This window comes from Coloeus monedula (assembly GCF_965178545.1).
Source record: "Coloeus monedula genome assembly, contig: HAP1_SCAFFOLD_146, whole genome shotgun sequence".
Classification (NCBI taxonomy): Eukaryota; Metazoa; Chordata; class Aves; order Passeriformes; family Corvidae; genus Coloeus; species Coloeus monedula.
In genome coordinates, this window is record NW_028120766.1 from 264,389 (window position 1) to 334,943 (window position 70,555).

A 70,555-nucleotide genomic window follows, 5' to 3' on the forward strand; every position below is an offset into this window, starting at 1 on the left:
TTAAACCAGAAAAAAACTGCTCTTGTGGCAATATCAGCATCTGTAAATCTGAATGCTTAATGAAAATCAAGGAAAATGTGCTGAGTGAGGAAGTGGTGCTTTTCCCTTGTTTGTCATTTAATTAATTTTTGGTGGTTTGTTATTTCTCAGAAAAATCTATCTCAGATTCCTCTGTGGAAAAACATGAAGTGTTTATGTGGGAGTGAAGATCCTAGTATTGGATGATTGTCTAGATATGCAAAAGACTTTGCCTGTTTTGTCTCAAAAATGCTTTCTGGAGGCAGTGATCATTGAGACTTAAAATGTACCCTAGCTTGAAGATGGATGGGCACTGCTGTCCATGTGTATATGCTGTCGACTGAGTATAAACTTGAAGGCATCTATTACATCTTAGTAATGGGAAAAGCAGCAAATTTCTTACAGACATTTTTTTCCTTTTTTAAGCTAGTGAACTTGAAGGTCAGATTCAACTATATGTTGCATTTTCTGTCATATAATTATCATATCTATAATGTCCTGAAGAGCAGCCTCCAGTCAGTGACATCAACAGTTTACACAGCAGTTGAACTAAGAATAACCTTGGAGAACTGACCCATGTCAACCTCTTATGAGTGTAAACTGTAGTTCACAACAGTTTCTGTTTTTTCATGATCACAGAAGGGCCTCAATTGGATAAAAGAAGAATTGTGTTCAAAAAATACAAAACTATTCTGCTGAATGTTCACTTTACTGTATCTCAGAAGATGAGAGGAAACAAAACTGAAAGAGTAATACTTAATAAAGTATTTTTGCTCCCTTATAAAAAGAAGGACAGGACAACATCAAAAACAGCTTCCCTAGAAGAATGCAGGGAAGATACATGATAAGTGGCATCAGCTTGGAAGAGGGATCAAAACTCTTTCTTTGATTGCTTTTACTAATGACATCTGTTTAAGCAAATCCAATTCAGAGCAGTTTCAGGAATCCCAAACTTTTTCTCTTTCTGAGCACTATTTGGAGGGCATGATCTGCCTGACATCAGTGTCTGTCTAGCAGTGGACATCTGTGGTCACTATGCAGGTGCTCGATTCACATCCTGTTTCCTTTTCCTCCCTCCCCATTTCTGCAGTTCCATTTGTAGGTGAGTTCCCCAAAGAAGAGCTGAGGAACATAGGGGATGACTCTTCCGTACTCACAGTCCTTTGGAGATAAATACACAGAGATAGCAGAAAGAGTCAGAATTTCCTTTAATAAACCAGCGCAATATCAGACAGGAAGGGCCAGGAAGTGCTCCAAGAGCTAGAGCATTACACAGGCGGGCTGGGAGGGCTGGGAATGTTCAGCCTGGAGAAGAGAAGGCTCTGGAGAGCCCTTAGAGCCCTTTCCAGTGCCTAAAGGCGCCCCAAGAGAGCTGGAGAGGGACTTGAAGAGCCTGGAGTGAAAGGACAAGGAGGAATGGCTTCCCGCTGCCAGAGGGTGGGTTTAGATGGGATATTGGGAAGAAATCCTTCCCTGTGAAGGTGCTGAGGCCCTGGCACAGGTTGCCCAGAGAAGCTGTGGCTGCCCCTGGATCCCTGGCAGTGTCCAAGGCAAGGCTGGACAGAGCTTGAAGCAACCTGGGATAGTAAAAGGTGTCTCTGGCCATGGCAGGGGGTTGGAACGGGATAATCTTTAAGGTCCCTTCCCACCCAATCCCTTCTGTGATTCCATGATTCCAGCGTCTCTACACACATGGAGAGCCAAAGCGCAGTGCAGCATCTTTGGCACCTGATCCTTAAGGTCACTTTGCTGGGCTGATGTTGGGAAACAAGACCTATGGATGGACTGATGAAGTCAGTCAATATTTTTGCCTCCTGCGGTGGAAAACACCTGCGATTCCTTTCCTTGCAGAGCTGCTGGGGGTTAAACAGCAGACAGTGCTTATGGGAATAACCCCTCAGCTGATCTTTGTCTTCCCTTGGTGGTTATTAACAGTGGCAGGGAGTTGTCTCCAGGATGCCCAAACGTCCCAGTGTCACTGTACGTGTCCGTGTGCGTTCATGAGGTTCCGAGGCGGGAGCCAAAGCTCCGGGCGTGCGGATCCATCACCTATTTCCATGTGGAGTGATGTTCTGTTTGAAGGCATCCCCGACCTGTGTCTGCTCAGCCGTCTGGCCATGCTTGAGTGAGGAGTTCCGGTAAGGATATCCATTGGCTGAGGAGAGCTGGAAAGGCAGACATGGAGTCAGTGTTACCAGGAAAGGGGAAAGCTGATCGGAGAAAAGGAGAGGGATAGTGGTAGATGAGTCATGGTCTGGCAGATTTTGGTCAAGGTGTTCTCCAGGGAAGCCTGTGTCCCTGGAGCTCAGTTACGCTGTAGGGTGCTGTTGCCTTGGATTGGGAGAGGCTCATTATTGCTGCCCTTTTCCAGCCTCATTTGCTTTCTGTATTTAACTGGGGCAACCAGATCCAACTGAGTTTTGAGCCAACTACTTGTTGCATGCCACCACTACCCCTGCGGCTCCATTTCTCCGGAAAAGGAGGAGGGAGAGTGAAGAGACAGGGACACAGGACTAACCTTCCTCTTGCAAGTGTCCAATGTCTATTTCCCAGGGAGCTCCACGGAAGATTTCTGTGGGTGGTTCCCAGCCGTTGTGGAATTTGGGGATGTAGGTGGGGATGTTCGTGTCTCGGGGCCACTCGGCTCTAGGACAGAAAGTGGGAATATGAGGGGACATTCACGAAGAATGTGTCTTTCAGGGCATCCCCTGAAAGAAGAAGCAGGAGCATCAGGGAATCCAAGCATCCCATCTGCGTGGGGAGCCTGGGGAGATGGCAGCTCTGTCCTTACCTGGATCTGGTCCATGTCTCCCCCAGGGAATCCCAGAGGTTTATCTCTTTGGGTGTCAGGTGTCCTCTCAGGAAATCGGTGGTGTCTTTAGAAAGCAGTGGGCTGAGGACAGACGGGGCCAGCTCGGGGCCACCGCAGCTGTTGATGATCTGAGTCACACACAAACCACACAAAGAGGAGAGAACTTGCAGGAAACGGTCAAAATGTCAAACCAGGGACACACAGATGAGCAGGAATCGAAGACAAAGCTGATCCTTGGATCAGCACAGTCACTGCAAGAAACATCAACCTAAGTCTTTGAAGGAGACTGGACAGTTCAAGGGAACATGAGATTTTTTTGGATTGGAGTCAAAGGAAGAGCTGATCTACAAATGAGCTGTTGTTACAGACGAGTGAAGTGTCAGAAGCTGACACTTCAAAAAATGGAAAGTATCTTGCTATTCCTTTGTGGCTCCTTTTCCAAGTTGGGATTTCTGCTTCCAAGCATTTTCAGTGCAAATACTGAGCCGTATTTGCCTGAAGGTGAGACCAGACAGATTCCCAGTGGGGACTCCAGCTGGCTGCCCCTTTTGTTCACAGTAATGCCTTATTGACCCGGTGGAAGGATTCATATTTGCTGGGATTCCTGTATTTACTTCAAGCTTCAAACCGGATCAGAGGCCAGGAACAACCGGCATTGCTTCTGGAAGTTCCTGAGAAAGCTGTGGCCAGGTGTGAGCAGTTTTCCAACCCTGTTGCACAATCTATCTACTTGTAAGTGTGAATAGAAATAAAAGGAGTTCCCAGTGAGACCTGGGAATAAGATTTACCAGTTCCAGCGGCCTGAAGAGGAAATGCACCAACTCTGAAGCACGGGGGTTTTGGATGTGCTTCCTTAGTTTGGCCTGAAAAGAGAACGTAAACACAGTTTAACCCTAACCTGAGTGTGCCTTCTCTTTTCTGTCACATGGGGCAAGTGTTGTGGACTGATGAGAACAGTAAGGGATGGAGGAGTAGGAATCATTCATTTTTATTTTGTGTCCATTTCTAATTCCCAGTGAATTTCAGGAGGGGGGGAATACCCTCTCTGTTAAATCAGTGCCTTTAAAGCTAATTTGAACAGACACAGAAGACCTTGGCTTATTTTAAAAGTCCTAGTGAGGAAGGGCCAGGATTGCTGGTGCTTCTGCCTCTTGCAGGGTTGAGAATCCCACTAGTTCCATGGATGAAAACAACAGGATAGGTGTTCTGAGGGTCCCCTGGCAAACTGCTGACAAGGGAAAGTCTCCACCAAGGTCTTGCCTGGGGCACCCAGAGCTGCCCTGGCCACTGAAAGGCTCCAAATCCAGTGGTATTTGAGGTGAGCTGTGGCAGAATGGAGGAGCAAACACTTGGGATTGATTTACTGCAAGAACTGGGTTTCAGTAACAGCAATCAGCTGAGCTGTGGTGAGAAACCTCTCCAGTTTGTGCTCCCATTCAGCTCCTTCTCCTGTCCTGGACTCCTGGCACTGTTGCCATGGGAGACAGGCTCCCTGCTCCTACCGAAATGCAAAGCATTTGAAATGCCGGAGATGAAACATTAATGTGGAGTGGGAAACAACTGCTGGCAGCAGGGTGACCCAATGAACGGGCACTTCCCAGGGACTCGGCAGCCCCATGGTGAGGAACGTGGCAGGACCCCACCACAGTGTCCCAGCTCTGCTGCGTGCTCCACCCTGGGCTCTTGCCAGGAGATCAGCTGCTCCTTCTGATCCTGAGCAGGCACAAATTAGCCATATTTGCTTCTCAAAGAAAAGGCTGGAGCTTGGTATCCTGCTTTAAGGTTGTTTACAGTCTCTTGGTTTTCCTTATTAATAACTGCCCAGGAAGGAGCTTGTAGGATGTGTTCACTGGACAAGTTTGGTCACAACTGACAGAATTCCTGCTGCAGTGGTGAGGCAGGGACTGAGCCTGGTTCACTGTCCCCAGAGCTCAGGTAGTACAGGACAGTCAGGCCAGTAAAGCCCCTGCTCAGGGCTGGGAACGAGATCCTGGCCAGCTTTCCCTCTCTGCCCCTCTCTGCAGTCCTGCTGGGCTATGTCATGCCCTGGGGCCACTCTGCCGTTGCTCAAATGGCCAAAATCCACTCATCCAGGAGTGGGAAAGGGAGGGAGGGCACAGGAATTCATCTTAGGTGGTGAGGCCTGGAAATTTTCAAGGCAACAAATTGATCTTTGGATAATTACAGCAGAGCAGAGAACACGGTGCCATGGGCTCTGGCAGGGCTGTGCTCAGCTCTTTGTTCTCTCCCAGGTCCAAAAGTGTGACCAGTTCCAGCAGCAGCAGCAGCAGTGACAGCTCAGCCAGCAACTCCTCTGACAGCCAGGACTCCTCTACCTCCTCCGAGGACAGCGACAGTGAGGACAGCTCCTCCTCCTCCTCCCCCTCCTCCTCCTCCAGCAGCTCTTCCTCCTCCTCCGACTTCGACTCGGATCCGAGCTCCTCCAGCAGCAGCAGCAGCAGCAGCAGCAGCTCTGAGGATGAGCCCCCAAAGAAGAAGAAGAAGAAATAGCTGGGGAGCTGCAGGACTGGTGTGGAGTGGGGGACAAGCCCCTCCCAGGGGCTGGAGCACACGGCTGCCAAACATTCAATGGTCAACATTTCTACTGCTCACACTTTCCAAGTGTTTTGCCTAGTTGTTCCTAGGACATGGAAGGTATTAAATGGCTTCCTGAGATGTACTGAGAGAGTATTTTTGTGCTTTATCCTTTTATGGAAGATTTTACTTTTTTAGTTCCAAGAAAAATTAAAAAAAAATCTATCATCAGATTCGTTTCCATGAGCTGAAGTCCAGTAACCTGGATGCTTACATGCTGGAAAGCAAAAGCTTTTTATTGCAGGTTATGTTGTGCATCGTGTGCTGTTCCTCTGTTAATGACAGCTTCACTTCCATTGAGAAAATCCTCTCCAACTGTTAAAAGCAGAAGTTTTTCAGCGCTGCTGTGGAGCTGTGGCATTGTTGAAGCTGAATGCACAACGTGTCCCACACAGAGCCTCCCATCTCATCAGCTGGTGCCAAATGGATTCTGTGCTGCTGAGCTTGTGTTCCAATGGCTTTTCCTGATGCTTCCAGGTCCAGTCTTAAGTGCACCATCCAGCTGAGCTGTGTTGGTTTGTTACTGATCAATGGAGTGCTTGTCCTGCCCGCAGGCTCTGGGCTTTTCACTCCCCTGTGGCCTTGGCTCGTGCGTTGGAAGTGTTTGCTGAGACACAGAGTGTTGGTGGTGGGAAGCAGCAGCTCAGTGACTTGGGGCTGCTGCTGCTTTAGGAGTTTCATCTTTGTGCCTTTTCTTTGTCAATTCGGTGTGCCCCAGTGAGACAAGGGCTGCAGTGGGTGTTCTGCAGAGCTCCAGCACAATATTGCCACGCAGCAAAAGCAGAGAAATAATAACAGCCACAACTGGGCACTGTTCTCACTGGATGCTCAGTAAAAAAGAGACTCCTTGAAATAAAGGGCTCAAAGGAAAGTGTTTCCCTTTGCATGTGTGAAATGCAGGATTGCCGAGTGACAGTCTGCAGAAATTTCAGTCATTCTTTGTTTGTGGGAACTGCCCTGGAGAAGGGAGTGAATGCAAAAGCCCCACAAGCCCTACAAAAGCAGATGCAGACAGGCTGCAGAGCAGGGATTGCTGGATGCAGAGTGGGAATTCGTTGTTCTTCTGGTGCATTGAAGCAGTTGCCATTAGGATTTTATTTGGTGATGCAGTCTCCTGAATTTCTTCTTGTCGGAGTGCCCTTTGTGGGGAGGGGGCATCACTTGTGGAAGAATTCTCAAGTATCTTGGTTTAGGTAGAATACAGTAACTAAAGTATTTTTAATAATTTTTATGGAAAAAGTAGTGCGTAGACTTCCTTTGGAATAAACTGTACTTCTTTAAATGTTTGTGCGTGTGTGTCTGTGTGCACTCCTGTGTTTTACAGAACACGTTGCAGACTGTAAATAAAACTACCAGAAAGGTGTTGAAGTCTTGTGGACTGAATGTACCATTTAATGGGAAAGGGAATAAATTATTAAGCAGCAGTTGCTAAGTGGATGCTTCCTGCAAATATCTGAAATCTTTGTGGTGTTTGTGTGCAGGTTTCAGCTGGAGTTGCCCTGGCATTGCCTCCCAGAGGGGCAGGATTGCTCCTCAGGAAGTTCTCCAGCCAGAAGTCCCTCTGGATCCAGATTATTTTTTTAAAAAAGTTTAGTTTGTCTTGGCTTTTTCTTTTTTTTCCTGCCCTTTCTGGTTTGTCTCTCCATGTTCTTCTATTACAGAGGAACCCCTCCCCAGCCCGGCCAGAGCCGCAGCCTCCTTCATGTGCCGCTGCCTCACTCGCTGCTGCTGGTGCTGGCTCAGGAATGTGCTCAAAGCCCGGCTAAGCAGGAATTGTTCCGGGCCTGCTCTGTTGAATCGCTGCCGCCGCGAGCAAAGCTGCCCCTGCTCCTTGAGGGGAGCGCTCGCTGCAGCCCGGCAGGAAAAGAGCCCAGGAAAAGCCGCGCCCTTTGCAGGAGAAGCGCTGGGAGCAGAGGGGAGAGCGGGAAAAGGCAGCGAGAGCAGCTGGGCGGGCGGGGCGGCATCAGCGCTGATCCCTCCGCGGGCAGGAGCGCATCACAAATAGTCCCTCCGGCGGATCACTCCGCGGGCGGGCGCCATCACCGCTAATACAAGTATTTATAAATTCAAAAGAACTCATTAACACAGAAGAAAGCAAGTATGCTTCATGCTGGGTGGGAAACACAGGGTCTAAGGGATAAGAATTTTAAAGTTGTTTATTTTATATATATTTTTTTTTTATTTTATGAGAGAACTACATATCCCATGGCACCCACAGAGTTCAGGATGGGTAGAGAGGATGAAACAAACTTTAAAGAGAACCTTAACTGAATTAATAATTGAAACTCAAATGTCACGGGGTATGTAGTTCTCTCATGAAATTAAAAAAAATTAATATAAAATAAACAACTTTAAAATTCTTATTTTATTATTATTCCATGTTCTTCTCCCCCTCCTGGATGAGGAATAGGGGTCGGTATTTGCGGCTGTGCACTGTAAGGAAATAAACGAGGAGTGGCTGAACCTGCCATCGCAGGTGGCTGTGATCTGGCCACTGGAGGAGAGGGTGCAGTGGATCTGGGTAGGGTACTGCCAGCATGCGGGATGGGTGAGGGGTGGGGACCCAGTGCTGCAACCTCTGGAGGCAGATAATCTGCACGTTCTCTGAGTCGGAAATAAAGGTGACGAACAAAGTCATCCGAACGCTGAAAGCGACGGTGGAAAAATGAGGGATCAGATGCTTGTTGTGGATTTCGAAGCTGTGAAGAAGGCATATGAGAAGTTGGAGTTGTATTGGTTGTTGTAAAAAAAGGAGATGAAGCTTGGGAAGATAGAGGAATGCTTTCTGAAGCTGTGCTGGTCACTATATCCTTCTCACTGAAGTGTTGAGCAGGCATTTGAGGATGAAAAAGTCCCATAAAATCAGCTGAATGTCCCTGAGAAGTTCGAGAAGAATGTGCATGAAATGGAATGTCTCGATGCGAGACGTCACTATTAATAACACGTGCTTGGTCCTGTTGTGATGGAAGAGGTGTCCACATATAGTTGAGAAAGTCCTCTTTCTGTTCTGGAGATAAAATCGTATTTGTTTCGCTGAAATGGCACGGGAAACATGGTTCAGCATCGTGTGATTGTTGTGATAATCCTCTGAGTGGTGTTATCAGAGTGATGATAGGGGGTACATGCCGTGGTGACACGGCAGCTGTTGAAATGTCTCTGCTGTGTGTCCACGGCTGTGGCTGCGGTGCAGACGGGGGCTGTGTGGACACAGAGCTGGTAGGAGGTGTAGCTGCCGAAAGCTCCTAGGATGGAACTGCAGTAGCCGAACGAATTGCACTGCTGGCTGGAGGTGCTGTGCTTATCGGTCGTATCGGCGTGGCAGCTGAAGCGTCCGTGTGTGGCTGGAGGTGCCGGGCGGGCGGCCGGGACCGTGGGCGGGACCGGGCTGGCCTGGGAAGCGCTGGTGCCGGGCAGCGGGGCCGTGGCTGGGCTGGAAGCGGGGGCGGGGCGGGGCTGGAAGCGGGGCCGGGGCTGGGCTGGAAGCGGGGCCGGGGCTGGGCTGGCAGCGGGAGCGGGGCTGGGCTGGCAGCGGGGCCGGGGCTGGGCTGGCAGCGGGGCCGGGGCTGGAAGCGGGGCCGGGGCTGGGCTGGAAGCGGGGGCGGGGCTGGGCTGGCAGCGGGGCCGGGGCTGGGCTGGCAGCGGGGCCGGGGCTGACGTCCCGGGCAGGGCCGGGGCCGGGCCAGGAGCGGCTCGAGCCGCGAGCGGCGTTGCCGGGGTAACCGGCACTGAGGAGGGGCGGCCGATGCCGCGCCGCGCAGGCGTGGAAGCGAGGGCTCCCGAAGGCGGAAGTAAGGCCGGGATGGAAGCGGCGGGAGTGATGACGTCAGCAGCAGGCGCCGCCGTTCAAACGCGGAAGCGGCCGCGAACCCGGGCCGCGTGGGGATAGCGGGAGGGCCCGATGGAAGCTCCGGGACCGCCCCTGGCCGCGCGCATGGCTCATCTGATGGGAGGACCCCAGGCTCGGGAGGTAGGGACCTGCCTCTGCCTTGCGCCGTAACAGATGGATCGGGCGAGATGGAAACCGAGAAATATTCTCGGCACTCTCGGTTCCTACACTCAGGTGTATTCCTAGTTCCTGACATTCCTTTAAAACTACCGAATTCTTCTCTCAGGTCCCTGGCAAATGGGGCTTTGCAGCCTGGGGGAGTTCTTGCAAAACGGGGTCTAGTGAAGCGCTCTGCAGGAGTGGTTGTGCACCTGAGCGGTCATTAATTGTCTCCTCTAATGAGGGAAACGTGATTAAACTCCCGGTGCTGTGCTGCTGTTGTGTGTCGGCCTCGAGGTGTGAGGCAGTCCCTGTGTCACACTGGAGTTGCTTAGTGGCTGGACTGGGACTGGGACAGGTCTTGTTGGTCAGGAACAAAAGGGAAAATTTATCTTTTGGCTTGCTTAATATCTTGGCTTTATTAATGTATCAATGTCAATTGTTGTCATTTGCTGCCTCCTGCACAGTGTGTGTGCAGCTCTGTGTGAGAGCAGACTCTCCCCTGTTGGGGAGTGAGACAATCCTGGAATATCCTGAGCTGGAAGGGACCCACAGGGATCACCCAGTCCCACCCCCGTCCCTGCCCAGACCCCCCAACAGCCCCAGCCTGGGCATCCCTGGCAGCGCTGTCCAAACGCTCCTGGAGCTCTGGCAGCCTCGGGGCCGTGCCCATTCCCTGGGGAGCCTGGGCAGTGCCCAGCAGCCTCTGGGGGAAGAACCTTTCCCTGATCTCAGCCTGAGCCTGCCCTGGCCCAGCTCCAGCTGCTCCCTGGGTCCTGTCTGTGTCCCAGGGAGCGGAGATCAGAGCTGTAGGCCCCGATGTGTTCTGGCCTCACACTTCTCTACCAGAACAAACCCAGTGCCCTCAGCAGCTCTTTCATGGTCCTTCCACACCCTTCCCCATCCCCATGTCCCTTCTTTGGATGCTGTCAGCTTTGTATCTTTTGTATACTGTGGCGCCCAAAAGTGCCCCCAGGACTCCAGTACAGTTTAACAGCAATGAAAGAAAACAGTGGATTTCAACTTTGATCTCAAAAGCTGTCTCAGGCCCCTGATACTGCCTCGAAATGTCTTTGCAGTTCTTGCTTTATGACTTGTGTCAAACACGGAGAGAGTGAGACTGAGCCCCTGGGGTCAGGTTCTGTGTGAGAAGCCACACAGCAAGCCAGAAATCTTTGCTCCAGATCACCAGAAATTTACAGTATTGAGGGCGGAAATACTGAGAGTTGAGTCTTGGGAGCTGAGCCAGGAAAGCAGCACCTCTGCCATGGGCAGATTTGGCACGTGGAGAGAGCTCGAGCAGCTTGCAAGAGGTCCCAGCAATGTGTGTGTGGAGCTGGGAGGAGCATGAGTTGCAGTGTCGTGTTTGGAGTCCCCCTGGGTGAGGATGTAGGAATAGACTGGAGTTTTTGGTGACTGAGGTTTCTTTTCTGTGGCAATAATTGTTCTTGGCCACATCATTTTGGTTTGTTACTCGCCTGTGGTTTGTTCTACAGGCCTGTTTCCTTTCTCTCCTACTATGGTGTCTCAGTTATCTTCAGCAGAGGCTCAGCAATAACTAAACTTGAGCTTAGATACTTAAACTTCAGAGTAGATACACGGAAGAAATCCTTCCCTGTGAGGGTGGGCAGGCCCTGGCACAGGGTGCCCAGAGCAGCTGGGGCTGCCCCTGGATCCCTGGCAGTGTCCAAGGCCAGGCTGGACACTGGGGCTTGGAGCAGCCTGGGACAGTGGAAGGTGTCCCTGCCCTTGGCAGGGGTGGCACTGGATGGGCTTTAAGGTCCCTTCCCACCAAGGCCTCGTCTTCCTTTGCCTTCAGTGTCTGCCTCAGAGTTTGTACCAAAACCAAAGTGAGGTTGGTGTCACCTTCTCTAAACTGGGAGAACAGATCACTCCAAGCTGTGGGGAGGTGGAGAGGCTGTAGGATGGAGAGGGTGCAGCCCTGCAGACGCCGAGCTGTGGGGTTGCTGCTTTCAACAGCCTCGTTGTTGCTGCGGACACAGCTCAAGGTGGGTCTGAGAGAGACAAACTCTGCTTTTGGGGGTTTGTGTTGATGAGGAGGGGAGGGGAGGTCGCTGCTCTGCTTCTTGTAACTGCTGTGGCAGAGCCAGGAGCCCAAGGCAGGACAAGGGCAAAGCAAACCTCTCCGAGCTCTTGGGTTCTCTTCATTCCCAGATATTCTGATTCCTGCCCAAGTCCAAGTTCATTGTGCTGTGCAGGATGCAAGTTTAATCAGGTTTTAGTGCTGGTTTAGCTGAGTGTTTCTAGGGCTTGAGGATGAAGCCAAATGCTCTGCACTGAAAAAGTGATGGATGTTCAGCACAAGATTCTCTTCAGGAACTGGCATGAAAAGTGGTTGCCGAAGCCGAGGGAGGAGCAATTCACAGCTTGGCTGGAAGAGGGAGAAGTGCTCACTGCTGGTCTGTCACTTCATCCTCATGAGTGAGTCTGGGAGCTCCCAAGATCGGCCAGGCTGCAATTTCAGATAGTTTAGATGGGCTGGCCCTGAAAAAATCATATTTTGGTGCCTGGAGCAAAAGCTGAAGGTGGCAGGAAGTGGCAGCAGTGGCAGGGAACTGAAGTGACACCACCCTGAACTCAGAACTAATTTTGGTTGTGACCTTGAGCAGTCCCTGGGCCACACCAGAGCTTTTTGTGTCACCTGCTTTGGGAGGTTCTTCCTTGCCCGTGGAGAAGTTGGGTCTGGCACAGGTCTGCTGTGGAGCACCTGTGCCACCACCTTTAAAGAGCCACCCTGGAGGTGTCAGTGAGCCCCTCAGTGCCTGCCCAGCCTAGAGCAGGGCTGGGAGGGCAGGGGGCTCAGGGAGTGCTCATTCCTGGTGGTGTTGGAGCTCTGAGCCCAGCCCTGAGCTGGGTTTGTGGCTCTGAGGGCACGGGGAGTGTCTGGAGCAGGCCTGGCCTGGGCAGAGTAGGAACTCCTGGAGTAACTCCTGAGTAAGCCACACCTTCCACGCGAGAGGGAGGCACTCCCAGAGTCAGGCGCTGTCTCCTCAGAGGTGCTTTGGGGTTTAATTCTGTTCTCACAGTGACTCCTCTCACCTGGGAACCCCGTGGTTACCTACAGAGGATCTGAGGCCTTAGGGATGTAAATATGGACAGGAGGGGTTGGAATCTGCCTATCAGTGAATCTTCCCCTTGCCCAGAGGAGAGTGTGCAGAACTCTTCTGTGTGATGATAATGTTTTCATACTTTAGGTGTGAAAATAAAAAATGGGAGAAATCTCGTTTTTCTGGCAGCACGCAAAGAACTTTCTTCTGTGTCACCACTAAAACTCTGTGAGGGGATGAACACCTGGGAATCTGAAAGAGACATAGCTGGAAAGCATCAATATGAATGGATTTTTCTGCTTCTTTTTGCACTTGAAAGAAAGGTGAAAGTTACAGGCTGAGTCAAGCTTTTACCCTTTATTTCAATCAATTCAGTTATTGCTAAATATGGCTACACACAGGTAGCCCAGATGACAGAGCTGCCTCCAGCTGCTCCTTGGCCCCAGTGTCCCACGCGGGATGCTTGAGTTATCCACTGAGAGCCCCCTTGAGACTGGAGCACAGGTAAATCTGCCTGTCTGAAGGGCAGGATTGTGTCCTAAGTCCCTCCTCATTCCTTCCTTTCCTCAGGCCCCAGCTGTGGCTGGGCCCACCATTGTGGCTTGGGTGGCAGTGGCACGTTGGAAAGGCCTGGGGGTGCCAGCTGGGGTGAGAGCTCGGGGTGCCAGCCCAGGCTCCACCAGCACTTGGCCCACACTGGGGCACAGATTGAGAGATGAACTCTTGGAAGCTTGTCCTGAGTGCGGGAGTTTTGGGGTTCAGTCTGGACCGGGCGGTGACGAGTGGAGACGAGAGATCTCTGCAGTCAGATCTTGGAACATGCGGTTTATTGCAAAGGGCGTGGGTACAGGGGCACTGCTTAGAGCTGCCAGCTGCAGCTCTGAGCAGGCCCAAGAGAGCAAGAGTGTAAGCGGGTAAGTAAAGAGAGAGAGAGAGAGTGAGAGGAATGAGAGTGAAGAAGTAGTGAGAGAGAATGTCTGAAGTCTTGGTTACAATACAATAAATCATCTTCTGTACTGAATATTCTAATTGTCACTAACCAATCTAATACAAGATACAAATCCTATAGCATTTACATACAGCCTGTAAGAGTTCTTGTATTACCATAGAGTGTTACATCTTAACTCTTAAAAACTACTCTTTGGACCCCTTCTGCTGAGCTAGTAGGGTCTGCTCTGACCCTTGGACCTGCCTGCAAGCAGAGGATATTGTTCAATCAAGAGGGGATTACCTTCAGTCGGCCATACCATTGTTTTCCAGTTGTTCAGTAACTAAGATTTGCTATTTCAAAAATGGCTTTCATTTCGATGTCACTTATAGTTTTCATATTGTCAAAATCTTTTGTCAGGCAATCATATTTATAAGGCTTTCCTGTTTCATCTTCCCCAACACTGAGGAGGATGAATGGTACCTGCTGGCAAAATTCGGTGCTTTCACAGAGCTGTGATAAACCCCAAAGTCTTAGACTGCCAACCTACAGCCTCTGCACCGTCACATTCCCCAGTTGCATTTTGTATTGGAATTTTACCTGCTCCCACCTGCGTCCTCCTGCTGGCAGTGCCAGCAGCCTACGTGCTGCCTCTCCTGAGAGCAAGTTCCTGCCTGTTTCCTCTCCCAGCCCCAGCTCTTGCTTCCCTCTGGCAGAGGCAGCTTTAGGTGCAATATCCTGATGTTTCTGGGAGTGGGTTTTGGAATAAACCTACACACGGGATGTTCATGGGTTGCTGCTATGGATTCTGTGAAAGGTGATCAGGAAAAGCAAGTTCAGAGTTACTCAGGGGATCCTCTGATTCCTGCCCATCTCACGGAGCTGCTCAGGGTGAAACTACTACTCCCATGCTTTTTATTTTGCTCCTCTTAGTGCTGGTTTTTCCCCAGGTAAGTCAGTGCTGGAGCAGCCCTTGTGGGTTTATCTGTGATGAGCAGTGGTTGTGTCTGCACACGGAGATAGCAGATTCCAGCTGTAGTGTGCAAACGTCGGTGCTTTGTGCCTTAGTGCACAGCCACATTTGTCAGCTGACAGGGCTGATGCGATGAGAAAACCTTGCACTCTCCAATAACCTGAGCACAGGCACTTCCTGCGTTGTTACATTTAACCAAAGCTCTGATAAAAAATACTACATTAATTTTTCTAATGGAGACCAGATTCCGCGTTATCATAATTTACGTTTTTGGATAGTCTTTGATTGACTCTGGTGGGAAGGGAGGTGAATCAGTATCTTGTACTTTAGGGAAAGATCTAGGGGAGAATTGAATTGTACTTCCTTGGAATTCACATCACCCGCCCTTAGTCGGAGATGTTGATCTTGAGAACAACAAGCAGAGAACAGCCCAGGAAGGGCTGAACGTGACAAAACAGTGCAGAGCATACAGAAATCCTCTTTGCTGTGTTCATCATTCTGTCTTTATCTTGGATTGTTTCCACCCTTCTCCTCCACCTGGAAGTCACAAGCATCCTGCAGTGGCAGGTACTCTGGGTTCTTCAGCCAGGAGTAGTCTAAGAACAGCTTTTGCTGGGAGTGGCTCTGACCTTGCTGAAATCACTGCTGAAACCTCCCCTGACTCTTGCAGTGCCAGAATTTCACGGTGCCAGTGGTGAGGCAGGGACTGAGCCTGGTTCATTGTCCCCAGAGCTCGGGTAGTACAGGACAGTCAGGCCAGTAAAGCCCCTGCTCAGGGCTGGGAACGAGATCCTGGCCGGCTTTCCCTCTCTGCCCCTCTCTGCAGTCCTGCTGGGCTATGTCATGCTACTATGTTACAGCATTGTTCCATGTCTTTTTTCTTTTTTGGAAGTAATGCCGGATATTGGCAGTCAGGGGCGATGGAGCGAGGTGAGCAGTGACCGGTGGACAGAATGAGTTGTTACGGCCTCGGTCTCAATTTTTGGTGCAGCTCTAAGCATCCGTTGTTGTTTGTGTGTTTTAGGTGGTCCACTTGCAGGATGTCCTGGCCCTGGATGCTGGAGGGTGCAAGCCTAAGGTATAGGTGTGGTGTACTTCAGTCGGAGCAGGGAGGCTGTGGTTTCACAGTCTCTCAGCATGTTTTGTGTGTTTTTGCTTTGCTTCTCTGCAGGTGCTGCTGCCGCCCTGGGCGTGCCAAGGGCCAGAGGCGAGCAGGTGAGTTGGCATTTAGGTGGGGTGGCTGATAGGCCAGCGGTCTATGGCAGCGTGCTGAGCGTGTCCCTTTTCATTGTGCAGGTTTGTCCTGGCCACCTCCAGAGTCAGATCAGGATTTGAGGTGAGCCGGGGCAGTGGTGTGGAGTAGCCCGGGGATGCTCTTCTGGAGGGCAACAGTGACGTTTTCTGTTTTGTTGTCTTAGGTACCGTGAGCAGGTGTGGAGCTGAAGTTTGGAGAGAGCAGGTAAGCGCTGAGCCTCGGCAGTTTCGAGGGAGGGGGCCTTGCGGAAGGGGTCTCTTTTGGCGTGTGTTGTCAGAGGCTGAATTTTCTCCTTGTTCTCCATCTTTTGCAGCTGCCAAAGCGGACCGTGGGGAACGTGTTGACATCTGAGGTGCTGATGCATTTTTTCTGTCAAGGATGGATTTTGTCCGTTTGTCTTCAGAAAGCTAAGTGTTGGGAGCGGTGGCTGGGAGAAGGGAAAGACCTTTGGAGTTCCAGGAGGCAATTGGAAGTTAGCTTAGAGGAGAGGGCTGTTGTGGGAGGGCCCCTTGGAAGTAAAGGGAGAGGGTTTCTCCTCAGCATCGCCCGAGCCTTTGCTGGGCAGGGCAGTTCCCACCCATCTTTGTCATCGGCCTTTGAGTCTCGCCGTCATCGTGGATCTTTTTGCCCGAGGAGCTCGCCTTCGGGTCTGGCACGATCGCCACGGTCTCCATTTCACCTACTCGCTGGCGTAGCCGCCCGCGGGCATCTTGGCCACTTGCTGGTTGGTCACGTTTTGCAACGTCACTTCAGCCTTTGGTGGCAGAGTCCTTCCCTAGGGATCCCTTTGTATCACCTGGCAGTCATTGCCTCCTTCTCTAGGCCTGCTGAGCTTCTCAAGCATCCTCTGAGCTGCTTTGGCACTGGCTTCTTGGAAGGAGTTACGTTTCACTGCCGCGTGCTGTTGCCATAGAGCCTTCTTTCCTTCGGCATCGCCAGCTTCTGGCTCATCTTGCTCTAGGAATCTTGTGCCCGTTGCTGGGCAGGTTCAGCTCGTGTCTGTGTTATGTCATTTGTGTCTGTGTTCTGTAGTTTGTGTCCATCCTCTCCTGTGTCACAGGGCTTTGTTACGTCTCGGTGCTTTCTCGGCCTCGTTCTGGGCCGTAGCGGCAGCGGGGATCTCTGCTCGCGTCCTTTCCCGGATCGGGCTCATTCCGGCATCTTTACAGTTTTGCTTTTGGAGAGCAGAAGAAGTACACAAGATGTTTTCATCCATCTTCCTTCTCACGTTTGGTAATATCTTTTTTTCATGGGCCATGGACTTCTCTGGACCCTCCTCACTGTGGTAGTTCCGTAGGTTCCATTGCCTCCAAGCATATCGGGTCTAGAATTTATCTTCTGGAGAGTTATCTCAAGTCCTCGTGTCATCTTTGCTTCTATTTGGTGTGCTTACACTTGGAGCTGCCCTGCCCTGGCACGTAGAGTCGTGGCTGGGTTGAACAGTTGTAAAACTTTGTGGTTCATCTCTTGTCTGTGGGGTTTTGTGTAGAAAACTTACGGGCCTGGTGTATGGGGATAACTCCGAGCTGTCAGCTACTTGTAGACTGCCTCATGTTGTCTTGCAGGTCCCCAAGGCCGATTCCGATCCCTGCAGTCACCGATGCTACCGCTTTTCCCAGAATCTGCCCTTCCACGTCAGGGAGCAGCAGTTGGAAGATGCGTTGAAGCGTCTTCATCAGTGGAGTGTTGTGAGTAAGGGCTGCAGTCAGTGTGTAAGCTGAAGAAGGGGTGTCTGTCTGTGAGAGTGTGTGTCTGTCTGTGTCTGCGTGTGTCAGTCTGTGAGAGCGTGTGTGTTGACTGGTTCTAACCTTGTGTGTGTGATTTTTGCCTTTCAGTTTTTTCAACTGATTTTTAACTTTATAATAAGAAAACAGCCAGCTGTGAGGTTTTTTTTCTCCCCCATCTGGGTTTTGTTTTTCCTTGGTCCCGTCCTGTCTGTGAGGCGATGTTCATCACCAAGGTTTGGGTGCAGCTAAACAAAGAGCCTCCCTAACAGGGTGGAGAGTACACAGTGGAGGTTAGGAATACAGGGAAAAGGTGCACCAGCCCTTACACCACCCCTAACAGCACCATTTTCCCCCCACCAGCAGCACAATGCAGCAACCCTGGAACCCTCAGTGCAGCACAGCTCAGTAAGCCTGGTGCTGGGATAACCCTGGAACCCTCAGAGGAGGCCAAGCCCCACACCAAAAAGGTGGGGATGACATCTGCAGGCTGGAGAGTGACAGGTACGAGTTGGGGGCTGGGGCGTGTAGAGCAGGAGTGAGGGGTTCCAGGCAGCAAGAGCAGTGCAGGGTATAAAGTAGAGGGGGTTAAAGGTTAGGGGATAAAGGGACAAAAGTCAGGGCAAAGGTTGGGGGGTCAGGGAATCAAAGGTCAAAGTCCAGGGGTCAAAGGTCAAGGTGGTCAATGTCATAGCACAGAGGTCACATGTAGAAGGTTGGGGCAAAGGTCACAGGGCTCAGGGGGGTCAAAGGTCCTGGGGTCAGGTGTCATGGGTCAAAGGGTAAGGGTCAAAGGGCTAAGGTTGGGGGTCAAAAGTCAGGGCTCAAGGTGTAAAGGTGGATGGTCCAAGGTCAGGGGTCAGGGATCAAAGGTCGGGTTGTCAAGGAATGGGTCAAGGGGTCAAAGGTCAGGGGATAAAAGGTCAAGGCTCGGGCTCAGGATTAGAGGTTCCAGCATGATTTTCCGTGGTGGTTCCCAGTGTGGGGACACGGGGTGTGGGGTCAGTGGCGCCGGGGGCGGGCAGGAGCCCCGTGGGCAGTGGCCGGCAGCGGCGGGGACGCCTCCGTACGGTCGCGCCCCTCCAGTGCCAGCAGAAGCCCCCCTGCGCCGTGCGGTGCCCGGCCCCACTCCTTGCCCTCCCTGCCGCTGCCTTCCCGCACTCCCACCGCACCCCCTGCTCCCCTCCAGCCCAGGGAAATGCAGGAAAACACAAAATCATCGAGGTGGAACAGTCACCAGAGCTGCCCGAGCCATCCCCCCGCCTGAAGGCGGCAGCTGCCCAGAGCCAGGGGCACCCAGCAGGATGCAGCTCCTCTTTCCCAGGAGCTGGAGGCAGGGTTTCCCAGGCAGGGGGAGCAGGGAGAATTTCAGCTCCCAGCAGCTCTCTGTGAGTGCTGGATGGACTCTGGGCTGAGCCAGCTGGGAGGTGTGGGTGGTGTTCATGTCCCCAGGAGCTGCTCAAATCCACCTTAAACTCCTGGAATGGTCTGTGCTGGCAAGAACCTTACAGACCATCCTGTTCAGCCCCTTGCCATGGTCAGGGACACCTTCCTGGGGTGTCTGTACCAGAGTGGTGGAATGGGCAGGACTTTCTCCCTGAGCCCAGTCCCAGGCAAGACTGGGGTTCCCATGGGAAGAAGCCTGTGAGCTGCATTTCCGGAGCTGGGCGCCTCCATGCCCGGGAGTGTTTCCAGTACTGTTCTTTGGCTTTTTCCATAACTGGGCATGATGTTTCTCCCCAGAGCAAGGTGGTTTTCCCTGGATTGTTGGGGTTACACACTGGCTGTTTGACAGCTCTGTTGTCTCTTTGTCCTGAATGGAAGAGTGAGGAACGGGGGATGCTCCCGACTGTCCCAGGGATGTGGGAACAGCCCAGTTCCAGTGAGGAATGTGACGCCCAGCTCGTGGCGTGTGCCCTGAGATGGTCTTTGCTGTTGTTTTGTCCTTAGAGCCTGTTGGAGTGCTGGCCTGGATTTGGGAGGAGCCAAGTAGCCTGGAGCAGTGAGTTTTTTCCTGTCAGAAATCCATGCTGGGGATGTTTTCCCTGGCTGTCCCAAGGGGAAGGAACAGCTCTGGAGTTTTTGCAGCCACAGGCTGGGGATGCATCCCCTGAAAACCAGTTCAGGATCGTTCATCTGACTCTGTCCCTGACCTGTGGCTTCCAGGGAGCCTTCTGGTCTTCCGGATATTCCCAGGAGAGGATATTCCACCACCTGACTTTTAAGCCGGGAATTCCAAACCCAGTAAGTCAGTCACATTCTATGGGAGCTGCCCCAATGGTGGGATGCAGAGGGCACACCCCACGCTGCTGTTTGGGACATTCCTGACTGGAACGGGAGCCAGCTGGGCATTTTGGAGCACTGAGGCCACAAGGGCAGCCTTGAGTGGCATTCCCAGGCAATGCTGAGGCATCCCATGCCTGTGGCACGTGGCAACACATGCCTGATGTGGAGCAGAGAGAGGAAGGGAGAAATTCTGAGTTGATGGGAGGAATGGAATTGGGCTTTCCAGAATGGAATTGGTATAGGTGCTGATGGTATCATGGAATCATGGGGTGGCTTGGAAGGGACACAAAGACCCTCTGGGCTCTGTTATCCCATCCCGTGGCAAAGAACACGTCCAAAACGGCCTCCTCACCCCCATGGAATGGCAGTGGGTGTTGGGAGCTCTGGCTGGAGCACCTGGAGACCAGGTAAGAATAGCAGTGGCATTGTTTTGGCTGCTGCTGGATGTGGTTTTCTCTTGTCAAGATGTTCCTCTGATTGATGTTTTCACAGTAGCTTGCTAGGCCTCATTTGAGGATAATTCCAAGAATTTGGAAGTCGTTGGAAAAGAATGAGGAAAAAAGGTGAACCTGATCCATTTCTAGTAATTCTGAACTTCTCTTGCAGCACCGTTCCAGGGGAAAGCTGGTGAAAGGATAAAGATGCAGAGGAACAAGTGTTGTAAACCCCCTTGCCTCCCTGACAAAGCAAACCTTTCTGCAATCCCAGTAAATCTCTTGGAGAAACTGTGGGATCATAAGGTTTCCTAGGAAAGGAAAACTAAGGACAGAGATGAGGAAATAGGCTTCCAATTAACAATGATTTGATGGAGGTAGGAATGATTCTTGTATGTTTGATGCACCCCTTTTTATTCCTGGGATAATTTTAAATGATTTCTTTAAAAAATCATTTCGATTTGGGAATTCAGATTAGAGAGGAAACGATGCAAAATAAATGCAGGGAGAGATCACAGAATCATCCTGGAATGGCAGAATAATTTGGGTGGGAAGGGACCTTAAGGATCACCTCATTCCATCCCCAGGGTGCTCCAAGCTGCGGCCAGCCTGGCCTTGAACACTTCCAGGGATGGGGCAGCCATGATTTCCCTGGGTTTACGGGCACAAGAGGAAATTTCCAGCAGGAACTGAGGGGTTTCCCTTGCTCTGCCTGGCCCTAGCAGGGCTTTGGGAGGCAGAGGCTGTGGGAACAGGAGCTTTGTCCACTGCCTTGGAGGAGTCTCTGATGTCCCAAAACCCAGCAGAGCAAGTGGTTGTGGTTTAACATCCCGTTCAAAGGAGATGCCAGGCCAGGAACGGGAATGGACTGCAGAGCAGGGATGGTGGCCAGCAGAGGGGTGACTGTCCAGGGGGTCCCAGCAGTCCATCCCTGCTGCCCAGGTTTGGGATGAGCAGGCTGGTGAGTGTCCCTGTGCTTGCTCTGCAGGATGAGGAAGCCAGGCCTGCTGAGGAGGAAGATGAGGAAGTGTGTGAGGATGGAGACAGCGGCCACCAAAGGCTGGGGAAGGCACAGATCCAGGTAGGAGACGTTGCCTTGCGAGGAGAGGGACTTGTCTGTCCCGTTGGAATCGGGGCGTGAGGCCAGTGGAACAAAGGCTTTGATTCCATTTTCTTGCTCGGGTTTTCACGTGCCTTAAGAGAGCTTTGCTAAAATGTCATTATCCCTGATTGAGTCTCTGAAAAACAGGGATTGAAGCTTTCAGAAGGGGCCCAACCCTGCCTGCATGTATCCAAGTGCAGCCCCCACTCCCTGTTTTTGTGTACAGCTGGGATGAGACCTCAGCTGCTGTTACTTGCCAGCTCACAAGTTGTGTAGCTCAGAGCCTCAGCCATGAAGGGCCAGGCTGTGTTTAAAACAGCCCAAGGTGCCAGAGAGCTGGAGTAATTTCCTAGCAGGTAACTTGACTTGGAAGCTGCATTCTAAAATTTGTCCGCATTTAATTGATGTCCCACATGGAGACACCTAAAGAAGCAGAGGTGGGGTGTTCCTAAGAAAAGAGCATCTAAATTCTTTGGTGGTAGAGGGCTTAAAGTCTGAGTGAGGTGCCTTTAGGACACTTCCATTCCAGTATCTGAATAGAATTTAAATGAAGTAGCCAAAGCCTGACAAGCTTGTATGAACTCCAAAGCCTCTGCAAGTGGTTTACAGCCAGGGAAGGAGATAAGAGTCTGGAGTCTCTTCCCCAAAACCTGGCTCCTGGTTTCTTTGGCCAGGCATAGGAAGAATTGTGTATTCCCTGGGGCTCTCCTTATGGGGAGAGGTTTACTTATGTGCCCTGGGTTTATTCAGTGCATCTTCAAAGTGATGGAAACTGATTGCATTGAAATGCCAGGGGTGCCAAATGTTTTCCCCAGCCAGAGCTCGGAGCCAGCCCAGTGGGAAGGGGTTTAGTGGCCATTTTCCCGCTCCCTCGGGGCAGCAGCACTGGAGCACTCGCAGCCACCCGTGCCCGAGGTGCCGAGTACTGGCAGGAGGCAAAGCCAGGGACTGGGCAGGAGGAGCTTGCAGTGCTCCTGGAATCGCAGAGCTGGAGCTGTGGGTTAGAACTGCCAGGAGCTGCTGCCTCACTCAAACCTTGTTTAAAGCTCAGCATCCCTCCTGCTCCCTTGGAATGATTGTTGCTTCTGTTGTTGCTCTTTCCCGATCCGTTATGATTATTATTGTAAATTCCCACTCCATTTCTTCCATAGCCCTTTGCTTCCCAGAGGTGGTGCTTTAGGCAAGCCCCTCCAGCCTGGGAAGGGGCTTTTGGCTCCAGACTCAGTCCCAGTCCCCATGAGCAGCTGGAGCTGTGCTGTCCCCAGCAGGTGCCTTTCCTTCCTTCCCTGCTGCACTTTGGCTTTTTGAGGGCTCTCTAGGGGGCTGAGGGAGAAGTTCTTTGTCATTCCAGGGCACCATAAGCCCTGATCCCACTCAAAGCAGGAGGAATCATTCCATCCTTGGTTTTGGATACACCTTTGGTGTTCTCTCTCTTTTGCTGACACTGTGTGGTGAAGCAGCAGCTCCCTGGAATAACTTTTATTTGTAAAACAATGAATTCCCTGCTGGAATCCCAGTCCCAGCCCCCCAGATCAAGGTGCAGTTTAAGGCCTTACACCCTGACCAGGACAAGTTCCTGTCCTTAGACATGGAAAACAGGGGAAAACTCAGACTGGATTGGAGCCAGCATCCAGAATGGGGAGAGTGAGGCAGCGTGTGTTCCCCATAGGATGACACCCGTTTGGAGCAGATGCTTCTCTTCCTTTGTCCAAAGTCCAATGGCAAAGGAGTGAAGAACCCACAAGTGGGGCCTGGAAGGAAAACAGTTCTGTTAAAATTAGGCAAAGAATGCACTAAGAAAAAATGGACATCCTTTTTAGGTATGAAAGTAAGTAGGGGAAAAATGTTGAAAAAGAGCTCTTTTATTTGGTGCCACCTCTCATTTTTTTATGGATAAAACCCTCTAGTGAGCAATCAGAACAGGAGTGGGAAAGCCAGGAGCCTTTGACTTCCACAGTGGACTTAATTGCCATGCTTAATTTCAACAATTTCTTCTCTCTCTCAGGCCAGGAAAACCCACTTAACTTGTCCCATTTTTGCCAAAAGCTTTGGTGTTTGAGCAGCCAAACCCAAGGGGCTCTGGCCCCACCAGCCTGTACTGGAGGGCCCCTGGTCCTGCCTGTGGTGTGGGATGAATCCCCAATTGTCCCCAGAGGGGGCTGCCCTGGTCCCTGCAGTGCCCAGCACCTGAGACACAGAGAGAGCCCTGTCCAAAGGGGCTCCTTGTCAGGAATGTGGCAGCAGCCCCAGGAGCAGGCTGGAGGTGAGAACTGGGGCTGTGTTTGAGACTGACCAGCTCAGCTCAGTGTTTACCTGTGGGGGGAGTTTGGCCCCCCATGCTGAGTTGAAGCTGGATCAGGGTGACAGATGCTGCATTTTGGGCACCCTGAGAGTTTCTCTCCCCCTTGGAGATTTCCTGCGGGGATGGGGCAGAGCAGGGAGCAGAATTAACCCTGCACCTCCCATGGGCACTGCTGGCCTTTGTCTCTCTGCTGTGCCATCAGCCTGTGGGAATTTGCTGCTGCCGCTGCCACCCCACCTGGGGGCTGCGTGCTCCTGGCAGCCCTTCCCAGCCCCACACCCGAGCTCCAGCGCTGCCTCCAGGCTGTGTTGGGAGAGTTTGCTGGGAATGTGCCTCATCCCTGGGAGTATCCTTTCCTTCCAGAGTGGCTGGATGGAGCTTCTGGGCTTGTCAGCTTCAGAGTTTGCTTGCAAAAGTCACTGCAGGGAAGAATGACAAGGAGGTTTGTCAGAGTGCTGCTGTCAGACCCCACCTGCCAGTCTGTGCTTTGGCTTGGAGGTTGTTGTGTATTGGCCCTGCAGGGAATGAATGTCCCCTTCCCACCTCAGCCCAGCAGATCCCAAGGGCTCTTCCTGGAGTACTTACTCTTTGCTTCCCTTTGGGATAACTTAATCTGCACCCTTCCAGGAGCAATTCCTTGGCTTCTCCTGGAGAAAACCCCCATGGCAGAGGCAGTGTGCAAAGGAGCCCTGAGCTGTGCTTGGAGCAGGGAGTGCTGAGAGCTGCGTGTGCCTCTGCTGCCCCAGGCTGGCAATATCCCCATGGAACAGACTGGGCAAATGGCATTAGAGGGAGCACAATCCCTTCCTGGAAGAGGTTTTCTCCTGTGCAGATCAGGCACAGGGCAGGAAGGGAACTTTGGAGATCAGCTGAATTCCCCCAGAAAGCATCACTCACACCAGCATGGATGACATGACCTGTGCCCACTGCTCACCATGCACCTGGCCAGAATCAAGAGCAAAGGTGGGTTTGGGTGTGAGCACTTGAAATAACTTTGAAAGAGAAGTAATCACCTTTTGCTGCTTCTTTCTTTCTTGCAGATGCTGCGATTGCCTCTGGGCACATGGGCTGAGCTCTCCCTGCAGGGAACTGTCAGGCCTTAACAGCTGTGAGGTTGTGTTCTTCTCAGTGGGGAACTGGAAATAATTATTAATTAATTGCAGAAATGTTTTCTGAACCTTTCCCCTTTCCTGGTAGATCTTCTCTCTCTGCCTCTGAATTTACAGCTGTTCCCTGGTGTCATTGGCCCTGCCTGAATTCCTTGCAGCTCCTCACTGGGAAAACCTGGGATAACTTTGAGGGGACAGAGGAGACATTTTCAGCTGAAAACCTGGGGTGACTGAAAGGGGACACAAGAATTGTTTGTGTAGGAAAATGGGAGGGGATGTCAAGCAGAGCAAGGTGGCATTTTTGAGGGAAAAGCTGAGGTGATGTTTAGGGGAGAGAATGCACATTTTTGGGGCAGAAAAGAGTTAATATTGTACAGGAAGGAAAAACTGGGGGGTAAAACTTGATGTAATCTGTAGGGGACAGAATGAGTATTTTGGAGCAAAAATGAGGTACTCAGTAGTAGACAAAGAAGGAAAATTTTGGAGGCCAAACTTGACAAAGTCTCAAGAGCAGAGAATGAACACTTGGAGGGAAAAAGGAGGTGATGAGTACTGAGCATGTGGGGAAAATTTGGGGGCTAAATCTGAGCTAATCTCTAGGGGAGAGCATGAACACACTGAGGTAACATGAGGGAATCAGTTGTGGGCAGATAGGGAAACTTGTGTAAAAATAATATTAAATAAGCTGTAGAAAGAACATTTTGAGGTAAAAATGAGGTAAGCAGTAGTAGACAGATGGAAAACTTTGGGGGTAAATCTTGATAGAAGCTACATGGTAGAAAGGAAATAAATATTGAAGGAAGAATGAGGGAATCAGTAGTGGACAGGTAGGGGAATTTTGGGGGGTCAAACTTGAAATGATCTAAAGGTTGAGAATGAATCTTTTTTGGTAAAAATGAGGTAATAAGTTGTGGACAGTTAAGGAAAATTTTGGGGGTTAAACTTGAGGTAATCTCTAGGGAGAGTGTGACCACTGACATGAACTGAGGCAATCACTGGGGCTAGGCAAGGAAATTTGGGGTGTAAAACTTGGGAAGATCTGTAGGGCAAAGAATGAACATATTGAGGAAGCAATGAGGTGATCAGTAGTCAAGATGAGGTAGAATGTGGGGGGAAAACCCTGAGGTAATTATGTAGGAACCATAAGTGGTTTTGAGAAAAAATCTGACCTAATTTGTAGGGGACAGAATGAACATTTTGGGGGTAAGACAGACATAACCTGCGTGGTTTGGGTTTTAAAATCTAGTCAGTGTACAGGGGACAAAATAGACATTTTGGTAATAAAATCCGAGTTCATCAGTAGAAGAAAGAACTCATGTTTTGAGGTAAAAAGGAGGTGATCAGAACTGGGCAGGTAGGGAAAACTGAGGGGGTAAAATGTGAGGTCATCTCTAGGAGAGAGCAGGAGCATCCTGAGGTAAACTGAGGGAATTGCTGTGGACAGGTGGGTAAATCTGGCAGGTAACACTTGAGGGAATCTCCATGGTAGAAAATGAGTATTTGGAGGTAAAAATAAAGTACTCAGTGGTGGAGATGTGCAGAAAATTTTGGGGGTAAAATCTGAGGTGATCTGTAGCAGAGAGCATGCACTTGATGGGGTAAACTGAGGTAATCACTTATGGACAGGTAGGGAAGTTCAGAGGGGTAAAAATTGAAAGCATCTGTAGGGCAAAGAATGAAAAGATTGAGGTGGAAATGAGGAAAGAGGTAGTGGACAGGTGGGGAAAGTTTTGGGGGCAAATCTTGTGGTAATCTCCAGAGCAGAGAAAGAATGCTTCCTTGTAAAAAATGAGGAACTCAGAAGGAGGCAGATGGGGACATTTTGGGGGTAAAATCTCAGGTCATCTCAAGGTGAGGGAAGGACTATTTGGAGGTCAACTCAGCACTCACTGTGTCTTCCTTCCTTGGCAGCAGCTGGCAGGGAAGGGAGAAGAGGCCTCAGGCTGGAGAGGGGCAGGAGAAAGGCACTGTGGGCAAAGGCACCTCCCTGGCATCCCCAGGGCACCTGTGGGGAACACAGTGGACACTTGGGGAGCAAAGGGAGGTGATGGCATTGTCCCTTTGGGGGATGCTGGCATTTAGATCATTCCATCCATTTGCCTGCTGACATTTCCCAGCCCAGGGGCTTTGGCTGCCAGGGCAGCACAAAGATTGTTCCCTGGGTGGTGGGCAGATTTGGGGGTTGGCTTTGCTAGTTCAGATGAATTCTACCCAAAGCCCTGAATTCCCTGCTGAATTGCCACTGGCATAGCCTCCCAGCGCCTCCTGGAGCATGGATATTCCCATGCAGAGCTGCCTATTTAACACCAGCTGTGTCAGGAACCAGCAGAGCTTCCAGGGAAGCTCAGCAGGGTCAGGGCAAGGACAGCTTCATGTTCCATAGAATTTGCTGTTTGTAACCCTCATCCCCCAGCCCCCCCCCAATGTCCCTGGGGGCACCTGACAGAGTTCCCTGGAATTCAGCTGCCTGCACCCCCCGAGCTGGGGCTCCAGGTGATATTTGAAAGCAGGAACAGGCGCTGGCTGGACACGCTCCCAGCCCGTGCTGAGGCAGCCCCTGTGCCCACGGGAGGACTTCTCTCCCTGCAGGAGTTGATTTCATTCCAGAGCCTCAGGAGTGGCCTCTGCAAGTTCTTTTCCCTCAGGAAAGGGATGCACATCCCTGCCTTCAGGGCACCTGCAGTGGGAGCCACCTGGGAAAGCTTTCCATCAGTTGTGCAGTTCCAGCTGGCTCCCCAAAAACTCCCAACTCAATCCAAAGAGATTTCTCTGACTCTGACCTTTCATTTGAAGGCATCTCTGAGGGCATTGCTTGGCATTTCATTGCTGTGGGGGAAGCTTGCCTTGGCTTTAACACTGCTGAGGGATGATGGCCTCAGGCTGGAAGGGAAGGCATTTTGGGTGGCTGGGACATAGCTGGCAGGTGTGTGGGAGGTCAGCACTGGGAATTGCTGTCTGAGCCCCTCTGCAAACAGCCCATTCTGACATTGCCCAGTGCCAGCTGTTCCTTGGGGCATTTTTGGGGTGTCAGTGGGGTCTGTCGGGACTGAAGCATCTCTGGGTGCCTGTTCAGAGCAGCCCCTGGCCGAGGGGCCGCGGGCAGCCCTTTATCCATGTCCATCCCAGCGCTGCCCGGGCAGCCCAGTGCCCGTTCCGGGGATGTGTGTTTGGCACGCTGCGTGCCACGGGCAGGACACTGCAGGCACAGCTCCTCTCTGCAAATCCAAAGCACAAGAGCTGCTGCTTCCCTTCCTGGGCCTCCTGGCCTTCTCCTTCCCCCCATTCCCTGCCAGCTGGGACACACAGAAGGAGCACCAAGGAACACTCCTGGCAGTGAGCAGGAGTTGCTGGGAGCTCTGTGCAGCCCTGGGCCACAAAAGCTGGCGCGGCCTCAGCAGCCCCTGGGATTTTGGGCTGTGAACACTCACCTGTGGGAAAGGCCCCTCTGCAGGCAGGAGCAGCCCTGACCCTCTCCAGAAGAGCTTTGGCCGTGGACCAAGTGAACCCTCAGGACTTGCCTTGCTCATTTCTCCCTGGAAAGGGCCATAGAACAAGCACCTTTACAGCTGTTGGGTAAATCCTGGAAAGGGCAGGAAATCAGGGTTATGGGAAGAGTTCAGTGCTGTCACACAACTGCTCACCTGTGTTGTTGCATGATCAGGTGCTGGCCATGGAGCTCTGCCCTATGGCAATTACAGGGGCTGGTGTGGCAAGCAGTATTAGCATAAAAGAAGGAGTTGTATTTGCATAGGAATGACCTTGCTGGCACTTGGCATTCCTATCCCAGGCAGGACATTGCCAGGAGCTGAGATTGGCTTGGCTGGAGCAGGGTGCTGAGAGTGCCCAGGTGTGGGTTCAGTGGCCAGAGGAGCCATTCACATAAGGGTTCGACTTGGTGGTCCTTGTGTAGCCATTGCCACTCAGGATCTCCTGTGCTCTGGAAATAAAGAAGAAACATTTTTCCCTGGCCTTTTAAAGCCAGAGGTTTTTGCAGTGGAGCGTGCAAGCCGCAGAGAAAGCGGGGGGGGGGAGGAAGGAGAGCATCAGGTCTCAAGCGGCAGTTGTGGGATGAGCGGCTCAAGCAGCAGCGAGCCCCGGCGAGGCCCCGGTCCCGCAGCGGGCGCAGTCAGAGCAGGAGCGGCAGCAGCGGCCTCGGCGCCAGCGGCCGGGCCGGGGGAGCGGCTCGTCCCGCTGCAGGCGCGCTGGTTGGGCGGGGCCGCGGCGGGCGGGAGGCCCCCGGGGGAGCGGCCCGGGGCAGGGGGAGCGGCGGCCTCGGCAGTGCCGGGGCTGGGGGAGCTCCGCGTCCCCGCGGGGGCTGCGGGCGGGGCCGGGCCGGGAGCGCCGGCGCTCCGGTTGCGCCAGGGGGCGCCCCACAGGGCGGGCGGCGCTGAGGGAGCGGCGGCCTCGGGGGGTGCCGGGGCGGGCACGGGCGGTCCCCGCGGCCCGGCCGCTTCCAGGCGCGATCCAGCGCCTGCTGCGGGGAAGCGCCGCCCTCCCGGCGGGCCCGGCACCGGCACGGCCCCGGCTCCCCACGGCCGCAGCGGGAGCGTAGCCGGAGCTCCGGCGGGAGCCCAGCCCCGCGCTGGCCGCAGCCGGAGCGGCAGCGCCGGGCTCGGCGCCAGCGCCTATCCCGGAGCGGCACTTGCCAGCCGCGGCGATCCCGATGCCTAATGCCATCCCCCATCCCACCTCAGTTCTCCGAGCCCGGCAGCCGCACCCCGCCCGCCGAGAGACAAGCGGCTCGGCCCGGGACCCCCAGCAGACACCGACAGAACCCAGCCCCGAATCCCAGGGCCCGGGTCCCGTTCCCACCTCAGCGCCTCGGGCTCGGCGCAGCGCCGGGAGCAGCCCCCGGTGCCGGGCTCCGCACAGCGCTCCGAACGACGGTCCCGCCACAGCCCGGGAGGAGCAGGATGAGCATCCACCGCACAAAGCGGAGCGGGCGCGGATCCGCCGGCATTTACGGGCGCGGGCGGGGCGGGGCGGGCCCGGCACAGGTGTGAAGGGCGGGGTCCGCACAGGTGCGCGGGGCCCCAGAGCGGCTGCGCGGGGCGGGGCCGAGGGGATTTAAGCCTCGGGAATCGGCGGCGCCGCCATTTGTTCCCTCGGCGCTCGGTGGGAACGGTTGTGGCCGGACCGGGCTCTAGATCTCTGTATTTCCATATTTCTATGTCTCTGTAGTTCTTTTCCTTTATATTTGTGTTTGTCTGTCTTCTTCTAACCCTTCTCCGTTCTCCCCCCTCTGCCTCCCCTCCCCCACCCCCTACACCCCCCCCCCCTACCCCCCCCCCTCTCCCCCCTAGCCCTCCCCCCCCGGCCCGGTCCCCCCCATCCCCCCTCCCTGTCCCCCTACACACCCCAACCCTGCCCTACCCCTCCACCCTCTCTCCCCTTCTCCACCGTTCCTTCGCCCCCATCCCGGGTCCCCCCTGCCCCCTCACCCTGCTCCCCTTCCCCTCCCAGTTCCCCCCACCTGCCCTCAATCCTCCCCCTCCGTCTCCCACCTTTCCTTCCCCCTCCACCTCCCCCTGTTCCTCTTCCCTCTTTCCCCCTCTGCACCTTGACCCCCCCCCCACCTGTGCTCCGTCCTCGTCCTCCCCCGCCTCCTTTCCTGTCCCCCCATCCCACCTCTCCCTGCACACCCCGAACCCCCCACCTGCGCTCCTTCTTTGACCCCCTCTGCTCCCTTATTCCCGTCCTCTGTCCTGTCTTTCCCCCGCAGCCGCGGGGCTCGGGGCGCCGGAGAATAAAGCCCAGAGGGCCGGAGCCCGGCGCCCCTGCCCTCGCTGGAGCCCCACACGGGCCGGGCCCGCTCGGCGGGTCCCCCGTGCAGTACAAAAACAGCGCCGGGGCTCCGGCTTTCCACACATCACACTGGGGATCCCCTCCTCAGGAGGGGTTCCCGGGGGGGTGGGTGGGTTTCAGGGAGGGTGGTGGGTTGGGGTGGGCCCCCTCCGGAGGAGGGGGTCCCGGGAGGGGGTCAGGGTGGGCCCCCTCCGGAGGAGGGGGTCCGGGGGAGGGGGGTGGGGCGGAGGGGGGACTTTCCCCCCCTCCAGTCCCCGCCCACTCTCCCGGACCCCCTCCTCCGGACGGGGCTCACCCCGGCCCCCTCCCGGGAACCCCTCCTCCGGACCGGGGCCCCGGGGAGGGAGGGGGGTGGGGGGGGAAAGCAGAGGGGGTCACGTCACTCTGTGGCATGAACAGACATAGAGACCACAGGCCAAACCAACAGCCCCTCCCGCCCGGACCCCCCCACCCGCCCACCCCCTCCCTCCCCCCGGGGCCCCGGTCCGGAGGAGGGGGTCCCGGGAGGGGGCCGGGGTGAGCCCCGTCCGGAGGAGGGGGTCCGGGAGAGGGGGCGGGGACTGGAGGGGGGGGAAGTCCCCCCTCCGCCCCACCCCCCTCCCCCGGACCCCCTCCTCCGGAGGGGGCCCACCCTGACCCCCTCCCGGGACCCCCTCCTCCGGAGGGGGCCCATCCCACCCACCCCCCCGGGACCCCCTCCTACGGAGGGGGCCCACCCCAACCCCAACCCACCCCCCCCCCCCGAAACCCACCACCCCCCCGGGAACCCCTCCTGAGGAGGGGGCCCACCTCAACCCACAACCCTCCCCGAGACCCACCACCCCCCCGGGAACCCCTCCTGAGGAGGGGATCCCCAGTGTGATGTGTGGAAAGCCGGAGCCCCGGCGCTGTTTTTGTACTGCACGGGGGACCCGCCGAGCGGGTCCCCTGTGCGAGGCTCCAGCGAGGGCAGGGGCGCCGGGCTCCGGCCCTCTGGGCTTTATTCTCCGGCGCCCCGAGCCCCGCGGCTGCGGGGGAAAGAGGGAACGGGGAGGGATGAGATGGGGTAGGGAGAGGAGTCGGGGTGGGTTGGGGAGAACGAGGGGGGAAGGGAAAGGTCGGGTGAGGGATGATGGTCAGAGGAGGAGGAAGAGAGGGGAGTCGGGTTGGGGAGCGGGGTACGGAGAGGGGAGAAAGGGGTGGGGGAGAAAGGAGGCGGGGGGGGTCGGGGATGCACAGGGGAGCAGGGAGAGAGGGTGGGGGGGCGCTGGGGAGAGGGCAGGCAGGGGGCTGGGAGAGACAGGGAGGGTGTGGGGGAGAGAGAAAGAAACTGGGGGGGGGTAGGAAAGAGGTGATAAGCGGGGGAAGAAGGAGGAGGATAAGGGCAGGAGAAACAGGGGGAAGAAAGACGGGGAAGAAAGAGGGGGAGCGGGGGCCTCTCCCGGGCCCCGCCGGGGGAGCCCGGCCCGGCCGCAGCCTCCCCGAGCTCTGAGGGAGCAAATGGCGGCAGGGGCGATTTCGGGGGCTTAAATCACCTCGGCCCCGCCCTGCGCAGCCGCCCTGGGACCCCGCGCACCTGTGCGGACCCCGCCCCGCGCACCTGAGCCGGGCCCGGCCCCGCCCCTGAAGCCGCCCCCGGCCCCGCCCGGCCCCGCTCGGCCCCGCCCCAGAGCCCCGGCCCCGCCCGGCCCCGGGGCCCGCCCTGCCCGGCACGGGGGCGGCTCCATCGCTCGGGGCCCCGCCCCTCTCTCCCGGGCCGGGCCCGCCCCGCGCACCGGGGCCGCACCGGGGCCGCACCGGGGCCGCTCCCGGGACCGGGGCTCCGGGTCGTGCCGGCGGCCGCTGCGGGTCCCGGGCGGTGCCGCCTCTCCCCCGGCGGGATCGGGGCTGGGATCGGCACCGGGAGGAGCCGCTCCGGGACGGGCGCTGGGGCCGAGCCCGGCGCTGCCGCTCCTGCTCCGGCCGGCTCTCCGCGGGGAGCCGGGGCTGTGCCGGCGCCCGGGCAGCCCCGGGATCCCGAGCCGGGCCCGACGCGCCGGGCCGGGCTCCGCTCTCAGCCCTGAGCCCCTCCCGGAGCCCTCCTTGGGCCCCACGACGCGGCCCCGGGCTCTGCCGCCAGCCCCGGACGCGGCGCTGAGTCGCTGCTCCCGAGCTCTGCGTGGGGCCGGCGAGCCCGGCTTCGGGCTGTGCCTGAGGCAGGACTCGGAGCTCAGAGACACACACTCGCCCTGGCCCGAAGAGCCCGCTTTGAGCATCAAAACACGGCACTTGGCCTTTAATTCAGGTCCAGCAAAACGCAGCACTTCCGTTTCTCTTTGTGAGCCCAAACACACAGGACTCGCTCTCTTCCTCAAGCCCTGAGAACAGGATTTAGTCACTGTTTCTGAGTCCCAACTCTGGCCATACCAGCCTGCTCTCAGGACTCTGTAGATCGAGAAATGCTGCTAGCAAGGATTTTCTTGCTATTTTCTGTGAGAGACTTTTCTCTCTCACAGAAGAGGTAGCAGAATTATGTAAACAACCAAGCCACCTGCAACCTTGAAAAGTCTTCTTTATGGTACAGTAGAAAAATATTTTGACAATGGATGTTTTAGGATTTTAGCCAATCACCCCCAAGGGGAGGCTGATCCTTTGTCCAATTAGACTATGAAGAAAGAAGTCTATAAAAGAGTTTGTAAAATAATTAATCAATCTTGCTGCACAATTCCTGCCTGCCGGATCTTCTCTCCTCCTCCTCCTCCCTACGGCTGTGGGACAGTGATATACCCTAGGGCCTCGGCCTGCGCTAATAGGACTCCACAATGCAGGATTTAGTCTCTGCTTTTAAGCTCTGCGCCTGCTTCTGAGCCCCAGAAACGCAGCACTGGGTCTCTTTTTGTGAGCCCAAAACCGCTCCTGTCCCTCGGGTTCGGAGCCCCCAGAAGTGCCCGGGGCCATGGCTGGACCCCAGCTGGGCACCAGCAGCCGCTCCCTCACCCCCCGTGGGATGGGGAAGAGACCAGAGACAAAATTCCAGCTCAGAACAGTTTAAGAATGGAAACCAAGACAAATACAATCATTTGAGATTAATGACAACACATAGTAACAGTGAGAGCAACAAGAGCAGTGGTAACACTAATGAACAGGAGAGGGAGAAAAACCCCTCCACACCTGCCCTGTTATGATCCGGTTTAAACGCAGAAAAGCAAAGCAAGCTCAGTCTCTGTGCCTAAACCAGAAAGAACTTAGAAGGTTCAAAATATCCCCAGAAACGAGATTAAAACCAAACGAGGCTAGATGTTGTTGCCAAAAAAATGGATGTATTTTATTTAATAGTAGAGAGACAAAGAGAAGGGAAGAGAGAGAAATAGAAAACAGAAGGGTAGGGTGCGTGGGGAACAGGGAGAGGGGTTGGATGGAAGCCCATCACCCATCTGAGGGTGCCAACGACGTCTCGTTGCTCCCCTCCATCCGCCCTGCCGGTGGTGAGGGTCCCCCGTGGGCGCCGTGGCCACGCCGCCACACGCTGCCCCAGCCGAAGGGTGCAGAATTCCGTGGGTTAATGCACACTTTGGGCCAGCTGGGAACGCCCACGTGCCTCTCTTGCAGGGGCCGGCTTGACGCTGTCCCTTGCAACACTGAGGGTCTGCTGCATCATCTCTGGTGCTCTGGTGCAGGCTCTGGGGGCCCCTGTGCTGGGCCATGTCACCCCTTCTGCTGTGGATGAGCTTCCTCCCCCCGGTGAGGACCCCGCAGCCGGGCTCTGCACAGTGCAGGATGGGCAGTCACTGCGGCTGTGACCACCGGCTTTTCCAAGGTACCCAAAGCCTCTCCTCCCTCCACCCCTTGGTGCCAGCCCGGGCAGCTGATAGCCCTGGGGCTGTGCTCCTCATCTTGGAGGTGTTAAGCCTGAGCTCCGTGAATATCCCCAGCCCTGAGCTGTTACTTTATCTTACCTTCATCAGCGAGCAGTGTCAGGCCTCGGGGCCCCATTCAGGGTGTGGGAGTCTTCTGCAGTTTTTGTAATACAGTTTTAAAAGTCTTTTAAGAAAATGTTTGAGTCATAAAACATAATATTTCAGTCTTTGAAACCCCTCCCTTTAACGTTATAAATCCAAAATCTAATCCAGAGCACCAGAATCTCCCACTGTGGGGGATTTCCATATTCCTGTTGCTTTCTCTGTGTTCTGTCCTGGGGATTTGTGGACTGAGGGAGGCACTGGCCACTCCTCTGGCCAAGGGGAAGGCTCCTGTGCTATTCCCATGAAGAGAACACCTGGAATTACTGCCCTGGGAGCCCAGTCCGGTCTTTCCAGTGACTGGGGGGCACCCAGAGGGTCTTTACATGAAATGAAAATGAGACCCCGGCCCAGTGCATTGACAGCAGGATTGGACACTCCTGGCCAAGGTGACCAGTCCATGGGAGTTGGACCGGTGACGATCCAGGGGGGATTTTAAGTTGGATACTTGCAGATTTCATCGTGCAGAAGCTCCAATTCTTTTTGGCACCTCTTGTTTAAATGTCTCCCCACTGGAAGAGGTCAATTAGTCTTTTTAATGACCTGACTGCCAGAGGCAGGGAAAACCAATCAGCGTTCCCTGAACGCCTCCATCACTTCCATGTCCACCTGCAACGAGTGGCCGATGGGCAGGAGCCTGCCCAGAACAGGCTCAGAGATGGGGCTTTCAATGCAAACCATTCCATCATTCCATGATCTCTGCCTGTATTAATGTTGCACTGTTCCCTCTCAAATTTAAATTCCCAAATTTAGATGATTTATTCAAGGAATCATTTTTAAATTATTCAGGAATAAAAAGGGAAGCATCAAACATACAAGAATCATTCCTACACCCACCAAACCATTCTTAACTGGAAGCCTGTTCCCTCATCTCCGCCCTTGTTTTGCTTTCCTGGAAAACCTTGTGATCCCAGAGTCTCTCAGAGCGATGTACTGGCATTACTGGAAGGTTCGCTCTGTCAGAGAGCCTGGGGGGTTTACAGCACTTGTTCCTCTGCATCTTTATCCTTTCATCAGCTTTCCCCTGGAACAGTGCTGTGAGAGAAGCTTGGAATTACTAGAAATGGATCAGGTTCACATTTTTTCCCCACCATTTTTCAACTGTTTTGAAATTCCTGGAATTACCCTCAAATGTGCCCTAGAACACTGCTGTGAAAGGATCAATGAGAAGAACAGCCAGAAAGCAGAAAACCACCTCCAGCAGCAGCCACAATGATCCCATTTCTCTTCTTACCTGGTCCTGCCAGAGCTCCCAACAGCCATTCCCATTCCAAAACAAGAGCTATGGAAGGCATTCCTGCTGTCCGTGAGGGTGAGGTGGCAGTTCTGGATGTTCTTTGCTGTGGAACCAGACAACAAACAGAGTGTAAATGATCCTGGTGGTCCCTTCCAAGCCAAACCAGCCTCGATTCCATGCGTGGATCAGCACCTGTCCCAGCTCCATTCCAGAAACCTCCTCCCACTAACCCAGAACTTTCCTTTTTCTGCTCAACATCAGGGATTTGCTGCCGAGTGCCCCGGGCAGGGGACGCCTCAGCCTTCCCTGGGACCGCAGCATTCCCTGGGCTGCCTCAGCATCCCCTGCGCTGCTGTTCCACGCCCATCCCGTGGTCCAGCGCCGTTCCGGGCTGCAGTGCCGGGCTCTCCCCACGGGGCGGCAGCACCGGGAGCGAGCAGCCCCGGCCGGTCCCGCTGTCTCGGGGCAGCTGCGCCTTTAACCCGCCCTGAGCCGGCGGGGCCGTGAACACAGCGGGCACAAACGCCACCGCTCCCCTTTATTTCACCCTCAGAGGCACAGGATCGCAGCATTTCCTGGGCTGCAAGGGACCCACAGGGAGCATCGAGTCCAAATCCTGGCCCTGCACCCCAAGAATCCCACCCTGTGCCCGAGAGCCTTGTCCAGACCCAAACTCTGCCCCCAACACCCTGAAAACACAGCGGGGCTGGGAGAAGGATGACCATGGAGGATTTTTTATATAGATCTCCTTGTACGATTGTTATATAGTATCATTAGATAGTCCAGCAATCAATATCTTCCTTATACCTCGTTATAGATAATCCAATAATCAATATGTTCCTCACACCTTGTTATAGATAATCCAGTAATCAATATGTTCCTTACACCTCGCTATACATTGTTACACGTCGCCTTCCCGGCGGCAGCTCCAGTGACCGACCAGGACCCCTCCTGACCCCCCCTTCCCATTCCCGCAGTCAGACCAGGTTTCCTTCCCGGCTCCACCCCAGGATTCCCGCGGCAGTCTCAGGTGTCTCTTTCTTTCCACAAAGCAAATTCTTCACAGCAACACAGAACCAGCCCGAGCTGGCCCCTCCGGCGAGCACCGATCAGCTCATTCTTACCCCAAACTGTTCATTCTCTCCCCTGCAGATTAACCCAGATTTTACCCCAAAATGTTCATTTTGTCCCCTACAGAATCCACCCCGGAGCGACGCCTTGGGCCCCGCACGGATGAGGCAGCTCCGGTGCCCCGTGCCTGCAGCTCCCCCGCTGTGCCAGGACAGCAATCCCTGGGCCGGGACACTCATCCCTGGGCCGGAATACCGATCCCCCGCGGCCCCTGCCGTTCGCTCGGGGCTGTCCCCGTTCACAACTCACCTCCAAGCCCGGAGCAGCCGCCCTTCGCCGCCATCTTGGGTGCTGGCAGAAGCCACTTCCGGTCGAGCCGCCATCTTTAGTGTGGTGCATTTAAGCCCCCCCTCACAAGGGCTTCTGTCTAGTCGGCTGCCTGAATCCGGCCCGGACTCCGACACCGATCTCGCGCTTTCCGCGCGATTTTCCGCGGTGCTACCCGGTGCGAGGACACGGCTGGTGGGGTCAGCGGCGCCAGAGGCGGGCGACGGCTCCGCGACCGGCGGCAGGCATCGGCAGGGACACCTCTCGCAGGGGGCCTAGTGCGTCCGCCATCTTGAGTGTGGCGGAAGTGGCACCAGCCCTCGTCAAGGTCCTGGCAGGTGATAATAAAGCGTCACTTAGGCCGTCCCGAGAGCGCGGAACTGCGCCTTCCTTTCCGAGCCGCCCGCTTGAGAGCGGCACATTGGCATCTCTATTCCAACCGTGCCCGCCCGGTGCCTCCCGCCCGGGTCGCGCTGCGACCGCGCCTCTGCTGCCCGGCAAAACCGGCCCCGCCGGGCCGCCCCCCGCGCTGTCATTCCCCGCGGTCACCGCCCCGCACGGCGCCCGTTCCTTTCCATAGCTGTGGCCCCGCTCACGCACGGCCGTGTCCCTCGGCTCCGAACCGCCCTTCGCCCCTCCCCTCCGCTGACAGACCCGGCCCCGCTCGCTCCCGCTCCTTGCCACGCTCGGCAGCCACCGAGGCCGCCGCCCTCTCGGCTCAGCCGGCACCGGGCGGCAGCAGCGCCGCCCAGCTCAGCCCGGGGGCAGGCACAGAGCACAGGGAAAAGCCGGCTCCGGGCGCTCTGCAGCTCCTGCAGCCCGAGCGTCTCGGCTCCTGCGGCCAGGCGCTTGCTGCTTTCCTTCCTACAGAAAAACGCCGGCTCCTTATTCTCAAAACCTGCGGATCTCTATTCCCAGCTTCTTATATTGCTGTATGCGACAGAGTAGACAGAGAGGGCTGGCTTATTTCCAAATGAATTTACATCTAAATCAGTAGCATTTGCCTATAGACGTAAAAGTGAAGAACTTAACAGGTTTTAGTATTCTGCACACAGCCCTCGCTGGGAGGAATGGTAAAAAGTTAAAAACAAATGAAATTTTAAAAGTAGAAAGTTAGAAACAAAGTTACAACGGCAGAAATTTAGAAACAAACAAAGAGGTAAAATACAAGAAACAAACAAATTTCTAAAGGGAGAAAGTTGAAAACAAACAAAGTTAGAAGCAAACAAACAAAAAAATTAGAAACAAACAAAATTAGAAAGGTAGAAATTTAGAAACAAAGTCAGAAAGGCAAGTGTTGAGCCTTTGACAGGGTACCCCTCCTTCTCGGACCAGGGTGAAAGAGCAGAGGAGGCTGCTGTTCTGCTGAGTTCTTTATTTCACGGTCTCACAGCTGTCTTGAAGGCAGAGTTCGAATGGGGTTACATGATAAAGCCAAGCAGCAGCAGCAGGCAAAACCAGCTTCTTCTATATGCTCCATACACTCTATTTTTTCTTATAGAAGTGTGGATTCCATTTGTTCATTGACCAGTAAGATTAACACACGGTTCTAGTTTTCCTTAAACCCATCCCGGTCTAATTCTAACAGTCGTAAGCCTCACACAAGTGTCATCTGCCCTTGTTCCATAAGGAATCCCTCTACAGACAGGGAGTTGTCACCGGCCCCGTGCTCATGGGCTGCAGGGGACACCTGCACTGAGGAGGAAATGGAAATGGGAAAGAGGGAACTGCAACCTGATGGGACGCACCTCTGGCACCACATTTCCTCTTCTTCCTGCTGTCCTGGAAAACCCCAAGTAAATCCGGTCCCTCAGACCTTGCATCCCTGAACACCAGGAGAGCCGGTGCTTTACCCAGATCCCAGTGCCCTGCACGGCTGCGCTGACACGAGCACAGGCTGATCGCTCCGCCCAGCACCATCCCTCATTTTCCTCCCACGGCTCCCCAAGCGTCCCCAAACCACCCCAGCGTGTCTGTGCCGGGGCCAGGGCCTGCCCCGAGCCCGACCAGAGGCTGTCACCCAGCCCTGCACCAGCTCCCACCCCCGGGTGAGCTGGGAATGCACTGAGAGCTCGGCTCCCCGGGCTCCCCAGCACCCAAACTGGTCCTCAGACACACAGAAATGTCCAACCTGCCCCTCTGGGCACAGCCAAACACCACAATTCCATCATCCCCAAGCAACTCTGGCACTTGCCTCTTCACCTCCGCCCATTTCCAGTAGCCGGGGCTAGGACCGGGCTGTCAGAAATAGCATTCCCTAGGCAGTTCATCCCAGCGCAGAGGAGAAGAGGAGCCTGTCCCTGACCCACACCATGGGCAGGACAAGGGGGGCCCTAGCTGGCTTTGCCTACTCCAGCACCAAAGCTCTTGGTCCCAAAGATGGGGCGAGTTCAGTGGTTTTTCCTGTCCTGAAAGAGAGCAGAAAAGGGAAGTTAATCCCACTGTGGAATCCAAGACTCCTGCATTTCCTATTTCTGCTCTGATTGCTCACCGTGGAGTTTTAGCTATGGAAAAAAAAAGGAGAATGACACCATATCAAATAAAAAGTGCCCTTTTCCAGCATTTTTATTCCAGGCATTAAAAGGATGCTCATTTCTCTTCTAGCATTGTTTCCCTCATTTTAGGAGAACCGTTTTCATCCCAGGCCCCACTCGTCAGTTGTTCGATCCTCTGGCACTGGATTTGGACAAAAGAAGGGACGCACCTGGACTGCAGGAAATCACTGAGAGAAACCCTTCCAAAACGTGACAGAGAAAAACAACAGGAGATGCAGGAAGACACATCCCTCATTTGCACGTCTGGAACGCTTTTCTAAAGACTTCTCTGCATCTGGATGCTCTTTGCTCTTGGCTTTCTTCACAGGAATGCATTTGCTGCTAAACACGTCTCAGACCCTTATTTGATCGGGATAAGGTGGGATGGAGATGAAGACTCCCACAGGGAATAGCCAGGGAGATGCAGGGCCTGGGAACATCAAGGACGGAGAAGAGAAGGAACAGGGATTGTTTCTCTTGTTTAGAGCCAGCAGTGCTGTGAGCTTGGAGAACACACGGCACCGCAGGGATCCAGGGCAGGAGCGGGATAACTGCGGGATAAGGGGAATCTGCTCCCACTCCAGGGCTGTGCCAGTGAAGGAGGGGAATTTTTTAGTGCCTTCATTACACACAAAAACCAAACCCAGCACCACCGAGCTGGACTTTCGTGAGCTGCAAAACAAAGCGGCCCCTGGCCTTTGGGGGAACACAACCTCACCGAGTCACGGAGCCAGGGGATGACACTTGGGAATGATCCTTGCTGCTGCCTGCAGGCAAATCGGATGAGGGAGCCACAGGAGCTGCGGGGTTTCCTGCTCTTCCTGCAACGCCATCGGTCCAGACCAGGAGACCTTTCCTGGAACAGATCTTCCCTGTAAAGGGAGCTACACCAAAGCTCAAGCCCTCATTTAGAGACCCTTGGAAAAGCAAAGGTGAGAGGGGATTACCTGGAGCCCCAGGGGACCGAGGCGAAGGCAATGAAGAAGCAGACAGCAAAGTGCTTCCACTGCTTCTCACTCCAGCAAAGGGAACATCCCTGGAATTTCATGTCCGGCGTCGCTCCCAAACCCCACAGGTGAACCCACACGTACTCCAGGACTGATCTCCTTCAAACTTCCAGCAGCACAGACTCACCGGGAGGAACTGCGATCCAAGGACACACAGCAGCAACCGTCTTCCCGCTTGCCCCTCTCTCCACATTTTCCCTTTCCAGCGGGATGCAGGTGCCACCCCCCAGAGGCAGGAAAACTGCCTTGCAATCCAGTACAAAACCCGCCTGGAAAGCCCAGGATGCCCGGAGCCAGCAGCCGTTTCTCCTGGAGCTCCTGCTGACAGGCATTTGAAGCCTGCTGTGCCTCACAGCTGCTTTTCTGCCAAGGGCATTCCCATCTTTTCTTTTTTAGCCCAAAAAAAGGTTTGCAAAGCTGAGTTTTGTGAGAAGCGCTTCATATTTGGATCATTCTTAACTTGGAGTTTCCCTTGGCACCAAAATCAGGGGCTCACCTTTTGCTTGGAGCTTGGCTGAAGTCCTCAGCAATGCCAGGGAATGTGGCCATTGGAGGCTTTGGGCAGATTTGGCTCATCTGCCTTTTTAGGCCTTGTTTCTTTCTCTCAGCTTTCCCACTGGATTGTGGCCTCCGAGGAATACGTAAAATCCCATTCCATTCCTATTCTTTCGGACAATTTTTTGTACCGTCCCTGTACAAAACGAGGCCCCCTGTTCGGATGCTTTTCCCCACCGTTCCCCGGCACTTTTATCTGCCGGTGCATTCCCTGCGTTGCTTGGGCTCTTCCCAGCTCTCTGAGCTCCTTCACAAGGCAGGAGATCGATTTGGCCCAGGAACTAAACCCTCCCGAGGAATTGTCTGATGCCATCTCCGCATTTGACACCTGATCCTTGTGCTCAAAGGATCCCTCTTTCTTCCCTTCAGCCAATTCCAAGGCTCGCTGCCCCCAGCTGCGATCAGGCCCCAGCCTGATCCCTGCAGTCTTCCCTGCCGGGATCCTGCTCAGGAATCCCTGGGCTACAAATGTAAGAATTCATTCTTCCCACCCCTGCCCAGTTCCAAAGGATTTGGTGTCTGCCTTACCCGGCTGGAGCCTGCTTCCAACTCTGTTCTTGCTGCTTCTGCTGCTTTCCAGTTCCCAGGAATTCCACCGACGGAGCGACAGCGTTTTCCAGCTCCGCCAGGATTCCCTCTGCTGCGTTTGGGTGCTGGAAGGATATCAAAACCAGGCTCTCTGGGGCTTTACTATCAGGAAATTACATCCCCGGATTTGTTTATTTCCAAATATTATCTCTTCCCAACAAAGCACTGGGCATCCAAGGAATACAGAAAGTGATGGGCTGACCACTGCTTACTCCTCTGGAATGTCAGAGCTTGGAAAAAAAGGGCACTTGAGGCTTCTCCTGGTGCTGCCCGTGAGGTGTATTTTACTTGAGAGCCCCTTCCCGTGTCTTTCCCTGTATCCACCAAAAAATCCACCCCTTCATTCCCCAGCTGCTTGCTTCCTCCCTCTTTTCCTGTATCCAACAGAATTTTAACAGGTCAATAGTCCCCTCTGCAAGAGCACCTTTCATTCCAAACCTAAGAACAAACGAATCACTTCCCTTCCACCGTCCTTATTAGGATTCCACTGAGAGCAGTGGATGGAAAATGATCCTCTCCTGGTCCCTGCTGGATTCCCGGAGCAGGGATCCTTTCCCTCTTTCCCCCCACCACGGTGCCCTCCTCCCCCTCCCGCCCCACCCCACACCCTTTTCAGGCTTTGTTCCACAGCTTTTGCCTCCAGGCCTCAGATCCTTTCGTTCTCCAGGAGCTCCCAGCAGCTCCACAGCCTTTCCTCTCCCATCCCGACCATTTCTCCGGGAATGGAGCTCCGCATTTCAATTGCCTTCTCTTTTCTCTGACTACTCCCACCAATCCAGAAGACCTAAAGCTGACACAAGGAACACTCGGTGCCCACAAATCCAAACCCAGACCCGGCCATCCCCAAACCAGCAACTCCCGGACAATTTGCGTTCATTCCAACCTAACACTGAGGACTCACCCAATCCTTCAAAATTCCCAAGAAATATCCTGTTGCCTTCACAGCTCCCAGGGGATTCTGCTTCGTGCTCACACGAAGGATTTGGGACTTCCCTGAAAAAACCCGTGCAGGGCACGCTGGAATCCCCGATCCCGTGAATCCGGGGAGCGTTAAAAGCTCGGTCCAGCCTGGGCCCCTGGAAATTTTTGCCAAGTATCCCCCAAGTCCTCGGGATAACAGAACTCTCTGGTACTGCATTTTTGGCGTTGTAAAGCCTGGAATTCCTTTATTCCTAGTGCTGGGCTCTGCATATGGCCGAGAAAATCCCGGCCTCCACACAGACCCAGATTCCAAACTTTTTGATACATTTCAGCAAGCCGAGAAATTCACCTTCCCTACTTCTTCTTAAGGGCATCCTTCTCTTCCCTTACCCGGCGTGCTCTCTCCCACTGGGGGTGGGTTTTCCCCTTCCCATGCCAATTAGTCCCTACTTCTAGGAGGTTTAGGTACCTTTCTTCCCTGGGACGGATTTCTTAGCACAGCTGCCGAGGCTTTGGGAGTCTCCTTTATCTTCTACTTTCTGGATCCATAAATGCCACAATCCAGACGCCCAACTTCAACAAGACATCCTTTCTACCTAAAAACACACACTCTCAACTCTTAGATCTTTTAAAGTTTTACCCCCGCAAAATTCCCCTATTTTTCCACCACTGAATTCCTCACTCCTGCTTCCAAGGATTTCTTGAATACCATGGGGCTTTTCTCAAGATTTACCCCCACGACCTTCCCTACGTGCCCACTGCTCATCACCTCATTTTTCCCTCAATGTGGTCGTTCTCCACCCCAGAGAGTTTGTCAAGTGTTGCCTCCAAAATGTTCCCCATCTCTCCACTACTCAGTTCCCCATTTTGCCTCCAAAATATTCAATCTGTCCCCTCCACATTGCATCCACTTTTACCCCCAGCGTTTTACTTCCTCTACAATATTGATTCAACCTTTTCCACCCCAAAAATCTGCATTCTCTCCCCTAAACAGCACCTCAGCTTTTCCCTCAAAAATGCTCCAGAGGGAAACTCAGATTCAGCCCCCAAACTCCCATTTTCCTACACAAACAGTTCTTGTGGCCCCTCTCAATTCCCCCAGGCTTTCAGCTCAAGGAAGAACTGGAAGCCCATTCCCTCATCTCCACCCTTGCTTTGCTTTCCTGGAAAACCTTGTGATCCCACACTTTCTCCCAGAGATCTGCTGGGAGTACTGGAAGGTTTGCTCTCTCAGAGCGCCAGGGGGCTTTACAGCACTTGTTCCTCTGCATCTTTACCCTTTTATCAGCTTTCCCCTGGAACGGTGTTGTGGGAGAAGCTTGGAACTACCAGAAATGGATCACGTTCACATTTTTTCCCCACCAGTTTTTATCTGGTTTCAGATTCCTGGAATTACCCTCAAATGTGCCCTAGAACACTGCTGTGAAAGGATCAATGAGAAGAACAGCCGGAAAGCAGAAAACCACCTCCAGCAGCAGCCACAATGATCCCATTTCTCTTCTTACCTGGTCCTGCCAGAGCTCCCAACAGCCATTCCCATTCCAAAACAAGAGCTATGGAAGACATTCCTGCTGTCCGTGAGGGTGAGGCGGCAGTTCTGGATGTTCTTCGCTGTGCAATCAGACAACAAACAGAGTGTAAATGATCCTGGTGGTCCTTCCAAGCCAAACCAGCCCGTGATTCCATGCGTGGATCAGCACCTGTCCCAGCTCCATTCCAGAAACCTCCTCCCACTAACCCAGAACTTTCCTTTTTCTGCTCAACATCAGGGGTTTGCTGCCGAGTGCCCCGGGCAGGGGACGCCTCAGCCTTCCCTGGGACCGCAGCATTCCCTGGGCTGCCTCAGCATCCCCTGCGCTGCTGTTCCACGCCCATCCCGTGGTCCAGCGCCGTTCCGGGCTGCAGTGCCGGGCTCTCCCCACGAGGCGGCAGCACCGGGAGCGAGCAGCCCCGGCCGGTCCCGCTGTCTCGGGGCAGCTGCGCCTTTAACCCGCCCTGAGCCGGCGGGGCCGTGAACACAGCGGGCACAAACCCCACCGCTCCCCTTTATTTCACCCTCAGAGGCACAGGATCGCAGCATTTCCTGGGCTGCAAGGGACCCACAGGGAGCATCGAGTCCAAATCCTGGCCCTGCACCCCAAGAATCCCACCCTGTGCCCGAGAGCCTTGTCCAGACCCAAACTCTGCCCCCAAGGTCCTGAAAACACAGCGGGGCTGGGAGAAGGATGACCACGGAGGATTTTTTTATACAGATCTCCTTGCACGATCGTTAAATAATATTATTAGACAGTCCAGGAACGCATCCCTGTGCCGGGACAGCCACCCCTGTGCCGGAACACTCATCCCTGGGCCGGAATACCGATCCCCCGCGGCCCCCACCGTCCGCTCGGGGCTGTCCCCGTTCCCCGCTCACCTCCGAGCCCGGAGCACCCGCCCCGGTGCCCCCGGCCCGGCCGCGCTGCTCCCCGGGCTCCCCGCCATCGCCGCTCCTGGCGAAGAAGGGCGGAAGTCACCGGTACCGCACCGATGTGGCTATTCGACCTTCCCAAGATGGCGGCCGGAAGGACCCCCCCCCCCCCCCCCCCCCCGCTCCGTCTATTCGACTGCCTGAATGCTCCCGCCTGCCCCAGGCGCCGCTGACCCCACAGTCGGTGTCCGCGTAGCGGGAAACGCCTCAGAAAATTGCGCGCAAGCGCTGGGCTGGCGTCGGCGTCGGCGTCGCGTTCAGGCAGCCGAATAGACGCAGCTTGGGGGGGGGGGGGGGGGGGCTTCCCTGCCGCCATATTGAGAAGGTCAGAAAACAGTGCACACGACCGCCATCTTTAGTGTGGCAGTGACGACACTTCCGCCCTTCGCCGCCATCTTGGGTGCTGGCAGAAGCCACTTCCGGTCGAGCCGCCATCTTTAGTGTGGTACACTTAGGGCCCCCGCCGCCCCTCACAAGGGCTTCTGTCTAGTCGGCTGCCTGAATCCGGCCCGGACTCCGACGCCGGCCCCGCGCTTTCCGCGCGATTTTCCGCCGTGCTTCCCGGTGCGAGGACACGGCTGGCGGGGTCAGCCGCGCCGGAGGCGGGCGACGGCTCCGCGACCAGCGCGGCAGGCATCGGCAGGGACACCTCTCGCAGGGGGCCTAGTGCGTCCGCCATCTTGAGTGTGGCGGAAGTGTAAACCACCCTCTGCAAGGTCCTGGCAGATAATAAAATAATAAAATAAAATAAAGACTGTCATATTCTAATAAAAACGTCACTTAACGCCGTCCCGAGAGCGCGGAACTGCGCCTTCCTTTCCGAGCCGCCTCCTTGAGAGCGACACGCGGGCGGCTCGATTCCGACCGTGCCCGCCCGGTGCCTCCCGCCCGGGTCGCGCTGCGACCGCGCCTCTGCTGCCCGGCAAAACCGGCCCCGCCGGGCCGCCCCCCGCGCTGTCATTCCCCGCGGTCACCGCCCCGCACGGCGCCCGCTCCTTTCCATAGCTGTGGCCCCGCTCACGCACGGCCGTGTCCCTTGGCGCTGCGAACCGCCCTTCGCCCCTCCCCTCCGCTGACAGACCCGGCCCCGCTCGCTCCCGCTCCTTGCCACGCTCGGCAGCCACCGAGGCCGCCGCCCTCTCGGCTCAGCCGGCACCGGGCGGCAGCAGCGCCGCCCAGCTCAGCCCGGGGGCAGGCACAGAGCACAGGGAAAAGCCGGCTCCGGGCGCTCTGCAGCTCCTGCAGCCCGAGCGTCTCGGCTCCTGCGGCCAGGCGCTTGCTGCTTTCCTTCCTACAGAAAAACGCCGGCTCCTTATTCTCAAAACCTGCGGATCTCTATTCCCAGCTTCTTATATTGCTGTATGCGACAGAGTAGACAGAGAGGGCTGGCTTATTTCCAAATGAATTTACATCTAAATCAGTAGCATTTGCCTATAGACGTAAAAGTGAAGAACTTAACAGGTTTTAGTATTCTGCACACAGCCCTCGCTGGGAGGAATGGTAAAAAGTTAAAAACAAATGAAATTTTAAAAGTAGAAAGTTAGAAACAAAGTTACAACGGCAGAAATTTAGAAACAAACAAAGAGGTAAAATACAAGAAACAAACAAATTTCTAAAGGGAGAAAGTTGAAAACAAACAAAGTTAGAAACAAACAAACAAAAAAATTAGAAACAAACAAAATTAGAAAGGTAGAAATTTAGAAACAAAGTCAGAAAGGCAAGTGTTGAGCCTTTGACAGGGTACCCCTCCTTCTCGGACCAGGGTGAAAGAGCAGAGGAGGCTGCTGTTCTGCTGAGTTCTTTATTTCACGGTCTCACAGCTGTCTTGAAGGCAGAGTTCGAATGGGGTTACATGATAAAGCCAAGCAGCAGCAGCAGGCAAAACCAGCTTCTTCTATATGCTCCATACACTCTATTTTTTCTTATAGAAGTGTGGATTCCATTTGTTCATTGACCAGTAAGATTAACACACGGTTCTAGTTTTCCTTAAACCCATCCTGGTCTAATTCTAACAGTCGTAAGCCTCACACAAGTGTCATCTGCCCTTGTTCCATAAGGAATCCCTCTACAGACAGGGAGTTGTCACCGGCCCCGTGCTCATGGGCTGCAGGGGACACCTGCACTGAGGAGGAAATGGAAATGGGAAAGAGGGAACTGCAACCTGATGGGACGCACCTCTGGCACCACATTTCCTCTTCTTCCTGCTGTCCTGGAAAACCCCAAGTAAATCCGGTCCCTCAGACCTTGCACCCCTGAACGCCAGGAGAGCCGGTGTTTTACCCAGATCCCAGTGCCCTGCACGGCTGCGCTGACACGAGCACAGGCCGATCGCTCCGCCCAGCACCATCCCTCATTTTCTTCCCATTGCTCCCCAAGCGTCCCCAAAGCACCCCAGCGTGTCTGTGCCAGGGCCAGGGCCTGCCCCGAGCCCGACCAGAGGCTGTCACCCAGCCCTGCACCAGCTCCCACCCCCGGGTGAGCTGGGAATGCACTGAGAGCTCGGCTCCCCGGGCTCCCCAGCACCCAAACCGGTCCTCAGACACACAGAAATGCCCAACCTGCCCCTCTGGGCACAGCCAAACACCACAATTCCATCATCCCCAAGCAACTCTGGCACTTGCCTCTTCACCTCCGCCCATTTCCAGTAGCCGGGGCTAGGACCGGGCTGTCAGAAATAGCATTCCCTAGGCAGTTCATCCCAGCGCAGAGGAGAAGAGGAGCCTGTCCCTGACCCACACCATGGGCAGGACAAGGGGGGCCCTAGCTGGCTTTGCCTACTCCAGCACCAAAGCTCTTGGTCCCAAAGATGGGGCGAGTTCAGTGGTTTTTCCTGTCCTGAAAGAGAGCAGAAAAGGGAAGTTAATCCCACTGTGGAATCCAAGACTCCTGCATTTCCTATTTCTGCTCTGATTGCTCACCGTGGAGTTTTATCCATGGAAAAAAAAGGAGAATGACACCATATCAAATAAAAAGTTGATTAATCCATGTAGGGGCTGTGGAGAGGATACAAAAGAGCTTTTCCATGATTTTGGGGCTTGAAGAGGGACTGAATTTCCCTCAAAGCTGGGAAGGGCCTGAGGATAATAAAGCAAAGGAGCAGCTTCATCTCTCCCTGGCAGAGAGCTCGGGGCTCCATTATGGATACAAATCAATCCCAGCAGGATTTCAAAGGGTTTCTTTAGGATGTCAGGTCCCTCTTTATCAGATCCCTGCTGGGATTCAGGGCCTGCCTGGTCACGGGGTGCTTTGATAAGGGCTGGATTTAAATCCCAGATCTGAGAACAGACATGAAAGGTCCCTGGGTTTCTGGGGGGTTGAAAAACTCAAGCTGGATTCGCTGCAGAGCTGAAAAATCAGGGTAAGAGAGAGCAAGGAGTGGCCAGCAGGCCCAGGCTCCTGATCACGCCCCTGGGATCCATGGGATCCATAGGATCCACGGCCTCTGGCACGCTGCTCCAGCACCCTGCAGGGTGACTGACAGCCGGGCAGGGGAAGGAGCCACCAGCAGCTCTGCCACGTGCACCATCATTCACCTTGCACGTGGCCTAAACAGCCACCAAGCACTGATGGACTGACTGAGCCGAAAATATCGGAGAGATCTCAGTTTGCACTCCAAATTCCCTGCAGCCTGTTCCCTTCCTGATCCATCCCTTGAAGCAGCAAGAGTGGAATTCCTTCCATCGTTGCTCTTTCCCTCCTGTTTTCCACTCAACAAGAAAAAGAGCAGCCACGTGAACAGGAGTAAAAGCCCCAAACCCACAAAAAAGCACATTCTCAGCATCACTAATCCCTGCCAAACTGCCAGGAACCTTCCAAAACTACATCCAAGCTTGGAAACAGGGATCCAGTTGTTTGTTTAAGCAGCTATTGATCCAGTCTCTTCCAGCTAATTAAACTATTCACTATTTAAACTCATTAAACTGCTCATCCTGCTCCTGGCAGCCAGAGGCAAAGAAGAAATCATGTCTAGATTAAATGGTGATGGTGAATGTGCCCATCCCAGTCCTTGGAGAGGTTGGAATTGCATCCCTGTTCCTTTGCTCTCTTTTCCTTCCTTTTTCTTGGAGTGATTCCCACCCGGATTCCTCAGCTCCAGCTCTCTGAGCAGCCTCAGGGGGAGCATTTCATCCCCTTGGAGCCAACTCCATTTGTTGCATCCTTCATGCCTCAACCACCCCTAAAAGCAGGCAAGTGCTGATGGGCAGTGCAGCTGCTTCCACTTGGGAATGTTTCCAGTGGAACAGGGAGGGAATTCTGAGAAGCTTCCACCCACTGCACGTTATTGCTGGATAAAAGGTGAGGCAGCAAAGGATCAACAAAGGGAGATTTCAGCAAGACAAAGTCCAGACAGAGAGGCTGCAAGTGTGGCTGGGGCTGCTAAACTGGGAAAACTGCAAGGTCAGGCTGTGGGAACGTGGATTATACTGAGGTCTGGAACTGGTGTTGGGAAGAGAGGGAGAAGGAGAAGAAGAAGAAGAAGGAGAAGGAGAAGGAGGAGAAGGAGGAGAAGGAGGAGAAGGAGGAGAAGGAGGAGAAGGAGGAGAAGGAGGAGAAGGAGGAGAAGGAGGAGAAGGAGGAGAAGGAGAAGGAGAAGGAGAAGGAGAAGGAGAAGGAGAAGGAGAAGGAGAAGGAGAAGGAGAAGGAGAAGGAGAAGGAGAAGGAGAAGAAGGAGGAGAAGGAGGAGAAGGAGGAGAAGGAGGAGAAGGAGGAGAAGGAGAAGAAGGAGAAGAAGGAGAAGAAGGAGAAGAAGGAGAAGGGCCCGAAGTAACTGCACAGTGAATTTCCTTACCATGAGCCAGGCTCATTCCCTGAGCTGACCAATATCTCCGAGCTCCCCTTCATGGCACAGCCCTGCCAGTAAAGAACAGAAGTTCCTGCTGCTCCCACTGGAATTCTGTAGCGTGCCTGGCATTCCATACGTTCTGCTGCCTGAGAATTCCTGCAGCCGTCCTCGGGAAGAGCAGTTCACTGCCACAGGAGGAACAAGAGGAAAGCAGCTGCCACTCTCGGGTTCTGTGCCCTGTAAAAAGTAAAACCAGATAAAGATCAAAGCTCCATAAAGCTGGAACCATCTCCAACCTCGGGACAGCAATTCTGTGGGAAAAGTGTGGATGGGCAATTAGGAAGGAGATCATCATGCAAATGGGCAAGGGGGGGGAATTAAATTCTGCTGCTTTCTGATTGAGGCCTGCTTCAATTTGCAGCCTTTATAATATCAGTTTAATGGGACTTTTTGTGCTTTAAAGAGGTTTTTATTAGCTGGGGGTTGTCCCTGCCTGGACTGAGGCACAGCACAATGAGTCTCCTGCCTCCTGAAGCCGTGTCGTTATCCCAGCATCTGAAATTAAAAACCAGCACTCTGGGAAACCTCTCTACTCTGAGGAGAAGTGTGAGGAGCGTTTGGGTCTGTGGAGAGCCTGGAACAGCTCTGAGAGACACCAAACATCCTGTGGATCCCAATAAACAGCAAAACATTCCAGCAGCTCCTTCCAACACTGCCCTTGTAGGGAACTCTGTCACCCCAGTGGGTATTTGTGGGAGTAAGGAAGAAATCCCACTAATGACCTCAGTGTGATCACCTCTGGTTCGTCTGGGGATAAATCTCCTTTATCCTTCTGGGAGAATAAAGGAATCCAATGCTGCCTTAATCCCCAGCTCCTCAGAGTCTGCATTTCCAGAATCCATCTCCTGGCCCAGCATGGGAAGGGTTGTCCAGCGCTGGAACAGCTGCCCAGGGCAGTGGTGGAGTCACCAACCCTGGAAGTGCTCATAAAATACATGGATATGGCACTTGAGTGTTCATAAAATACCTGGGTAAATACATGGGTAAATATAGGGATAAATTCATGGGTAGATACGTGGATAAACATATGGATAAATGTATATGGATAAACATATATGGATAATCCATGGATAAATATAGGGATAAATATGTAGGGATAAATATGTATGGATAAATACAGACCTTGCATCCCTGAACACCAGGAGAGCCGGTGTTTTACCCAGATCCCAGTGCCCTGCACGGCTGCGCTGACACGAGCACAGGCCGATCGCTCCGCCCAGCACCATCCCTCATTTTCTTCCCATTGCTCCCCAAGCGTCCCCAAAGCACCCCAGCGTGTCTGTGCCGGGGCCAGGGCCTGCCCCGAGCCCGACCAGAGGCTGTCACCCAGCCCTGCACCAGCTCCCACCCCCGGGTGAGCTGGGAATGCACTGAGAGCTCGGCTCCCCGGGCTCCCCAGCACCCAAACCGGTCCTCAGACACACAGAAATGCCCAACCTGCCCCTCTGGGCACAGCCAAACACCACAATTCCATCATCCCCAAGCAACTCTGGCACTTGCCTCTTCACCTCCGCCCATTGCCAGTAGCTGGGGCTAGGACCGGGCTGTCAGAAATAGCATTCCCTAGGCAGTTCATCCCAGCGCAGAGGAGAAGAGGAGCCTGTCCCTGACCCACACCATGGGCAGGACAAGGGGGGCCCTAGCTGGCTTTGCCTACTCCAGCACCAAAGCTCTTGGTCCCAAAGATGGGGCGAGTTCAGTGGTTTTTCCTGTCCTGAAAGAGAGCAGAAAAGGGAAGTTAATCCCACTGTGGAATCCAAGACTCCTGCATTTCCTGTTTCTGCTCTGATTGCTCACCGTGGAGTTTTAGCTATGGAAAAAAAAAGGAGAATGACACCATATCAAATAAAAAGTGCCCTTTTCCAGCATTTTTATTCCAGGCATTAAAAGGATGCTCATTTCTCTTCTAGCATTGTTTCCCTCATTTTAGGAGAACCGTTTTCATCCCAGGCCCCACTCGTCAGTTGTTCGATCCTCTGGCACTGGATTTGGACAAAAGAAGGGACGCACCTGGACTGCAGGAAATCACTGAGAGAAACCCTTCCAAAACGTGACAGAGAAAAACAACAGGAGATGCAGGAAGACACATCCCTCATTTGCACGTCTGGAACGCTTTTCTAAAGACTTCTCTGCATCTGGATGCTCTTTGCTCTTGGCTTTCTTCACAGGAATGCATTTGCTGCTAAACACGTCTCAGACCCTTATTTGATCGGGATAAGGTGGGATGGAGATGAAGACTCCCACAGGGAATAGCCAGGGAGATGCAGGGCCTGGGAACATCAAGGACGGAGAAGAGAAGGAACAGGGATTGTTTCTCTTGTTTAGAGCCAGCAGTGCTGTGAGCTTGGAGAACACACGGCACCGCAGGGATCCAGGGCAGGAGCGGGATAACTGCGGGATAAGGGGAATCTGCTCCCACTCCAGGGCTGTGCCAGTGAAGGAGGGGAATTTTTTAGTGCCTTCATTACACACAAAAACCAAACCCAGCACCACCGAGCTGGACTTTCGTGAGCTGCAAAACAAAGCGGCCCCTGGCCTTTGGGGGAACACAACCTCACCGAGTCACGGAGCCAGGGGATGACACTTGGGAATGATCCTTGCTGCTGCCTGCAGGCAAATCAGATGAGGGAGCCACAGGAGCTGCGGGGTTTCCTGCTCTTCCTGCAACGCCATCGGTCCAGACCAGGAGACCTTTCCTGGAACAGATCTTCCCTGTAAAGGGAGCTACACCAAAGCTCAAGCCCTCATTTAGAGACCCTTGGAAAAGCAAAGGTGAGAGGGGATTACCTGGAGCCCCAGGGGACCGAGGCGAAGGCAATGAAGAAGCAGACAGCAAAGTGCTTCCACTGCTTCTCACTCCAGCAAAGGGAACATCCCTGGAATTTCATGTCCGGCGTCGCTCCCAAACCCCACAGGTGAACCCACACGTACTCCAGGACTGATCTCCTTCAAACTTCCAGCAGCACAGACTCACCGGGAGGAACTGCGATCCAAGGACACACAGCAGCAACCGTCTTCCCGCTTGCCCCTCTCTCCACATTTTCCCTTTCCAGCGGGATGCAGGTGCCACCCCCCAGAGGCAGGAAAACTGCCTTGCAATCCAGTACAAAACCCGCCTGGAAAGCCCAGGATGCCCGGAGCCAGCAGCCGTTTCTCCTGGAGCTCCTGCTGACAGGCATTTGAAGCCTGCTGTGCCTCACAGCTGCTTTTCTGCCAAGGGCATTCCCATCTTTTCTTTTTTAGCCCAAAAAAAGGTTTGCAAAGCTGAGTTTTGTGAGAAGCGCTTCATATTTGGATCATTCTTAACTTGGAGTTTCCCTTGGCACCAAAATCAGGGGCTCACCTTTTGCTTGGAGCTTGGCTGAAGTCCTCAGCAATGCCAGGGAATGTGGCCATTGGAGGCTTTGGGCAGATTTGGCTCATCTGCCTTTTTAGGCCTTGTTTCTTTCTCTCAGCTTTCCCACTGGATTGTGGCCTCCGAGGAATACGTAAAATCCCATTCCATTCCTATTCTTTCGGACAATTTTTTGTACCGTCCCTGTACAAAACGAGGCCCCCTGTTCGGATGCTTTTCCCCACCGTTCCCCGGCACTTTTATCTGCCGGTGCATTCCCTGCGTTGCTTGGGCTCTTCCCAGCTCTCTGAGCTCCTTCACAAGGCAGGAGATCGATTTGGCCCAGGAACTAAACCCTCCCGAGGAATTGTCTGATGCCATCTCCGCATTTGACACCTGATCCTTGTGCTCAAAGGATCCCTCTTTCTTCCCTTCAGCCAATTCCAAGGCTCGCTGCCCCCAGCTGCGATCAGGCCCCAGCCTGATCCCTGCAGTCTTCCCTGCCGGGATCCTGCTCAGGAATCCCTGGGCTACAAATGTAAGAATTCATTCTTCCCACCCCTGCCCAGTTCCAAAGGATTTGGTGTCTGCCTTACCCGGCTGGAGCCTGCTTCCAACTCTGTTCTTGCTGCTTCTGCTGCTTTCCAGTTCCCAGGAATTCCACCGACGGAGCGACAGCGTTTTCCAGCTCCGCCAGGATTCCCTCTGCTGCGTTTGGGTGCTGGAAGGATATCAAAACCAGGCTCTCTGGGGCTTTACTATCAGGAAATTACATCCCCGGATTTGTTTATTTCCAAATATTATCTCTTCCCAACAAAGCACTGGGCATCCAAGGAATACAGAAAGTGATGGGCTGACCACTGCTTACTCCTCTGGAATGTCAGAGCTTGGAAAAAAAGGGCACTTGAGGCTTCTCCTGGTGCTGCCCGTGAGGTGTATTTTACTTGAGAGCCCCTTCCCGTGTCTTTCCCTGTATCCACCAAAAAATCCACCCCTTCATTCCCCAGCTGCTTGCTTCCTCCCTCTTTTCCTGTATCCAACAGAATTTTAACAGGTCAATAGTCCCCTCTGCAAGAGCACCTTTCATTCCAAACCTAAGAACAAACGAATCACTTCCCTTCCACCGTCCTTATTAGGATTCCACTGAGAGCAGTGGATGGAAAATGATCCTCTCCTGGTCCCTGCTGGATTCCCGGAGCAGGGATCCTTTCCCTCTTTCCCCCCACCACGGTGCCCTCCTCCCCCTCCCGCCCCACCCCACACCCTTTTCAGGCTTTGTTCCACAGCTTTTGCCTCCAGGCCTCAGATCCTTTCGTTCTCCAGGAGCTCCCAGCAGCTCCACAGCCTTTCCTCTCCCATCCCGACCATTTCTCCGGGAATGGAGCTCCGCATTTCAATTGCCTTCTCTTTTCTCTGACTACTCCCACCAATCCAGAAGACCTAAAGCTGACACAAGGAACACTCGGTGCCCACAAATCCAAACCCAGACCCGGCCATCCCCAAACCAGCAACTCCCGGACAATTTGCGTTCATTCCAACCTAACACTGAGGACTCACCCAATCCTTCAAAATTCCCAAGAAATATCCTGTTGCCTTCACAGCTCCCAGGGGATTCTGCTTCGTGCTCACACGAAGGATTTGGGACTTCCCTGAAAAAACCCGTGCAGGGCACGCTGGAATCCCCGATCCCGTGAATCCGGGGAGCGTTAAAAGCTCGGTCCAGCCTGGGCCCCTGGAAATTTTTGCCAAGTATCCCCCAAGTCCTCGGGATAACAGAACTCTCTGGTACTGCATTTTTGGCGTTGTAAAGCCTGGAATTCCTTTATTCCTAGTGCTGGGCTCTGCATATGGCCGAGAAAATCCCGGCCTCCACACAGACCCAGATTCCAAACTTTTTGATACATTTCAGCAAGCCGAGAAATTCACCTTCCCTACTTCTTCTTAAGGGCATCCTTCTCTTCCCTTACCCGGCGCGCTCTCTCCCACTGGGGGTGGGTTTTCCCCTTCCCATGCTAATTAGTCCCTACTTCTAGGAGGTTTAGGTACCTTTCTTCCCTGGGACGGATTTCTTAACACAGCTACCGAGGCTTTGGGAGTCTCCTTTATCTTCTACTTTCTGGATCCATAAATGCCACAATCCAGACGCCCAACTTCAACAAGACATCCTTTCTACCTAAAAACACACACTCTCAACTCTTAGATCTTTTAAAGTTTTACCCCCGCAAAATTCCCCTGTTTTTCCACCACTGAATTCCTCACTCCTGCTTCCAAGGATTTCTTGAATACCACAGGGCTTTTCTCAAGATTTACCCCCACGACCTTCCCTACGTGCCCACTGCTCATCACCTCATTTTTCCCTCCATGTGGTCGTTCTCCACCCCAGAGAGTTTGTCAAGTGTTGCCTCCAAAATGTTCCCCATCTCTCCACTACTCAGTTCCCCATTTTGCCTCCAAAATATTCAATCTGTCCCCTCCACATTGCATCCACTTTTACCCCCAGCGTTTTACTTCCTCTACAATATTGATTCAACCTTTTCCACCCCAAAAATCTGCATTCTCTCCCTTAAACAGCACCTCAGCTTTTCCCTCAAAAATGCCCCAGAGGGAAACTCAGATTCAGCCCCCAAACTCCCATTTTCCTACACAAACAGTTCTTGTGGCCCCTCTCAATTCCCCCAGGCTTTCAGCTCAAGGAAGAACTGGAAGCCTATTCCCTCATCTCCACCCTTGCTTTGCTTTCCTGGAAAACCTTGCGATCCCACACTTTCTCCCAGAGATCTGCTGGGAGTACTGGAAGGTTTGCTCTCTCAGAGCGCCAGGGGGCTTTACAGCACTTGTTCCTCTGCATCTTTACCCTTTCATCAGCTTTCCCCTGGAACGGTGTTGTGGGAGAAGCTTGGAACTACCAGAAATGGATCACGTTCACATTTTTTCCCCACCAGTTTTTATCTGGTTTCAGATTCCTGGAATTACCCTCAAATGTGCCCTAGAACACTGCTGTGAAAGGATCAATGAGAAGAACAGCCGGAAAGCAGAAAACCACCTCCAGCAGCAGCCACAATGATCCCATTTCTCTTCTTACCTGGTCCTGCCAGAGCTCCCAACAGCCATTCCCATTCCAAAACAAGAGCTATGGAAGACATTCCTGCTGTCCGTGAGGGTGAGGTGGCAGTTCTGGATGTTCTTCGCTGTGCAATCAGACAACAAACAGAGTGTAAATGATCCTGGTGGTCCTTCCAAGCCAAACCAGCCCGTGATTCCATGCGTGGATCAGCACCTGTCCCAGCTCCATTCCAGAAACCTCCTCCCACTAACCCAGAACTTTCCTTTTTCTGCTCAACATCAGGGCTTTGCTGCCGAGTGCCCCGGGCAGGGGACGCCTCAGCCTTCCCTGGGACCGCAGCATTCCCTGGGCTGCCTCAGCATCCCCTGCGCTGCTGTTCCACGCCCATCCCGTGGTCCAGCGCCGTTCCGGGCTGCAGTGCCGGGCTCTCCCCACGGGGCGGCAGCACCGGGAGCGAGCAGCCCCGGCCGGTCCCGCTGTCTCGGGGCAGCTGCGCCTTTAACCCGCCCTGAGCCGGCGGGGCCGTGAACACAGCGGGCACAAACCCCACCGCTCCCCTTTATTTCACCCTCAGAGGCACAGGATCGCAGCATTTCCTGGGCTGCAAGGGACCCACAGGGAGCATCGAGTCCAAATCCTGGCCCTGCACCCCAAGAATCCCACCCTGTGCCCGAGAGCCTTGTCCAGACCCAAACTCTGCCCCCAAGATCCTGAAAACACAGCGGGGCTGGGAGAAGGATGACCACGGAGGATTTTTTTATACAGATCTCCTTGCACGATCGTTAAATAATATTATTAGACAGTCCAGGAACGCATCCCTGTGCCGGGACAGCCACCCCTGTGCCGGAACACTCATCCCTGGGCCGGAATACCGATCCCCCGCGGCCCCCACCGTCCGCTCGGGGCTGTCCCCGTTCCTCGCTCACCTCCGAGCCCGGAGCACCCGCCCCGGTGCCCCCGGCCCGGCCGCGCTGCTCCCCGGGCTCCCCGCCATCGCCGCTCCTGGCGAAGAAGGGCGGAAGTCACCGGTACCGCACCGATGTGGCTATTCGACCTTCTCAAGATGGCGGCCGGAAGGACCCCCCCCCCCCCCTCGCCCCCCCGCTCCGTCTATTCGACTGCCTGAATGCTCCCGCCTGCCCCAGGCGCCGCTGACCCCACAGTCGGTGTCCGCGTAGCGGGAAACGCCTCAGAAAATTGCGCGCAAGCGCTGGGCTGGCGTCGGCGTCGGCGTCGCGTTCAGGCAGCCGAATAGACGCAGCTTGGGGGGGGGGGGGGGGGGGGGGGGGGGGGGGGGGGGCTTCCCTGCCGCCATATTGAGAAGGTCAGAAAACAGTGCACACGACCGCCATCTTTAGTGTGGCAGTGACGACACTTCCGCCCTTCGCCGCCATCTTGGGTGCTGGCAGAAGCCACTTCCGGTCGAGCCGCCATCTTTAGTGTGGTACACTTAGGGCCCCCGCCGCCCCTCACAAGGGCTTCTGTCTAGTCGGCTGCCTGAATCCGGCCCGGACTCCGACGCCGGCCCCGCGCTTTCCGCGCGATTTTCCGCCGTGCTTCCCGGTGCGAGGACACGGCTGGCGGGGTCAGCCGCGCCGGAGGCGGGCGACGGCTCCGCGACCAGCGGCAGGCATCGGCAGGGACACCTCTCGCAGGGGGCCTAGTGCGTCCGCCATCTTGAGTGTGGCGGAAGTGTAAACCACCCTCTGCAAGGTCCTGGCAGATAATAAAATAATAAAATAAAATAAAGACTGTCATATTCTAATAAAAACGTCACTTAACGCCGTCCCGAGAGCGCGGAACTGCGCCTTCCTTTCCGAGCCGCCTCCTTGAGAGCGACACGCGGGCGGCTCGATTCCGACCGTGCCCGCCCGGTGCCTCCCGCCCGGGTCGCGCTGCGACCGCGCCTCTGCTGCCCGGCAAAACCGGCCCCGCCGGGCCGCCCCCCGCGCTGTCATTCCCCGCGGTCACCGCCCCGCACGGCGCCCGCTCCTTTCCATAGCTGTGGCCCCGCTCACGCACGGCCGTGACCCTTGGCGCTGCGAACCGCCCTTCGCCCCTCCCCTCCGCTGACAGACCCGGCCCCGCTCGCTCCCGCTCCTTGCCACGCTCGGCAGCCACCGAGGCCGCCGCCCTCTCGGCTCAGCCGGCACCGGGCGGCAGCAGCGCCGCCCAGCTCAGCCCGGGGGCAGGCACAGAGCACAGGGAAAAGCCGGCTCCGGGCGCTCTGCAGCTCCTGCAGCCCGAGCGTCTCGGCTCCTGCGGCCAGGCGCTTGCTGCTTTCCTTCCTACAGAAAAACGCCGGCTCCTTATTCTCAAAACCTGCGGATCTCTATTCCCAGCTTCTTATATTGCTGTATGCGACAGAGTAGACAGAGAGGGCTGGCTTATTTCCAAATGAATTTACATCTAAATCAGTAGCATTTGCCTATAGACGTAAAAGTGAAGAACTTAACAGGTTTTAGTATTCTGCACACAGCCCTCGCTGGGAGGAATGGTAAAAAGTTAAAAACAAATGAAATTTTAAAAGTAGAAAGTTAGAAACAAAGTTACAACGGCAGAAATTTAGAAACAAACAAAGAGGTAAAATACAAGAAACAAACAAATTTCTAAAGGGAGAAAGTTGAAAACAAACAAAGTTAGAAACAAACAAACAAAAAAATTAGAAACAAACAAAATTAGAAAGGTAGAAATTTAGAAACAAAGTCAGAAAGGCAAGTGTTGAGCCTTTGACAGGGTACCCCTCCTTCTCGGACCAGGGTGAAAGAGCAGAGGAGGCTGCTGTTCTGCTGAGTTCTTTATTTCACGGTCTCACAGCTGTCTTGAAGGCAGAGTTCGAATGGGGTTACATGATAAAGCCAAGCAGCAGCAGCAGGCAAAACCAGCTTCTTCTATATGCTCCATACACTCTATTTTTTCTTATAGAAGTGTGGATTCCATTTGTTCATTGACCAGTAAGATTAACACACGGTTCTAGTTTTCCTTAAACCCATCCTGGTCTAATTCTAACAGTCGTAAGCCTCACACAAGTGTCATCTGCCCTTGTTCCATAAGGAATCCCTCTACAGACAGGGAGTTGTCACCGGCCCCGTGCTCATGGGCTGCAGGGGACACCTGCACTGAGGAGGAAATGGAAATGGGAAAGAGGGAACTGCAACCTGATGGGACGCACCTCTGGCACCACATTTCCTCTTCTTCCTGCTGTCCTGGAAAACCCCAAGTAAATCCGGTCCCTCAGACCTTGCACCCCTGAACACCAGGAGAGCCGGTGTTTTACCCAGATCCCAGTGCCCTGCACGGCTGCGCTGACACGAGCACAGGCTGATCGCTCCGCCCAGCACCATCCCTCATTTTCTTCCCATTGCTCCCCAAGCGTCCCCAAAGCACCCCAGCGTGTCTGTGCCGGGGCCAGGGCCTGCCCCGAGCCCGACCAGAGGCTGTCACCCAGCCCTGCACCAGCTCCCACCCCCGGGTGAGCTGGGAATGCACTGAGAGCTCGGCTCCCCGGGCTCCCCAGCACCCAAACTGGTCCTCAGACACACAGAAATGCCCAACCTGCCCCTCTGGGCACAGCCAAACACCACAATTCCATCATCCCCAAGCAACTCTGGCACTTGCCTCTTCACCTCCGCCCATTTCCAGTAGCCGGGGCTAGGACCGGGCTGTCAGAAATAGCATTCCCTAGGCAGTTCATCCCAGCGCAGAGGAGAAGAGGAGCCTGTCCCTGACCCACACCATGGGCAGGACAAGGGGGGCCCTAGCTGGCTTTGCCTACTCCAGCACCAAAGCTCTTGGTCCCAAAGATGGGGCGAGTTCAGTGGTTTTTCCTGTCCTGAAAGAGAGCAGAAAAGGGAAGTTAATCCCACTGTGGAATCCAAGACTCCTGCATTTCCTATTTCTGCTCTGATTGCTCACCGTGGAGTTTTATCCATGGAAAAAAAAGGAGAATGACACCATATCAAATAAAAAGTTGATTAATCCACGTAGGGGCTGTGGACAGGATACAAAGGAGCTTTTCCATGATTTTGGGGCTTGAAGAGGGACTGAATTTCCCTCAAAGCTGGGAAGGGCCTGAGGATAATAAAGCAAGGGAGCAGCTTCATCTCTCCCTGGCAGAGAGCTCGGGGCTCCATTATGGATACAAATCAATCCCAGCAGGATTTCAAAGGGTTTCTTTAGGATGTCAGGTCCCTCTTTATCAGATCCCTGCTGGGATTCAGGGCCTGCCTGGTCACGGGGTGCTTTGATAAGGGCTGGATTTAAATCCCAGATCTGAGAACAGACATGAAAGGTCCCTGGGTTTCTGGGGGGTTGAAAAACTCAAGCTGGATTCGCTGCAGAGCTGAAAAATCAGGGTAAGAGAGAGCAAGGAGTGGCCAGCAGGCCCAGGCTCCTGATCACGCCCCTGGGATCCATGGGATCCATAGGATCCACGGCCTCCGGCACGCTGCTCCAGCACCCTGCAGGGTGACTGACAGCCGGGCAGGGGAAGGAGCCACCAGCAGCTCTGCCATGTGCACCATCATTCACCTTGCACGTGGCCTAAACAGCCACCAAGCACTGATGGACTGACTGAGCCGAAAATATCGGAGAGATCTCAGTTTGCACTCCAAATTCCCTGCAGCCTGTTCCCTTCCTGATCCATCCCTTGAAGCAGCAAGAGTGGAATTCCTTCCATCGTTGCTCTTTCCCTCCTGTTTTCCACTCAACAAGAAAAAGAGCAGCCACGTGAACAGGAGTAAAAGCCCCAAACCCACAAAAAAGCACATTCTCAGCATCACTAATCCCTGCCAAACTGCCAGGAACCTTCCAAAACTACATCCAAGCTTGGAAACAGGGATCCAGTTGTTTGTTTAAGCAGCTATTGATCCAGTCTCTTCCAGCTAATTAAACTATTCACTATTTAAACTCATTAAACTGCTCATCCTGCTCCTGGCAGCCAGAGGCAAAGAAGAAATCGTGTCTAGATTAAATGGTGTTGGTGAATGTGCCCATCCCAGTCCTTGGAGAGGTTGGAATTGCATCCCTGTTCCTCTGATCTCTTTTCCTTCCTTTTTCTTGGAGTGATTCCCACCCGGATTCCTCAGCTCCAGCTCTCTGAGCAGCCTCAGGGGGAGCATTTCATCCCCTTGGAGCCAACTCCATTTGTTGCATCCTTCATGCCTCAACCACCCCTAAAAGCAGGCAAGTGCTGATGGGCAGTGCAGCTGCTTCCACTTGGGAATGTTTCCAGTGGAACAGGGAGGGAATTCTGAGAAGCTTCCACCCACTGCACGTTATTGCTGGATAAGAGGTGAGGCAGCAAAGGATCAACAAAGGGAGATTTCAGCAAGACAAAGTCCAGACAGAGAGGCTGCAAGTGTGGCTGGGGCTGCTAAACTGGGAAAACTGCAAGGTCAGGCTGTGGGAACATGGATTATACTGAGGTCTGGAACTGGTGTTGGGAAGAGAGGGAGAAGGAGAAGGAGAAGGAGAAGGAGAAGGAGAAGGAGAAGGAGAAGGAGAAGGAGAAGGAGAAGGAGAGAAAGAGCCCAAAGTAACTGCACAGTGAATTTCCTTACCATGAGCCAGGCTCATTCCCTGAGCTGACCAATATCTCCGAGCTCCCCTTCATGGCACAGCCCTGCCAGTAAAGAACAGAAGTTCCTGCTGCTCCCACTGGAATTCTGTAGCGTGCCTGGCATTCCATACATTATGCTGCCTGAGAATTCCTGCAGCCGTCCTCGGGAAGAGCAGTTCACTGCCACAGGAGGAACAAGAGGAAAGCAGCTGCCACTCTCGGGTTCTGTGCCCTGTAAAAAGTAAAAGCAGATAAAGATCAAAGCTCCATAAAGCTGGAACCATCTCCAACCTCGGGACAGCACTTCTGTGGGAAAAGTGTGGATGGGCAATTAGGAAGGAGATCATCATGCAAATGGGTAAGGGGGGGAATTAAATTCTGCTGCTTTCTGATTGAGGCCTGCTTCAATTTGCAGCCTTTATAATATCAGTTTAATGGGACTTTTTGTGCTTTAAAGAGGTTTTTATTAGCTGGGGGTTGTCCCTGCCTGGACTGAGGCACAGCACAATGAGTCTCCTGCCTCCTGAAGCCGTGTCATTATCCCAGCATCTGAAATTAAAAACCAGCACTCTGGGAAACCTCTCTACTCTGAGGAGAAGTGTGAGGAGCGTTTGGGTCTGTGGAAAGCCTGGAACAGCTCTGAGAGACACCAAACATCCTGTGGATCCCAATAAACAGCAAAACATTCCAGCAGCTCCTTCCAACACTGCCCTTGTAGGGAACTCTGTCACCCCAGTGGGTATTTGTGGGAGTAAGGAAGAAATCCCACTAATGACCTCAGTGTGATCACCTCTGGTTCGTCTGGGGATAAATCTCCTTTATCCTTCTGGGAGAATAAAGGAATCCAATGCTGCCTTAATCCCCAGCTCCTCAGAGTCTGCATTTCCAGAATCCATCTCCTGGCCCAGCATGGGAAGGGTTGTCCAGCGCTGGAACAGCTGCCCAGGGCAGTGGTGGAGTCACCAACCCTGGAAGTGCTCATAAAATACATGGATATGGCACTTGAGTGTTCATAAAATACCTGGGGAAATACATGGGTAAATATAGGAATAAATACATGGGTAAATACATGGATAAACATATGGATAAATATAGGGATAAATATGTAGGGATAAATATGTATGGATAAATACATGGCACTTGAGGTCATGGTTTGGTGTGACCATGGTGGTGGTTGATGTTTGGACTTGATGATGCTAAAGGCCTTTGCCAGCCTCAACAACCCCAGGATTCCATGATTTTCTGCCTTTTTCTCCTGCACTGGGGCTGAGAAACTCCTTGAGCGGAGCAGCAGTGGGAGCAGGGAGCCACAGGCTGCACATCAGAGCTCTGCAGGCACTTTTAATCCACCTCTCTTCATGTTCATGGAAGATGGCACAGGAAATCTCTCAGCCCGAAAGCATCTCCCCAGCTCTGCACACCCAGGACAAAGCCGAGGTGAATGATCCCCTCCAAGCTCCTTCCAGAGCCATTCCAGCGGCAACCAGAGGCAGCAGTTCCTAGAGAAACGGCTCCTATCCAATTCAGGAGCCTTCCCTTGGGGAGGAGGCATCCATTTCCCCTTCTACCTGTCATTCTTCTTCATTCATGGACTCAATAAGGCAGGAAATCTGGCAGGCTTGAAGTAAAAAACGAGCTGTTCACAGCAAAGAGAGCCTCAGCGGGTAAAAAAAAAAAAAACAAACCCCAAACTGTTGGAATCAAGATGAAGTTAATAGGAGCAAAAATAAATAGAAACAGACCCTAAATGTAAATGAACATTACATCACCACTGGCATTTCAGCTCCTTTTCAAATACAGAAATAGCAGCAGATTTAACTTGCAGAAAGTTGCTGTGTTCACACAGCCAGAGCTGCTTCAGGGGCACAGCCCTGAACCTTCTGCTCCCCAAAACAACTCAAGACTCGAGAAAGGAGAAACAGGGATCAGGCAGAGGGGGAAAATCCCAACTTCCCGGTCAAAAGAGGTTAAGAGAAATACAATTCCATCCCTTAACCCTGTGGAGATGGGATCTGTTGGCGTTTGCCAGCTCCAGAGGAGTTCACTCCACCTCGGGCAGATCGGAGGTGAAAGCAAATAATGCAACTGCAGCCCCGGAGAAGGCTGAGCTCTTAATTGACAGAGATTCCAGAGAGAGGGAAATAACCTCCAGTACCATTTGGGCAGCAGGTTTCTCTCCCAGCTGCCACCTCAAATCCTCGAGATCCCCGTTGGCCACCCAAAATTCCAGGCACCATTTCCAGCCTGGAAACAAACTCGGAGTGCTCTCAGAGTGAGACCTTAAAGCTGGAGCACCTCAGCCCCCACACCTGCTCAATCCCTGCTCTCCCAGGGGCTCAGCCTGGAGAAAAGGAGGCTCCAGAGAGACCTTTTCTCTCTCTGGAATTCCCTGACAGGAGGGGGCAGCTGGGGGGGGGGGGGGGGGGCCCTCTGCTCCCAGGGAACAGGGACAGAAGTTCTGAGTCATTTCAGGGAGTGAAGAGTTACAGGGCAGGAAACAAAGGCAGCTGAAGAAGATCTGAGACAATTTTCCCTTATTCTTACACACCTCAGACATTCAATTTTGTCCAAGTTTGTGTCTCGAATTTAAACCCAACTCCTTCCCTGTGGGAAGGAGGAGATGATCCCGGCCTGCCATGTGCCAGAGCGAGAGTGACAGAGGGAAGGATGTTACTTGGGGAAGGGTGGCACACTGACATTTCATCGTGGCTGATATGGCAGAGAGACTTCATTTTTTTTAACAGCAAAAGCTTCAATATTTCACAAAATCTGTGTTCCCTGTGATTATTTGTAAAGCATTGTGGATGGGCTTGGCACTTCCCTGACAGAAACACTGGCAGGGCTCTGCCTGGAGGGATCTATAATTGGAGATGGGAAGAGTGGATGGGAGGACAGAGATGCAGCAGAGGGAGATCAGAAAGAGAATTACGAATTCTTTCATTATTTTCTGGATTTTTTGGGTTCTTTTAATGTGATCCATTTTAAATCCAGGCTTAAGATCTGATTCAACTTCAGATTTTTTTTGCTGCCCAAACTTTCTTCTGTCCCTGGCCGGAGCAGTGTCATAGGTTAGCAAGCATAGTCCCGGAAGGGACGTCCTTGCTAAGGGGTGCTTACAGTTTCCTCTGGGAACTGATAGAACCTATCAGCTGGCCAGTTTGAATATGGACAATTCTCTAAGCCACTTAAAGTTGTGAACACCTCTGTGATCCACATTTAAGAATAGGCAAACTCCCCCTCCAAGCTCTCTCTCATTTCCGGCGCTGGCACAGGTGGCTGCAGGCCTTGTGTGGGGGCCAGCGGGCCCGGCCAGGCCCTGCTTGGGCCAGGCCGGGCCGGGCCACGGCCATCCTGGAGCCATGGACCTGTTCCAGCCGTGGAACCCCCCCCACTGCCTTGCCGTGGGCAGCCGGAGCGGCTCGGCTCTCCCCCCTCTCCACTGCGATAAGAAAAATTCAACATTCCAGCTGCAAAGCTGCAAGGCCGAGGTGAGATTAACCCTTTTACTGCTGTGAAGAGCTGAAAACCTGAGGGAAGAGAGAGAGGAGATGCTTAAAGCTGAAATTCTGTTGTGAAGCTATGATATATCAGAGTATCCTGTTGTAATTCCATGAAGATATGGGGGGTGGAGTGTTCAACTCGTAAGCAAAAGCACCTGCGCCGAGATAGGCAGATGCTGACGCAGCTGTAATTTCATGAGAAGTTTGGACAGGGAGAGATGAACCAGATGAGGACTTTTGCTCTAAACGGGAAAGGAGAAAACCTCAGTCCCTAGAGATGAACCAGATGAGGACTTTTGCTCCAAATGGGAAAGGAGAAAACCTCAGTACCTAGAGATGCTCCCAGAGATAGTCTTAACGATGAAGATGATGAAGACCCTTTGCTCCCAGGGAAGGAGAAGGGCCTCTGGTTTTGTTTCTGAATGGCTCAACCTTAAAATTGTACCCCAAGAAACTTCAAGAGTGGACCCTCGAAAGCAGTTGCGGGAAAAGCTGCAAGTTGGGGGAAAGGACTCACACGCAGGCAGAGAGACTCCTCTTCCTAAATGGACTGAACAATATTTGGAAGTGGGCGGCTCTCTCGTTGTGATAATGTTTTCATAGCATGAGCAAGAAGAGACTTCTCTTTCTAAATGGACTAAACAAGGTTATTATGGAAGTGGTAAACAGACTGAACATCTCAAGGGTTGTCTTTTTACATTGTCAGTGGGAGAAGGGAGGAAGGTGGGGGAAGGAGGAGAGTTCTGAAGGTGGTATAATTTTTTTTTCTTCCCTCTTTTAGGTCTGTTAATAAACTTTATATTCTTTCAAGTTTGGTGCCTGCTTTGCATTTCTCCTAATTCTTATCTCACAGCAGATAAACAGTAATGAGTATTTTGGACCAAACCACTACAAGCAGAAAACCAAAATTTCAAAATTCCTCATGAAATAAATAGGAGGGTGGTGTGGGAACAGCCTCACTTTCCCAGGTGGAAACACTTCCCTCCGGGTTTATCATTCTGGGAACAATTCTGGCCCAAAGAAGGGGAAGCACAGAGTGGCACTGCCAGGGTGTGACACGGCCAGGGCACAAGGAGGCCCTGGGTTCTCCTCCAGGTTTGTTTGTGGAAGGTTTGGGGTGGTTTGGGGTGGCTGAAGGGTTTCTGACAGCATTAATTGGGAGTCAATCCCCCTACGGATCCCCATTCCCAGTTCTCCCAGGAAGCTCCTGCAATGGTCTCTAAGGGGTTAATGGAATATCTGCTTTTCCCTGCACGGATGACGGGGCCCAAAGCACTTCCCTGGCCCTGCAGGAGCCCCAGCACTGAAAATCCCCGAGCAACACCTCGGAGCTGCCACAGGCACCCAGACAGAAGGGGAAGGTGCCCGTTCCCTCAGCTCCCGGCTGCCAGATGGGGGAATATTTTGGGCTTTTGGGAAAAGCGTTGGGTTTCCACCTTTTCCCTGCGTGTGAGGAAGCGCCTGGCACCAGGGAATGCTCTGCTGAGCTGGGAGGCCCCGGCATTCCTGGAGAGAAATCTTTAGGATTAGGTGGGGGATTACACCACCTGCTCCCTTTCCCTGTGGCTGGGGGCACCAGGCTGAGGGCACAGTGGGCGGGATGTGCCGGAGACCCAAATCCCACTGGAACCACGGCGTTTTCCATCCCCTTGGGTCCAATTCCGGGCAGGAGCAGCACCTGGAGGACAAAGCTGCGCGGCAGCCGAATGCCGGGTGACAAAACCCCTGAAAAACAGGCTTGAGGAAGTGGCTGGGTGGAAGGGTGAGCTGAGGGAGGTGGTAATTAGAGCACTGGGGGAAGGTGGTAATTAGAGCACTGGGGGAAGGTGGTAATTAGAGCACTGGGGGAAGGTGGTAATTGGCTCTGCTGCTCACCGTGGCTCAGCCTTGAGCTGTCACTCACCCACTCCTGGAGCCTGTGGAACATGTTCCTGTCCCATCTGCGAGGGAAACGCTTCCCCTTCCCTCTTCCTGCAAAAGCAGAGGAATCCTTGTCCCTGGATGACCAAGGCCGGGCCAGGGGTGGAGATGCCATCCCTGCAAGGCTTCAAAAACCGTGGATGTGGCGCTGGAGGACAGGGGTGGCTGGGGAGCGTGCTGGTGGGGCTGGGTTGAGGGTTGGACTTGGCGATCCCAAAGGTCTTTTCCAGATATTCTCCTGCAAATGGAATGTTTATATAATAAAGCACACAATTTGGAGCTCGTTAAACAGTTATATTTCAGTCAAAACTCTGCACATAATCTCTTCATGAGGGGTTTTGAATTCCACCTCCCCTCTGCAGCAGCGATCCCGTGATTCCAACACGGATCTCCAGTCCCCTTTGGCATTTTCTGATTTCCAGGCAACATCTCATGGCCTCAAAAGCCTTGGTAGACTTAATCAAAGCTGGGCTGAGTCTAAAGTGGACTCGAGCACAACGTTCAGGTGCAATGGATGCTGCTGGAATGGGGGCTCTAATGCCAGGTGTCACATCCTCCCAAACTTCCAGCTCCCGGAACTAGAAAGGAGCTTTAATGGATGGAAAAGAAATCCCCAAACCACAACCTGAGAATGAGTTAATGACTTGGAAATCACCGGGAAGGGCAAAGCGTGGGGGCTGGAAGTCAAAGGGGTTCAGAGTTGGCCTCAGGTGCTGGTGCAAGGATGACACGAGGAGGGGAGGTGGAGGTTGCACTGGTTCCTCTCCCGAGGCAGCCGATGGCATTCCGCAGTGGGAAATGCAGGGAAAAGAAATCCAAAATTCAGAACTGGCTCAGGAGAGCCAGCAGCTGCCTGGGAACACCAGCGGGAGCAGAGACAAGGAGCAGGACAAGGAGAAGGCAGGAAAGGAGAAGCCACTCGGGCTTCTGAGATGGCTTCCAGGGGAGGGGGAAGGGAGCCCTTCCCATGCCTCAAATACCGGGAGCACAGCAGCAAAGGGATGTGTGTGACAGGGATGTGCAGGACCGGAGGGCACCGGCTGGAATCTCCCTGGACACAGGTGATGCAGCTCCCTCAGGGCACACCTCACCCCAGCCAGGGTGCAGGGATGGCTCTGCCCAGGCTCAGCTGCGCCTCTGGAAACGCCAAATCCCAGCTCCCTGCCCTGGAGCTGCCTCCTTCCTGCCGGGAAAGGAAAAGCAGGACTGAATTTTCCAGGTCCCCCCCACCTGGTTCTGTCTCAGCTTTGAGCTGGAACTTCCTCAAACCTCCCAAGCCAGTCCCAGCCTTTCCCACCAATTTCCTCTGTGGAACCTAAGCAGCCGCACCTCCCTCTCTCTAAATAATCAGAACATTGGCAGGGCTGCTCTCTCCACACTTTAATTCTCTCCACAGTTCAATTTTCTCCTTTCAGAGGTATTAGGAGCTGTTTGCACTTCAGTTTTTTCAGGCTCTGTGCTTTGCTCCTCTGTTCCCAGGCACCAGTTCTCCCTGAGCTGCTCCCTACCTTGTTTAAGAGTTCATTTGTTTGGAGCTCCTTGGAAGCAGCCGCAGGCACTGAGGAGATGCCAATTAGTGTCAGGGCAGTTAACTGGGGGGGGGGGGGAAGGAAACAGGACTTTAAACTGCTCCAAGGTCTGTTCCTCCTGCACTGGGAAATACAGGGAGCACCTGAGCTGCTCAGCTGGGCTGCTTTAGGGTGCAGAGGTGAATTTGGAGCTGATTTATTTGGGGTGCTCAGCAGATGTTGGCCATGATCTCTGCACGTGCAATCCCAGCTGCTCTGCCAGGATGGAGCCTTCCTTAGCTCCCAATAAATCTCAAACCACTCCTTAGCTCCTCATAAACCTGAAACCAGAAGGTCGGCACAGCAGCCTCCTGAGAAGTAGCATTTTGACAGGGATTTTTTCTGAACCATTAACTTTTGTTTGCTGGAGCTTTCCCTGCAAAGCGCTGGATCTGCATCCCGACACGTTCGGGTGGGATTCCTCAGCGCCGCGTCTCGTCCTAAAAATACTCTGAAAAAGGAGATTTGTCCTCTCTAGGTACACTCTGCCCTGTAACAGAGAAAGCCTTTGGAAAGGATTGATGCCGGTCTTATCACATTCATGTATATTTTAATTATGATTATCAGCAGAAGTCATAATTAATGACAATGGAATATCTCCATATTAACAGCTATCAGGAACAGCCCACACAATTTCATGGGGGTGACCTCAGTGCTTCTGTGGGAATCTCAGCCCAATTCCCAGCTGTCCAAAGGCTCCTTTTGCTGGCACTGATCCCACTTTCAGCAGAACTGTGCAGCTCAGTGATATTAAAGTCAGCAAAACTCTCAAGTATAAACCCATTTCCCAGGTTTCTTCACGAGGGAGTGTTCCTGAGGTCAGCCCTGCACCGTTTGCTTCAGAGGACTTCAGCCTCCCGTGCTGGCACAGAGCTCCAAGGGAAGCAAAGTGCCCCAGGAAAGCTGCGCTGGGGGAGAACAAACACCACAAAAACTGGGATTTGCTGGCACAGGGGCTTGGACATCACACATCCTTCCCTGTTCTTGGGTAACAGACTTATCACAGATCTCCTGAGTAGCTACACCAGTAAAAAAGTGACTTTTCCAGCCCAGATGCAGCTGCATAAGCGTTCGGAGTGGCAAAATGAAAAGAATGTAAAAATCCCACCATGGAGTGAGATGGTGCCGCCTCCTGCACCTGGGCCACCATGGAACACTCCAGGCTGGGGGAAGAGGGACTGGAAAACTGGGAAAGGCCCTGGGGGTGCTGGGGAAAGCAGCTGGACAGGAGCTGGGTGTGCCCAGGTGGGCAAAGCCAAGGGCACCTGGGATGTGCCAGCTCGGGGTGACAGCAGGGCCGGGGCAGTGCCCGTCCCTGTGCTGGCACTGCTGAGGCATCTCCAGTGCTGGGGGCAGCTCTGGGACAAGAGGGACACGGAGGGGCTGGAGCGAGTCCAGGCAAGGGAACGGAGCTGGCAAGGGGCTGGAGAGTTCCTGAGAGAGCTGGGAAAGGGGCACAGCCTGCAGCAAAGGAGGCTCAGGGGGGACCTTGTGGCTCTGCACAAGTCCCTGACAGGAGGGAGCAGCCGGGGGGGTCGGGCTCTGCTCCCAGGGAACAGGGACAGGAGGAGAGGGAACGGCCTCAGGCTGGGCCAGGGGAGGCTCAGGGTGGATATTGGGGAAATTCCTAAATGGAAAGGGCGCTCAGGCCTTGGCACAGCTGCCCAGGGAGGTTTGGAGTGCCCA